A 72,089-nucleotide genomic window follows, 5' to 3' on the forward strand; every position below is an offset into this window, starting at 1 on the left:
TAAGGGAAATCTCCATTTGTCAGGGTATTTCCCTCCTGTACCAGGAAGAGAAAGATGACTTTAAATCTCTAGAAAGCTCTTATTAATGGAGAAGGCAACAACTTCAGTATGCATAACAACTTTACCCCTGTTTACCATGCTTTCCCCAGTCATCTTCTGTAAGATTTTCTTTCATCTTTAGTTGTGGGAAATGAAATATTTCCTGCCATATCCATGGGCAAGAAATGTCACAGCCATCTCTGATTTCGGGCCTCCATATGTGAATGAGGGCTCCCAAAAGGGAACAAAATGCCTGTGATCCAGCATATGCTGCCACCCCTTATTGCTGAGGACTTAGGGGGAAGGCAAGAAGCAGCCATCCATCATATGGGGGCTTCCCAGATGGTGCTAGTGGTAAAGAATCTGCCTGCCAATCCTGGAGAGGTAAGAGACACAAGTTCGAACCCTGATCAGGAAGATCCCCTGGAAAAGGGGATGGCAACCCACTCTAGTATTCTTGCCTGAAGAATCCCATGGACAGAGGAGCCTGGTGGGCTGCAGTCCAACAGGGTCACACAGCGTCGGACACAATTGAAGCGACTTAGCATGCACCCACGGTAAACAAGGAATTAGGGATGCAGACAATCAAGAAACAGAATTTGGATTGATGCTTTTGAACCATGGTGCTGGAGAAGACTCTTGAGAGTCCCTTGGACAGTAAGGAGATCAAACCAGTCCATCCTAAAGGAAATCAACCCTGAATATTCATTAGAAAGACTGATGCTAAAGCTGAAGCTCCAATATTTTGGCCACCTGATGCGAAGAGCCCACTCACTGGAAAAGACCCTGATGCTGGGTAAGACTGAGGGCAGGAAGAGAAGTGGGCAACAGAGGATAAGATGGTTGGATGGCATCATTGACTCAATGGACATGAGTTTGAGCAAACTCTGGGAGATGGTGAAGGACAGGGAAGTCTGGTATGCTGCAGTCCATGGGGTCCCAAAGAATCGAACACGACTGAGCATCTGAACAACATCAAAGCTGAGGTGTATATGAACGGAATGAATTCAGTGAGCCCAGAGCCTTGCACCTTCCTATACATAGAACACTAAATTCCTTAGCTGTATGTCTAGTTTTCCTTACTAACAATAATCTTTGATGTTCAAACTGCCTGCCCTCTTCATTGCAAACTTGTATATAGCCTGATTCCCTCTCCCATTTCCTTGGAGCAGTCTCTCAGGGCTACTGAGATGCTGCTTCCTGGGCTCAGAGTCCTTAACATTCCCACCAAATAAAATAACTCTCTACTTTCAGGTTGTGATTAATTTTTTAGTCAACAGTTGGAAGATGATATTTAAGATGATGGCTTTGGCCATTTCAGAGAGTTAGTTTTCCTGGGTATCTCCCATGTGTACAGGAGGTATACCTGTTACTAAACTTTTGTTTTTCTCCTGTCAATCTGCCTTGCTGCTGCTGCTAAGTTTCTTCAGTCGTGTTTGACTCTGTGCGACCCCACAGATGGCAGCCCACCAGGCTCCCCCGTCCCTGGGATTCTCCAGGCAAGAACACTGGAGTGGGTTGCCATTTCCTTCTCCAATGCATGAAAGTGAAAAGTGAAAGTGAAGTCGCTCAGTCGTGTCTGACTCTTAGCGATCCCATGGACTGCAGCCTACTAGGCTCCTCTGTCCATGGGATTTTCCAGGCAAGAGTACTGGAGTGGGGTGCCATCACCTTCTCCAGTCAATCTGCCTTACATCAGTTTAATTATTAAAGCAGCCAAAGAACCTAGAAGGATCAATTTCTCTCTCCCTTCACTGCTTTTAAGTTATTTTTATTGTCTTTAGTTTTCAAAAGTTTAATTATGATATATCTTGACATGAATTTCTTTGGGTTCATCCTGTTGAGGTTCCCACAGCTTCTTGATCTGTAGGTTTGTGTGTGTGTGTGTGTGTTCAGTTGTGTCCAGTTCTTTGCAACCCCATGGACTGTAGCCCACTAGGCTCCTCTGCCATGGGATTTTCCAGGCAAGAATCCTGGAGTGGGTTGCCATTTCCTACTTAAGAGAATCTTCCCAAGTCAGGGATTGAACTCATGTCTCTTTTGTCTCCTGCATTGGCAGATGGATTCTTACCAACTGCACGACTTGGGTTTGTATCTTTTGCCAAATGTGTAACATTTCATTAATTATTCAAGTACTCATTTGGTCTCAGTGTCTTTCTCTTATCCTCCTGGTATTTCCATGATATGAATGCTGGGTCTTTTATTATTGTCTTACAGGTCTATGAGGCTCTGTTTAATATTTTCAGATTAGGTAAATTCTTTTGATCTGTCTTCAAGTTTACTGATTCCATCTTCTGTCATCTCAACTCTACTAGTGAGCCCATCCAGTGAGATTTTTATTTCTGTCATTGCATTTTTTTTGTTTCTGTAATATCCATTTTTCAAAAATGGGAAAGGAGTACATCAAGGCTGTGTATTGTCATGCTGCTTATTTAACTTCTATGCAGAGTACATCATGCGAAATGCTGGGCTGGATGAAGCACAAGCTGAAATCAAGATTGTCAGGAGAAATATCAATAACCTCAGATATGCAGATAACACTACCCTTATGGCAGAAAGCAAAGAGGAACTAAAGAACCTTTTGATGAAGGTGAAAGAAGAAGTAAAAAAGCTGACTTAAAACTCAGCATTAAAAAAACGAAGATCATGGCATCTAGTCCCATAACTTCATGGCAAATAGATGGGGAAATAATGGAAATAGAGACAGACTTAATTTTCTTGGGCTCCGAAATCACTGCAGATGGTGACTGCAGCCATGGAATTAAAAGATGCTTGCTCCTTGGAAGAAAAGCTATGACCAATCTAGACAGCATATTAAAAAGCAGAGACATTACTTTGCCAAAAAAGATTTGTATAGTCAAAGCTATGGTTTTTCCAGTAGTCATGTATGGATGTAAGAGTTGAACCAAAAAGAAGGCTGAATGCTGAAGAATTGATGCTTTTGAGCTGTAGTGTTGGAGAAGACTCTTGAGAGTCCCTTGGACTGCAAAGAGATACAACCAGTCAATCCTAAAGGAAATCAGTCCTGAATGTTCATTAGAAGGACGGATGCTGAAACTGAAGCTCTAATACTTTGGCCACCTGATGCTGACTCATTAGAAAAGACACTGATGCTGGGAAAGACTGAAGGCAGGAGGAGAAGGGGAAGACAGGATGAGATGGTTGGACATGAATTTGAGCAAACTCCAGGAGATGGTGAAGGACAGGGAAGCCTGGCCTGCTACAGTCCATGGGGTCACAAAGAGTCAGACACGACTGAGTGACTGTATAACAACAGATATCTATTTGGGTTTTTTTAAAAAAACTTTGCTGAGATTCTTCTCATTTTTCATTTGTTCCAATAGAATATTTAAGGTTTGTAATGATTCTGAGCAGGGCTCTGTGGGACTCCTGGGCACAAAGGCTTTCTGTGTCCCCTGTTAAATGGAATATCCCCTGCCATACCACTAAAGAAGGATGTAACAGCCATCAGCGATTTTGGCCTCCAAATGTGAATGAAAGCTCACAAAAGGGAAAACAGTACCTGTGATCCAGATGATGCCACCCCTCCCCATCGGGATTGCTGAGGAGCTCAGGAGATTGTGAGAAGTCAAAAAAAATGGGATGCTGGCTCCAGATAGCTGAAATGCATATGAAAAGAATGACTTCAATAATCATAGACTCTTGCATCTTCCCATGCATAGAGGAATTCTAAATTCCTTAACTTGATATGATATCTGGTTTTCCTTACTTAACAATAATCTTTGATGTTCAGACTGTCTGCTCCCTTTGTTGCAAACTTGTATATAGTCTGACTCCTTCTCCCACCGATTCAGAGCAGTCTCTCAGGACTACCTGAGATGCTATCTCCTGGGCTTGAAGTCCTAAGATTTTCCCACTGAATAAAACACAGTTTGCTTTAAGGTTGTAAACTAATTTTTTAGGCTACACCCCCATTTCTTGGATTACAGGAAACAGCCTCATTCAGCCTCCATGATCTTCCCTGAGTTCCAATGGGCAGATTCAAGCAGCTGTTAATTAAGGAAGGGAGGGTATTACAGGAAGTGAGACCCCTTCTAGGCCCTGAGAGTGGGCTCTTATCTAACACTCAGAAATGAATTGTCTGTGGACACATGTGCTGACAAAGCAGGAGACTTTATTGGGAAGGGGCGCCTGGGGAGAGAGCAGCAGGCTGGGGGAACCCAGGTGGACTACGCCACATGGCTCGCAGTCTCGTTTTATGGTAATGGGGTTCATCTCTGGGTTTTCTCTGGCCAAACATTATGACTCACAGTCCTTCCTGCTGGTGCATTCATCGCTCAACCAAGATGGATTCAAGAGAAGGATTCTGGAAGGACATGTAGACTGGTGTCTCTTCTCTCCTTTTGACCTTTTCTGAATTCTGGTTGGTGGTGGCTTGTTAGTTCCCTGTTCCTTACCAGGATCTCCTGTCCTAAAATAACTCATGCAAATGGTTACTGTGGTGTCTGGCCAGAGTAGGCGGGTTCAGTCAGTGTTTCCCCAAGAGCAGCGTTGGGACAAGGTCTTATTTCCTCATCAAGGGATACACACAATATCTCTGAGTTATTTTGCGGATACTGAAACCCCCTCCAGGTGGGAGAAGTTAACAATTAATAATGGTATGCTGCTCACAAGCACGTGACCCCAGACCAGTTGGACCTGAAGGTTGGTAATGCTGACTCCTACTTACCTCACCACCAACCCATAAGAAGAAAGTCCACGAGCTGATCACACCCACTTTGAATCATTACTGTATAACTTCTCATTATCTTCCTCAAGTTGCGACATGCAGGTTTGAGAGGGCATTAGCCCACTGTGTCCCCCTTTGCCTGGCAAAACAATGAAGATATCCTTTTCTACTTCACCAAAACTCTCTCTGAGATTTGGTTCAGCACTGGTGTACAGAGAAGCTGAGCTTTTGGCATCAGTAATTGTTGTTGAAACATTTTTATACTGGCTGCTTTACAATCTTGTCGAATAATTTGAACATCCAAGTCATCTCAGTGTTGCCATCTGTTCATTGTCTTTTCTCGTTCAATTTGGTATTGGTTCTTGATGTGACAGATGATTTTCTATTGTATTCCAGGCCTTCATCTATTATGTTAGGAGATGCTGGGTCCTATTGAAATGTTTTATTTTAGTAGTCAGTCATCCTGTTTTGGTTTGCTATGAAAATTTTGGCCTAATTTTGATGCTGTGGTTCCAATATCAGTTTAATTTTCTGAGCTTTTGTGGTGTTATTTCCATCTGCTTGGTCTATCTGGTTCCTCTGGGGCTTCCACTTGTCTTTACTGGTGCTGTGTAAGGGTATGTAGGATTTCTACAGGTCAGACCTCTGGGGGTTGCTCAGTGATAGAGGGATGTGATAACCCCCACTGACCAGTGCCTTCTGACTGCCAAGTTGTCTTCGTGCCAGGAAAGGGAATCTCAGATCTACAAGGTCAAAGTGGCATCCTGGTTCAGGATGCTTGCTGTGGTTGTTAGGTCCTTCTTGCTGTTTCTATGTGTCTGCCCTGGTACCCTGGGCAGGGGAGAGGTTTTTCAAGTCTGGCTGCCTGATGGGATTCTTTTTGCCTCATGTCTCCTGTTCGGAGAAGGGAATCTCAGATCTCTTGGGCCTTCAAGGCAAAAGAAGTTTCCAGGCCTGGTCTCTGGCTGTGGCTGGGTCTCTCCTGCAGGTTCCCCCTGCCTTCTCAGGGCCCACTGGGGAAAGGGAGCACTTCTCATGTCCCTTATTATAAGTGGGTTCCAAATCCATCCCCTTGCTGGTGTTGGGCTTGTCACATGTTGTCAGAGAGCCTTTGGGTACTGTGCCAAGTCGCTTCAGTCACCTCCAACTCTTTGTGACGCCGTGGATTATAGCCCTCCAGGCTCCTCTGTCAATGGGATTCTCCAGGCAAGAATACTGGAGTGGGTTGCCATTTCCTTCTCCAGGGGATCTTCCTAACCCAGGGATCGAACCCGTGTCTCCTGTGGTTCCTGCATTGCAGGCAGATTCTTTACTGCTGAGCCACTGGAGAAGCCCCCTTTGTCAGAGAGACTTCCATTTAATTCAAGGTAGGAATGAGCCTAGTTGAGCTGTCTTCTACTGCTGGGTTGGACATCAGGAAATGTTGGGCCTGAGTCGCTGTCTTCTGTTGGGCAGGAGGACATGATGCCTGGCAGGTGTGTTGTTCCTTCAGTCCTGGGATCCTAAGTGAGTCCACCTTCCTTATACCATGTTTCATATTTTTCGTATGGATTTCCCTTGTTTTATTTCAAAGCTTGATAGTTGTGTGTAGCAGGAAGGAACAGTGAGAAAAACAGGTTAATGCTATCTTGCCTGAACTGGATGTCTTTTTTTTTTTTTTACCATCAACATCTTGGTCTGACTTCAAACTCAAGCTTCTATTAGCTCTTCCACCATCAGTGCTACTTTGGTCTGCCTTTGAATGTGAGCTTTTGTCAGCAATTCATCATCAGTGCTCATCTTAGTATATCTTCAATCCTAGTCTCTATGAACTCTTCTACCATCCCTGCTCCTCTGGTCTACAACTCAAAACCATGACTCTTTCAACTTGACCACCATCAATGGCACATAGCTCAGAACTGTGCCATTCAATATGGCAGACACTAGCCAGATGTAGCTTATTGAGCACTTGAAGTGAGGCTGAAAATCGAATTTAAATTTTTATTAATTTTAGTTAATTAAAATTTTAAAATAGACACACAAACAGAAGATCCGGTGCTTCAATAAAATGCATTACAACTTTGGATTAAGAGATCTGAAATGATGTCCTGTCTCTACTGGCCACCAATTGAGCTTTGAGATTATAGTCATTCCTTTCTGTGGCAAACCTTTCAAATATCTAGCTGCCATTTGAAAGAAAAACTGTTCTAAATGTAACATTGTACATTTTGGTAACATTAGACTTTTCTTCTGTTAAAAAATAGATACTCAATTCTGTTATTAGAAAACTTTTAAAGTATGTTTGGAACAACCTGTGAATATTAACCTAAATTATCATCTATAAATTTTATTTTATTTTTATTTATTTTTGGCCACGCAGTGCAGCATGTGGGATCTTAGTTCCCCAACCAGGGACTGAACCTGAGCCTCCTGCAGTGGAAGCAGAGGGTCATAATAACTGGACTGCAGGGTAAGTCCTCCACAGTAAATTTTATGAAGTCTATTATATTTAGACTTCATAAGTATTTCTGACGAAAATTTAGCATTCAAATCGAGATGTGCTGTAAATGTAAAGTACACATCTGATTTCACAGGCTTACTACAACAAAAAGAATGCCAAATATCTCATTAATAATTTCAAAGATTGATTATAAGTTGAATGATAATATTTTGGATATGTAATTTAGATAAACTATATTATTAAAGTTATTTCATTTGTTTCTTTTCCTTCGTCACCTGTCTGCAACCCCTCATGCCACGTTTCCTCCTCCTCTTCCTGTGTTGGAAATTGAGGCTGCTGCTCTTTGTCAAAGTGATTTAGCTTCTCCAGGGGCTTCCCTGGTAGCTCAGATGGTAAAGAATCGGTCTGCAACATGGGAGACCTGGGTTGGATCCCTGGGAAAATCCCCTGGAGGAGGGCATGGCAACCCACTCCAGTATTCTTGCCTGGAGAACCCCCATGGTCAGAGGAGCCTGTCAAGCTACAATCCATGGAGTTGCAAAGAGTTGGACATGACTGAGTGACTACCACAGCACAGCACAGGCAAGACTGAGAGGCTCCATTCTTTCTGACACAATTTGGAGCAAAGCTATTTCTGCATAGTAACAGGGTTGTTAGCATTGCCTTGGGCAGGGAGACTGAAGACTGCCTCCCACACAGAGCCATTGGCTAGCTGCACTGCCTGCCCAAAGCAACCTCAGGCCTTGTTTCCACTCCCACCCACTTCCACTTCCCACACACAGCTGTGTTACCTATCTGCACACCCTCAGGCTATGCATTGCCCTCTCTCTGCATTGGACAATGAGGACCTCCCTGATTTACAGACCAGGAAGCCTCATATGCTTGGGGAGGCCAGAGAGTCCCATTCTTACTCATCCATTGGCTAACTGTCTTTTGTCTACAGCCTCTCAGGTGCCACTTTGGCTGCCTCCTTTCACATGGCAATAGGGGTTACTACTTGGCAATAGTTTACCGTAGGCTATAGAAGCTAAAGCCCAATGTCTGCAGTCATTGGCTAACTATTTGTCTGCAGCAACTCAGGCTAGAGCCTGCCTCTCTCACTCTGCACATAGCAACAGGGGCTTCTCCCTGGTAACAGGCTGCTGTTTCATCCTATTGGTCACTAGAAACCAGATCCCAGCTATTATACACAGTCATTGGCCAGCTGTACTATCTATTTGCAACCCCTTGGTCTAGACAAGCGAGCTCAAATTACTGGCTTGCATTAACTCTTCCACCACCACTGTTCATAAGCTGGTGGTGGTGGTTTAGTTGCTAAATTGTGTCTGACTCTTGCGATCCCATGGACTGTAGCCTGCTAAGCTCCTCTGTCCGTGGGATTTCCCAGGCAAGAATACTGGAGTGGGTTACCATTTCCTTCTTCAGGGGATCTTGCCAACCCAGGAATTGAACCCAGGTCTACTGCATTGCAGGCAGATTCTTTATCAACTGAGCTATGGGGGAAGTCACTCATATGGTAGGACCTTGAATTTGGTCATTTGTTTATTAACCAACCATCAATGACTCTCTTGTCAAAAGCTAAAATCCAGGCCACTGTTAACATTTCTACTACCTTTCGGCCAATTTTCAACCCTTTCAGTATTGCTCTAGTCTGACTGGTAATCTAGAACTCTGATAATTCTTCTACCATCAATTCCTTCCTAGTATCATTTAACATTCAGCCTTCAATGAACTATTCTTCCATCAAAGTCTCTCTGATCTGGAGCTGGAACCCAGGCCTGGCAATTTTTCCACCATCAATGCATACTAAGAGTGATCTCAAACTCAACTTCTGTGAACCCTTCCAACATTAATGACCTTGATAAAGTCCATCTGATAAAGACCACAAGTGTCAGGGTTGTTAGCATTGGCTTGGGCAAGGAGTCCATCTGATAGTTGGACATAGTGGACAGAATTTTTTTTTGACAGTGCCCCCATGGCTTATGGGATTTCAGTTCCCCAACTGTGAGTTGAACTTGGGCCATGGCAGTGAAAGCTCAGAACTCCCTAGAAATAGGTTTTAACTTGCTGTAACAAGGAGGCCACACATCACAGGAACTGTGCAGGATCTCAGTTAGGATGGCCAACTTGTTTCAGTTTTCCCAGGACTTTCCTAATGTTAGCACTGAAGTTCCTTTGTTTCAATAAACCTGCCCATCCTACACACACAGGGATGGTTGATTATCCTAGTCCCACCAAACAAAGGAAGAAATAGGATTACTACAAGATGTTGGGGAAAAGTGGAGTTTAGTTAAAATTTAAATGAAGCATGGGACTTCCCTGGTGGTCCAGTGGTAATGAATCCCCTTTCCAATGCAGGGGATGTGGGTTTGATCCCTGGTCAGGCAACTAAGATCCCAAATGCTGCAGAGCAGCTGAGCTTGTGTGCCACAGGTACTGAGCCCACACACTGCAACCACTGCAGCCCAGGTGCCCTAGAGATGGTGCTCTGCAACAAGAGAAGCCACCAAAATGAGAAGCCCAAGCATGGCAACTGGAGAGTAGCCCCTACTCTCTGCAACTGGAGAAAGCCCATGTGCAGCAAGGAAGACCCAGCACAGCCAAAATAAATAAATAAAAGGAAAAAAAAAGGTATGACACTTCAGATGCCCCTTATTTGAATCTCTGAACCTGGGTTGGAAATCAATTCTGCTTTTCTGTACCAAAGTAGCTTGGATCCTCCAGGCAAGAGTGGGATGTTTTATTCTTACTGACATAATTTCAATTAATAAAGTTCTGATGTTAGAGAACAAGTTTTTTTTTAGTAGGGCTGGGACTAGGCTCAGGCAAAAGAGACACTCACTTCAAAGTGTTGCAGGAAGGGGGACACCTTCCAGGGCCCGAAACTGGGCTCTTGTCTAACACTCAGAAGTGAATTGTCTGAAGACACATGTGCTGACAAAGCAAGAGATTTTATTGGGAAAGGGCACCCGGGTGGAGAACAGTAGGGTAAGGGAACCCAGGAGAACAGCTTTGGCACATGGCTTGCAGTCTCGGGTTTTATGGTGATGGGATTAGTTGCTCAGTTGTCCTTAGCCAATCATTCTGACTCAGAGTCTTTCCTGGTGGTGCACGCCCTTGTTCAGCCAAGATGGATGCCAGCGAGAAGGATTCTGGGAGGTGGCTGGACAGGTGGTGTCTCCTTTTGACCTTTCCCAAACTCTTCTGATTGGTGGAGGCTTATTAGTTCCCTGTTCCCTACCAGGACCTCCCCGCCGTAAAACAACTCATGCGAATAGTTACTATGGTGCCTGGCCAGGGTGGGCGGTTTCAATCAGTGTACTTCCCGTAGCAAAAGTACAAAAGTTAAAGGGGAACTCAAAATTCAGTAATCAAAACAACATTTTAGTGCAATATTTTCAAAAGTCAAAATACAAGAACATTGATTAAATCATTACTTGTTAGGGAAATTAAAATGGAGGGAGTCTTGTTCAGGTGTCAGAATCAGGGAAGCAGGCCTCTGACCAAATCCTGACCCTGCCTGGACTTCATGCCTGCCTGCAAGCACACTAATTGTTACCAGCAAGTCAAGTGGCACTTTAGATAAGAAAGGGAGTAGGTCTTGGAATTTCTTAAGCTGCTGGGGACCTTGCTAGTCTCCTGAGGTCTAACTAATCTTATGACTCACAAGGTGAAACAAACAGCATTATAAAAATTAAAAAAAAAAACAGCTGCATTTTTGCTAGCAAATGGATGATGATATCAGTTTGTGGCCTGGGATTATATGGGGGAGCCTCCAAAGCTTCAGTGTGAAATCTTATTCATGGAGTGGACTCTCTGCCCAGGACCCTTTCTCAATTGGGACTCCAGATTGCTGTCATTTGGGACTTTCTAAGCACTGGTCAAGTCTGGATGTAAGTGTCAGCCCAATTTGGCCATGTAGATGCTATTGCTTTCTCTATTGTTTCTATTTCTTTTGATGCTTCTAATGACTATATATTGAAATTAAGTTACATATTCTTCTATCAAAAATTGAGATTGTTTATGTGTGTATAACAAGTGGTTTCTTTTGTTAATGAATCCTTCATACCTAAAAGGAAAATAAAACTTTCAGTAAAGGATTAATAGAGAACATGAATCCAGATCACATAGGTGTTGGTAGAGTTAAGAAAGGCTCAGCTTTGACATCAGTTCAGAGAGGCATTGATGGAAGTAAATAGGGTCTAGGATTTGAGATGTTGACCAGAAATCACAACAATAATAAGTTTTGGAAATTTATGTAGAGATGTGTGTGTTATAGCAATGTTCTCACATTTGCCATTCTGTCTTCATCCAGTTCATAACTACTCCAGATTATTCAGCTGAGGCCCAGAGAGAAGAAATGAATGTCCTTAGGGTACTCAGCAATCCATACCCACACTTAGCCAGGGTCTACCTGCTGGGTTTGAAACACCTTCAGCAGAGAAAAGAGCTCTTTACCTCTTGTCAGAGTAGGTTCCCTGCAGGAGGGTATACTAGGACTGGGTTTTAAAGAATGTGCATAGGAATTCAGAGGTGAAGAACACCCAGAATTCTCTTCTGTCCCAAGAGACAGCAGCAGCTCCTGAATTTCCGTAAAAGAGAGGCTGACCTGGTTGATAGCAGATGTTGGGGGCGCATCTTAGAGATTCATTTTCACTGAAAGTGTGCTTATAGCTTTTCTAAATGTCTTTCTATTGATAATTTTCTGAAAAACATTAATTATCTATATCAAAGACTAGTAATATTATTCCTAGCTACAATCATTTTTGTGGGGTAATGAAAATTGAGGGGATCAAACACTTTTTGATATCAATTCCACAGTACGTTAAAAGGAGACTGTACCACCTTGACTCCTCCTCTCTCTTCTCCAGTGGTATCGCCCAGGAGGGGACCTGACTTTCCTCCCTCTTACCAGTGGTATCCTCAAGGAGGGGATTGTACCACCCTGACTCCTCCTCTCAGCCAGTGATATCTCCCAAGAGGAAACTGTGATCCTGCCTTTCTTCCCCCTTCTTAGTGGTACCTCCCTTGAAGATCTGGACACATCTCCCCTTCCCCTGGGATGCGGTTTGGAACTTCTGCTTCTGTAAACTTTGCACAAACCCATAGAACCCAGTTCCAAAGGCCAGTTTCTCCTGAAACCTGGCCTTCAGAAAGTTTCTACGCATGAGCGACGCCCCCCGCCGTCGCCTTCTATGGAACAGCCCACTGTACGGAAAGGACGCTAAGATGACGGCCCTTATAGTGGAACACCTCGGCGCAGCCATGTTCCTCGCCCGTCACCGCTGCTCATGGTTCAAGTCTCTGCAGATCTCTAACTGCACATTGTTCAGAGTGAGTGGACCACAGGCTCAGAGCCCTTGTGTGATTGTGTGCGAAATCAACAGCCCAGAAGGGGCAGTGGCAGAGGTGAGGGCAGGAAACGGAAGTGGCCTTCAGACTGTTTTAAGTCTTGTTGGCGCGCGGCACTAAAATGAGTGGGTACACGAGGGTTTGTGGCGTGACAGTGATTTTGAGGTGATGGCCTTGTTGGCTCTGGGGAGTTGCAGACTGTCAGTTTGTGGGGTCAGTTGGTGGGGAATTAAGGAGTCTGATGAATGAGAATCTAGCGGGTCAGGGACGGAGGCTTCTTAGGTAGTCAGTTTTTAGATTCCTTGCTGTCAGATCCTAATAGTGTATGTGTGTTTAGATGATTTCCTTAGTCTCCCCAGAGATTTGCTAGTTTTATTAGCGTTTCCCAAGAACCACCTTTTGGTATTGTTGATCCTCCCTGATGTACCTCTGTTTTCAGTTTCCGTAATTCCTTCTAGTTGTACTATTTTCTCTTTTATCTAACTTCTTAAATTGGTTGTTAATTTATTAATGTTCAACCTTTCTTTGTTAAAAAACATTTAAGAGCATGACTTTCCCTTTTAAGAATCTCTTTAGCTGCATTCTGCAAAGTGTTCTAGACACCATCTTATTATTATTGAGCTTTGTGTTTAATTTTTCTTTTTCATTTATTCTTTGCTATAATGCTTTTGGGAGGGTTGACATTGTAATTAAATCTTTTCTTCCATTTTAATTAAATCTTTTTGATTGTGTGACTATATAAATTTTTTTAATTAAAAATTTTTAGATATAGCTCTTGTTTATTTTACAACTTTTATATTTTTCTTGTTATTATTACTAATGGTTTTTTTCTGTTTTCTTGTGATTGTTATTAAACAGAAAAAAACTATCTGCTCTTATAACTTTATCTTGTATCCAGTCCTGTATCAAATTACCCTATGAATTCTGGTAGAGTCTGGTAGGTTTTCTATGTGTAAAATCATATCACTGACAAAGAAAGCTATATTTTCATTTCTTTGCAATATTTATTCTGATTATTTCATCTTTTGTGTGTGCTAGAGTCAGGAAAATTTTGAATTGTATTGGCCATCCCTATCTTTTTACTAATTTTAATGGCAGTTGCTTCATCATTTTACTTTTCAACATAGTATTTCAGAGCTATTTTTTTGTAAATGATTTTTGTGATATTTAAGTGATTTACTTCTTCTCTAATTTTGAGTTTTTATTAGTAATGACTGCTGACTTGTGTCAAATGCCTTTTTCTTAGTGTAAGTTAAAAGCAGTGTGTTTCTGCCCCTCTAATTTGTTGATTTAATAAATATTATTGATGTTGAACCATCTTCTAGAAAGAGCAGGCTGAGAACTTCCCTGTAGAATATTTTTTAAAATTTATTTTTATTTATTTGGCTGCTTCAGGTCTTAGTTGTGGCACCCAGGATCTTTGTTGTGTCACATGGGCATGGGTGCCAGCTCAGTACTTGCAGTGCGTGGGCTTAGTTGCTCCAGGGTATGTTGGATCTTAGTTCCCTGACCAGGGATCAAACCTGCGTCCTCTGCATTGGCAGGCAGATTCTTAAACATTGGACCACCAAGGAAGTCCCCTTGTAAAAGAATTTAAGAGAGATTTTTCACCCAGAATGTCGAAGTAATTAAAGTGGGCAAAAGAGATCTCTTTCATTTAGATTACCAAGTTTCCAAGTTTTCTGCTTCCTCAGTCACCCACCAGGACCCCATGTACAAGTCCTTCCCCTGTCTATCCCATGGGACTTCAGCACCGTTCACTTGCCTCAGGTCTACCTTCACCCCAAACCCAGATCTCCCTTGAACCTGGAATTGAGGGACAGGCTTGTCGGGTAAAATGTGAAGCACCCCTTTGAGCTCATTAGTTTGACTCCAAGTATAATGATTATTTCTATAATCTGCCCTGAATAATGCTCAGAGAGGGGATTGCTGAACTTTGTGGGGTGAATGTGGAATGACACTGATGACATGGATACTGTCCTTTTAGGATTTGTTGGTATCTCTGTGGAGCTGTTGAGCTTTCCCCTTAATGGAGGCTGCAGGATCTTCCATTTATTTTGACTGTAGCCCATATATACACACCTCTTCAGCTTTGGAAGGTGGACTGGTATCCGGAGTCAACATGCCAGCTAATGGGAAATCACCCCAGAGGTTTCCTGCCCTGGTTCCAGGACAACCTGGTGGATCATTTGAGGTAAGTAAGAGGCACCTACTTTTCCCATTTTTCTCTTTTTTAATTTTTTTAGACAAAATTTTTTACTTTAGACAGATTTTAATTTTGAGATAATTGTAGAAAAGGCAGAGGAACCAAAGATCAAATTGCCAACATCTGCTGGATCATTGAAAAAGCAAGAGAGTTCCAGAAAAACATCTGCTTCTGCTTTATCAACTATGCCAAAGCCTTTGACTGTGTGGATCACAGCAAACTGTGGAAAATTCTTAAAGAGATGGGACTACCAGATCACCTGATTCGCCTCCTGAGAAATCTGTATGTAGGTCAAGAAGCAACAGTTAGAACTGGACATGGAACAACAGACTGGTTCCAAATCAGGAAAGGAGTACGTCAAGGCTATATATTGTCACCTTGCTTATTTAACATGTATGCAGGGTACATCATGAGAAATGCTGGACTGGAAGAAACACAAGCTGGAATCAAGACTGCCTGGAGAAATATCAATAACCTCAGATATGCAGATGACACCACACTTATGGCAGAAAGCGAAGAAGAACTAAAGAGCCTCTTGATGAAAGTGAGGAGAGTGAAAAAGTTGGCTTAAAATTCAACATTCAGAAAACTAAGTTCATGGCATCTGGTCCCATCACTTTGTGGCAAATAGATGGGGAAACAATGGAAACAGTGACAGACTTCACTTTTTTGGGGCTCCAAAATCACTGCAGATGGTGACTGCAGCCATGAAATTAAAAGATGCTTGCTCCTTGGAAGAAAAATTATGACCAACCTAGACAGCATATTAAAAAGCAGAGACATTGCTTTATGAAAAAGGTCCGTGTAATCAAAGCTATGGTTTTTCCAGTAGTCATGTATGGATGTGAGCGTAGGACCATAAAGTAAGCTGAGCACCAAGGAACTGATGCTTTTGAACTGTGGTGTTGGAGAAGACTCTTGAGCATCCCTTGGACTGCAAGGAGATTAAGCCAGTCAATCCTAAAGGAAATCAGTCCTGAATAGTCATTGGATTGACTGATGCTGAAGCTGAAACTCCAATACTTTGGCCACCTGATGCGGAGAGCTGACTCATGTGAAAAGACCCTGATACTGGGAAAGATTGAAGGTGGGAAGGAGAAGGGAACAACAGAGGATGAGATGGTTGGATGGCATCACTGACTCAATGGACATGAGTTTGAGTAAGCTCCAGGAGTTGGTGATGGTCAGAGAAGCCTGATGTGCTGCAGTCCATGGGGCCGCAAAGAGCCGGACAGGACTGAGCGACTGAACTGAACTGAACTGTAGATTCAATTTACCCAGTTTTCCCCATCATAACATCTTGTAAAATCTTGGTACAATATCACAACTAGGATATTGACATAGAACATTTCTATCATGTTGCCCTTTAATAGCCATGCGCACTTCCCTTCTCCTGCTTTCCCTCCTTAACCCCTGGCAACCCATAATCTGTGCTCCAGTTCTGTAGTTTTGTTATTTCAAGTGTTATATAAACAGAATCATACAGTATGTAACCTTTTGGGACTGGCTGTTTTTTATTCAGCGTAATTCTCTGGAGATTCATCCAGATTGTTGCATATATGAATAGCTTGTTCCTTTTTATTGCTGAATAACATTCAGTGGTATGGATTTATCGCAGTTTGCTTAACCAGTTAATAGTTGAAGGATATCTTGGTTGTTTCCAGTTTTTGGCTGTTACAAATAAGGATGCTATGATTGTGTAAGGTTTTTGTATTGAATGGATGAACGTGAGTGCCATTGCTGGATTATATGCTAAGAGCATTAAAACAATTAAGTGACCTAATTTTTAGTAGTTTTAGATTTACAGAATAATTGAGATGATAGCATTAGTGTGGTACATTTGTTAAATAAACTAATATTGATATGTTATTATTCAACAGTTTACAGTATGGGTCACTCTTTGTGTTGCATATTCTATGGGTTTTGACAAATGCACAATGACATGTTTCCATCATTACAGTTCATACAGGACAGTTTCATCTGTGCTTAGCTGTTCATCTTTCCTCTCCCTCTGCCTGAAACTCTGGTAATCACTGACTTTTTTTACTGTCTCTATAGTTTTGCCATTTCTAAAATGTCATGTATTTGGAGGAGAAGACAATGGCAACCCACTCCAGTACTCTTGCCTGGAGAGTCCCATGGATGGAGGAGCCTGGTGGGCTGCGGTCCACGGGGTCGCTAAGAGTTGGACACGACTGAGCGACTTCACTTTCACTTTCCACTTTCATGCATTGGAGAAGGAAATGGCAACCCACTCCAGTGTTCTTGCCTGGAGAATCCCAGGGACGGGGGAGCCTGGTGGGCTGCCATCTATGGGGCTGCACAGAGTCGGACGCGACTGAAGTGACTTAGCAGCAGCATGTATTTGGAATCGTATTGTCTGTGGCCTTTTCAGATTGACTTCTTTCACTTAGCAATTTGCATTTAAGGTTCCTCCATTTTTTTTTATCACTGAATAATATTCCATTGGAGGGATGTACCACAATTTGCTTACCCATTCACCTATTGAAGGACATCTTGGTTGTTCCCAGTTTTGGATGATTATGAATAAAGCTGCTACAAACATGTATGTACAGAAGTTTTCAGTTCATTTGGATAAATAACTCGGAGTGCAATTGTAGGTCATATGATAACACTTTGTAAGAAGCTGCTAAACTGTCTTCAAAGTTTTTCACTGTTTTCATTTTCACCAGCAACAAATGAACATTCTTGTTTCACATCTTTGCCAGCTTTTGGTATTATCAGTTTTTTGGATTTTAACCATTCTAATAATAAATGTGTAGTGGTAACTCATTGTTTTAATTTGAAATTCCCTAATGAAAAATGATGTTGAACATGGTTTTACATGCTTATTTCCCATCTGTATATCTTCTTTGGTCAAGTGTCTATTCACATCTTTTGCATATTTTTAATGGGATTGTATGTTTTCTTATTGTTGATTTTAAGAGTGTTTTGTATTGATATATTTTAAATACAAGTCCTTTATCAGATATGTGTTTTGCAAATATTTGCTCCTGTTCTGGGCATGTCTCTTTATTCTCTTAACAGTGCCTTTCAAAGAGCAGAATTTTTTTAATTTTAGTTAAGTCCAATTTGTCAGTTTTTCTTTCATGTAATGTACATTTGGTGTTATATTTTAAAACATTGCCAAACCCAAAGTCACTTAGACTTTCTCCTGTTATTTGCAGTTGCTTACATTCTTTTTGGCTGCACCATGCAGTTTACAAGATCTCATTTCCCTGACCAGGGACTGAACCTGGGCCACAGCAATAAAAGCCTGGAATCCTAACCACTAGGCCACCAGGGAACTCCCTATTTTGCAGAAGTTTTATTTTTTTGCATTCTGCATATAGGTCTAAGATCCATTTAGAGTTAATTTTTGTGAAAGTTGTAAGGACTTGGTCTGGATTTGTGTGTGTGTGTGTGTGTGTGTGGATATTGAAGTGTTTCAATGCCATTTATTGAAAAGGCTATCCTTTCTCCATTGAATTGCCTTTGTTTCTTTGTCAAAGATCAGTAGTCTGGTTTTGTGTGGGTCTATTTCCTTGCTCTCTATTTTTTCCATTGACAAATTTGTCTATTTTTTTTTACCAATATCACACTTTTACTTATTTATTTTTAAATTGAGGTATACGTGACTTACAATATTATATTAGTTTCAGATATACAACATAATGATTTGATATTTGTATGTACTGCTAAATGATCACCATAAGTCTAGTTGACATCCATCACCATACAGCTTTCAAATATGCAATACAACAATATTATTGTCTGTAGTCACCATGCTGTTCATTACATCCCCATGACTTATTTATTTTTAGCTGAAAATTTGTGCCTTTTGATTCCCTTCATGCATATTACCCCCTCCTCTCACCTCTGGCGACCACCAACCTATTCTCTAAATCTATGAGCTTGGTTGTTTTGGTTTTTTTGTTTTAGATTCCACATATAAGTGAGATCATACACTATTTATCATTCTCTGTCCTACTTATTTCACTTATCATAATGCCCTCAGGGCCTGTCCAAGTTGTTGCAAACGGATGTCCTTGCTCATGGCTGAATAATATTTCATTGTGTATGTGTATATAGCTATATCTATCTCATGTTTTCTTTATCCATTCATCTTTTGGGTGGACACTTAGGTTGCTTCCATATCTTGCCTATTGTAAATAATGCTGCAGTGAACATGGGAGTACAGATATCTTTTCAAGTGAGTATTTTCATTTTTTTCAGATAAATACCCAGTAATGGAATTGCTGGATCATATGATTGTTCCATTTTTAATTTTTTGAAGTATCTCCATACTGTTTCACATAGTGACTGCACCAATTTGCATTCTCACCAACGGTGCACAAGGGTTCTCTTTTCTCTGTGTCCTCACCAATGCTTGTCATTTGTTGTCCTTTTGATAATTTTTGGCATCCTAAGAGGTGTGAGGTGATAGCTCACTGTGGTTTTGATTTGCATTTCGTTGACGATCAGTGATGTTGAGCATTTTTTCATGTACCTATTGGCTAATCTGTATGACTTCTTTGGAAAAATGTCTATTCAGATCCTTTGTCCCTTTTTAAATTGGATTGTTTGTTTTTTGCTATTAAGTTATATGAGTTCTTTATATATTTTGGATATTAACCCCTTATCAGATATGTGATTTGCAGATGTTTTTTTTTCCCATTCAGTAGGTTGCCTTTTCATTTTGTTGATAGTTTCCTTTGCTGTGCAGAAGAATTTTAGTTTGATGTAGTCCCACTTGTTTATTTTTGCTTTTATTACCTTTGCTTTTGGAGTCAGATCCAAAAAATCATTTCCAAGACTGATGTCAGGGAGCTTACTGCCCATACATTTTAGGAGTTTTTATGGTTTCAGGTCTTACATTCAACTCTTTAATCCATTTCAAGTTAATTTTTTGTATGGTGTAAGATAGTGCTCTCAAGTTTCATTTTTTTTGCATGTGGCTGTCCAGTTTTCCTAATACTATTGTTTGGAGATATTGTTCTTTTCCCATTACATATTCTTGGCTTCTTTGTCATAAATTAATTCACCATGTATGTATGGGTTTATTTCTGGGCTCTCTATTCCATTCTGTTGTTGTGTCTGTTTTTATACTAGTACCATATTTTTTTTATTCAGTAAATTTATTTATTTAATTTTAATTTTTTAATTGAAGTGCAGTTATTTACAATATTGTGTTAGTTTCAGGTATACAGCACAGTGATTCAGTTATATATATGTGCGTGTGTTTATGTATGTGTATAAATATGTATAAATACATATAATTTTTTTCAGATTCTTTTACCTTATAGGTTATTTCAAAATACTGTGTATAGTTCCCTGTGCTATACAGTAGGTCCTTATTGGTTATCTGTTTTAATCCTAAACTCCTAATTTGTCCCTTCCCCTCTTTCCTCTTTGGTAATCATAAGTTTGTTTTCTATGTCTGTGAGTCTGTTTCTGTTTTGTAAATAAGGTCATTTGTATCTTTTTTTTTTTTTTGCCATGCCACAAGGCTTGGAAGATCTCAGGTCCCCAACCAGGGATTGAACCCAGGCCATGGCAGTGAAAGTGCTGAGTCCTAACCACTAGGCCACCAGGGAACTCCCTGTATCTTTTTTTTTTTTTTTAGATTCCACATATAAGTGATATCATAGGATATTTGTCTTTGGCTTACTTCACTTAGTATGATAACCTCTAGGTCCATCCATATTGTTTCAAATGACATTATCTCATTCTTTTTCATGGCTGTGTAATATTCTGTTGTATATATACCACATCTTATTTATCCATTCATCTGTCAGTGGATATTTAGTTTGCTTTCATGTCTTGGCTATTATAAGTAGTGCTTCAGTGAACATTGGGGTGCATGTATCTTTTTGAATTATAGTTTTCTCCCATACTGTTTTGATTATTGTAGCTTTGTAATATACAGTTGACCCTTGAACAACAGAGGTTTGAACTGTGTGGGTCCATTTATAAGTGGATTGTTTTCAACAGTAAATACTACAGTACTACACAATCTACAATTAGTTGAATCTCTGGAAACAGAGAAACTGGGGTTAAGGGGGAACCAAGTTTACAGTGGGCCAAATGTAAATTCTACATGGATTTTCAATTGCACATTGCACTGATACTCCAATCCCTTATTGTTCAAGAGTTTGAAATTGGATAGTGTGATGCCTCCAGTGTTGTTCTTCTTTTTCAGGATTGCCAGTGTGTTTCAGTACTTATGTCTTGCTTTTTTGGTTTGTTAGATTTATAATTAAGCATTTCATACTTCTGAGTAATTATCAATGGTTTCATATTTTTTTGCCTTGGAGTCCGCATTTTCATTGCTAACATATAAAAATACACTTGGTTTTTGTGTGGTTTTCTATGCTTCTTATGACGTTGTCATCTGAAAATAGGAAAAGTTTAATTTCTTCCTTTTTATTATGTATGCCTTTTAATTTCTTGCCTTGTTGCACTGGTTAGAACTTCCAGCACTATATTAAATGAGAGTTGTGAGAATGGACATTCTTGTCTTGTTCTTGGTCTTCAGTCTTTTACCATGAAGTATTGGGTTGGTCAAAAAGTTTACTGTGGAAAAACCCAAACGAACTTTTTGGCCAACCCAATATAATGTTACCTGTAGTTTTGTTTTAGATGGTCTTTATCGAATTGAGGCGGTTTCTCTGTATTTCTATTTCTATTCCAGTTTTTGGAGGAATGAATGTTGTATTTCTTTAAGTGTTTTTTCTATATTGATTGATATGATCATGTGATTTTTAAAATCCTGTTAAGGGGTGGGGTGGGGAGGGAGATGGGAGGGAGGTTCAAGAGGGAGAGGACATATGTATACCTATGGCTGATTCATGTTGATATTTGGTAGAAACCAACACAATTCTGTAAAGCAATTATCTTTCAATTAAAAAATAAGAACCTCAAACTTAATAATAATATATATTTATCTTTAATTTAAAAAATCCTGTTAATATGGTGGATGCATGGATTGGTTTTTGAAGATTGAACCTGTCTTGCATCCCTGGAATAAACCCTAGTTGGTCACAATGTATAATTCCTTTAATATATTAATGAATTATGTTTGCTAATATTTTGTCAAGAATTTTTGCCTGTATATTCACAAGTGCTATTGTTATGTAGTTTTGTTTTTTGTACTATATTTATCTGATTTTGTAATCAGGGAATGTGTTAGTTTCATGTGGCTGTTGCAACAAATTACCACAAACTTAGTGGCTTAAAACAGTAGAAATTTATCCTCTCATAGTTTTTGAAGGCCAGAAATCCAAAATAAGCATCACTGGGCCCAAATCAAGGTGTTGCCAGGGCTTACTCCCTGCAGAGGCTCTGGGGAATCTGTTCCCTGCCTCTTCCAGCTTTGGGGGGCTGCAACTGTCCCTTGGTTTGTGGCTTCATCCCTTCATTTTTCATGGTCAGCATCCTCAAATCTCTCTCTACTGTCTTCACATCACTGCTTTCTGTGTGCATCAGATCTTCTTTGGCCTCCCTCTCCTAAAGGATATTTGTTACATTTAGAAGCCGCATGGATAATCCAAGATACTCTCCTTATCTGAAGATTCTTAATCACATCTGCAAAGACCTTTATATTTTTGCCATATAAGGTGATATTGATGGCTTCCAAGGATTAGGATGTGGATATCTTTTGGGGGCCTCTTTTTACCTATCCAAGGAAAATACTAGCTTCATAGAATGAGTATGAAAGAGTTATTTCCTCTTTTGTTTCCTGCAAGAGATTATATAGTTGTGTTAATTTTTTGTTAAAAGGTTGGTAAAATTCTCCAGGGAAACCGTTTGGCCAGAGATACCTTTTTTGGGGGTTGAGTTTCATTTTTAATTTTTTTAAATTTTTATTGGAGTATAATTGCTTTAAAATGTTGTGTTAGTTTCTGCTGTACAGCAAAGTGAATCAGTTATAAAATACATATCATAGACCTACTATTTTTAGATTCGTTGGTGAGTTTTAAATTATGGATAAATTTTCCTTAATAGTTATAGGGCTACTCAAATTATCTGTTTCATATTGGATGACTTGTGTTTATTTGTGTTGTTTTTTTTTATGAATTGCTTCATTTCATCTAAGTTATAAGTGCAGAATTATTCATTGTTGTTGTTTAGTCACTAAGTCGTGTCTGACTGTTGCAACCCCATGGACCATAGCCTGCCAGGCTCCTCTGTCCATGAGGTTTCCTGGGCAAAAATACTGGAGTGGGTTGCCGTTGCCTTCTCCAGGGGACCTTGCCAGATCAGAGGTCAAACCATGTCTCCTGCATTGCAGGAGAAAGACTGAGCACAAATTATCCTCTGATTGGATAATTAACTCATCTGACCCAGAGTCAAATTACTCAGTGGTATACCAGTTACTTTGTATGGGCTTAAGCATTTTTGACCAAAATACTTCTAAACAAAATATGATATCTGAGAGCACAGGGATACTTGGTACATAAAATACTACATAAGAAAGCTGATGGAAGGTAGTTGTGTCAGACCTTTAGATTCTTTTTCATTTTTTAATTGAAGTATAAGACTTCCTTGGTGGTGCAGAGGATAAGAATTTGCCTGCAAGTGCAGAGGACATAGGTTTGATCCCTGGTCTGGGGAGATTCCACATGTTGTGGAGCAACTAAGTCTATGTTTCAGAACTACTGAGCTCGTTCCCTAGAGCCCACAAGGTGCAACTACAGAGCCTGTGTGCTGTGACTACTGAAGTCAACGTGCCTAGGGCCTGTGCTCTGCAACAAGAGAAGCCACCACAATGAGAGAAGGCCCACACAAAGCACAGTCAAAAATAAATAAAATTTTAAAATCTATTGTTATAAATAGATAAGTTAAAATTGAAGTTGATTTACAATATTGTGTTAGTTCCTGATGTATAGCAAAGTGATTCAGTTTCACGTATATATATTATATATATATATACTTTTTCATTACAAGATTGCATTATTATAAGAATATTGAATATAGTTTCCTTTGCTATACAGTAGGACCTTGTTTATCTATTTTACATATAAGACCTTTAGATTCTTTAGGCTTCTAACAGTTGGTTGCTATATACAAGGGCTTCACAACCCGTTCCTTATTTTATCTCTTGACTTTTCTGATTTGGACAGTTTTAACCTACATCCACTAAACAGTATTAAAGACACTTTAAAATAAAGATTAGTTGGAAAACATAAAGTAATCCTACATCCAGTAGAATTTCAGATGAATTAAATTGTAAGAGAAATGCAGTACTTATTGCACATATTGTACCAGTCTCGCACCGTCATGGGGAGTCCATGCACATGGAATTTGCATTCCAAGTGTTTTCATCTTGACCATCATTGAGTTCTTAATCTATCTCCCTTCCTTTTTGAAGTCTTCTGCCTGCTTTTCCGACACTCCTTTCTGGCTGGTTCTGTTTTTCTCTGAGTTGCTGGATGGTACACAATTTGAGGGTTCTGATGATGTTATCACAGAAGTCTGAGCAGGAAGAACATTACTGAATAAGAAATTGCTAATCAGTGTCGAGATGACAAAGTATGGATAAAGTACTGTCTCCAGCAGTGTGCAAATGTCTCCAGTGAGAGAGTGCATCATAAATGTAGTTGACCTTTTTGACTGTGCAGCAAACAGCCATGCTTTTTCTCCGGAGCATCCAGAGGGAACTGACTTATAAAGAAAGAAAGGAAGAACCATCAAGAAGACAGAATTGAGTTACTGCAACAGTGTTTCTTTTTCTAGCATAAGTTTTCCCTTTTGAATTCCACTTTTGCCTGTTGTCAGCAACATTCTGTTCAGGATGCCCAAAGACATCAAGAGAGCTACTGCTTTTTTGTGATTCAGACATAACTTACTTTTTTTCAGGCCCTTATACAAATATGGCCTTCTTTGGGGTCATTTGATAGAGAGGAACTAGCAATGTTTGCAGATGTGGAACATGTATCCTGCATAACCCAAGTGACCTGCTCAGGTGCTGCATTTCTTAGTAGCAGGGGTTGGCAATAGCAGTTCATTTTTTGTTGCCTGTGGAATGTCATGTGTGGCTCCTACCCAGAGTAGTCCTAAGAATTTCACCATTCAAGTGGGCCCTTAGAGTTTTGTTGGATTTATCAACTAACCTCTGCTGATTGTATGTGTCCCTATTGCATTTAAGTCAATCTTAGCAGTTTCTGATCTTCAGTTTCTAATATCATCATGTTATCATTGGTTTAGTATATTATTAAATATACTTGGGACCTGCATCAAGTCCAAATCCCTTCTAACTAAATTATTTTTATATAAATTTGTTCGTTTTAATTGGAGGCTAGTTACTTTACAATATTGTATTGGTTTTGCCACACATCAAAATGAATCTGCCACGGGTGTACACGTGTTCCCCATCCTGAACCCCCCTCCCACCTCCCTCCCCATACCATCCCTCTGGGTCATCCCAGTGCACCAGCTCCAAGCATCCAGTATCATGCATCGAACCTGGACTAGTGATTCATTTCACATATGATATTATACATGTTTCAATACCATTCTCCCAAATCATCCCACCCTCTCCCTCTCCCACAGAGTCCAAAAGACTGTTCTATATATCTGTGTCTCTTTTGCTGTCTTGCATACAGGGTTATCATTACCATCTTTCTAAATTCCATATATATGCGTTACTATACTGCATTGGTGTTTTTCTTTCTGGCTTATTTCACTCTGTATAATAGGCTCCAGTTTCATCCACCTCATTAGAACTGATTCAAATGCATTCTTTTTAATAGCTGAGTAATACTCCATTGTGTATATGTACCACAGCTTTCTTATCCATTCATCTGCTGACGGACATCTAGGTTGCTTCCATGTCCTAGCTATTGTAAACAGTGCTGTGATGAACACTGGGGTACACGTGTCTCTTTCAATTATGGTTTCCTCGGTGTGTATGCCCAGCAGTGAGACTGCTGGGTCATAGGTGAAGGTGAACTCGCTCAGTTGTGTCCAACTCTTTGCGACCCCATGGACAGTAACCTACTAGGCTTCTCCATCCATGGGATTCTCCAGGCAAGAATACTGGAGTGGATTGCCATTTCCTTCTCCAGGGGATCTTCCCAACCCAGGGATCGAACCCAGGTCTCCTGCATTGGAGGCAGATGCTTTAACCTCTGAGCCACCAGTCATAAGGCAGCTCTATTTCCAATTTCTTAAGGAATCTCCACACTGTTCTCCATAGTGACTGTACTAGTTTGCATTCCCACCAACAGTGTAAGAGGGTTCCCTTTGCTCCACACCCTCTCCACCATTTATTGCTAGTAGACTTTTTGATAGCAGCCATTCTGACTGGCGTGAGATGGTACCTCACTGTGGTTTTGATTTGCATTTCTCTGATAATGAGTGTTGTTGAGCATCTTTTCATGTGTTTGTTAGCCATCTGTATGTCTTCTTTGGAGAAATGTCTGTTTAGTTCTTCGGCCCATTTTTTGATTGGGTCATATATTTTTCTGGAATTGAGCTGCAGGAGTTGCTTGTATATTTTTGAGATTAGTTCTTTGTCAGTTGCTTCATTTGCTATTATTTTCTCCCATTCTGAAGGCTTTCTTTTCATGTTGTTTATAGTTTCCTTTGTTATGCAGAAGCTTTTAATTTTAATTAGGTCCCATTTGTTTATTTTTGCTTTTATTTCCAATATTCTGGAAGGTGGGTCATAGAGGATCCTGCTGTGATTTATGTCAGAGAGTGTTTTGCCTATGTTCTCCTCTAGGAGTTTTATAGTTTCTGGTCTTACATTTAGATCTTTAATCCATTTTGGGTTTATTTTTGTGTATGGTGTTAGAAAGTGTTCTAGTTTCATTCTTTTACAAGTGGTTGACCAGTTTTCCCAGCACCACTTGTTAAAGAGATTGTCTTTTCTCCATTGTATATTCCCTTCTAACTAAATTATGACAGTTGAATTATGAAGCTGGTGAATTCAAATAACATTTTGGCAGTACAGTAAATGTAAATTAGGACCTTTTCACATGAAAGCAAACTGCAATTGACTCTTTTCCTATGTTGAGATAAAGGAAAAAAACATTTCCAGGATCAGTCACTGAGAACCGCTTTCCTTTAGCTTCGGTATTTTTCTACTGTGAAACCAAATTAGGAACTACTGATAATACTGGTGATACTAATTAATTATTGATGGTCTGCTGTTAGTCTCCCTGAGCCATCCACCTTTTTCATGTGCCACCCAGGAATACACAATAGCAACTACATTTGCTATTTTAGTTATTCCAATTACTAAGGGATGACTGAGTCTTAAACTAAAATAAATGCAAATATAGAGATATACACAGGTGAAAAAGGAGGGTTCTGAGCGCACATGGTAAAATAAATAAAACAGAGCTTGTACGTACTTACTTCACTTTTAGTTTTTGATGGTATATATATATTTTAAAAACCTATTTAAGAATTCACCTGAATTCAAACCATGTAGTCAAAACTATGGTTTTTTCAGTAGGCATGTATGGATGTGAGAGTTGGACTATAAAGAAAGCTGAGCGCCAAAGAATAGATGCTTTCAAACTGTGGTGCTGGAGAAGACTCTTGAGAGTCCCTTGGACTGCAAGGAGATCCAACCAGTCCATTCTAAAGGAAATCAACCCTGAATATTCATTGGAAGGACTGATGCCGAAGCTGAAGCTCCAATACTTTGTCCACCTGATGCAAAGAGTCGACTCATTCGAAAAGACTATGATGCTGGGAAAGATTGAGGGCAGGAGGAAAAGGGGATGACAAAAGATGAGATGGTTGAATGGCATCATCAACTCAATGGACCTGAGTTTGAGCAAACTCCGGGAGATAGTGAAGAACAGTCCATGGTGTTGCAGAGAGCTGGACATGACTGAGTGACTGAACAACAACAAGATAGAAGTATTCCCCTGTCAGATATAATATCCATCTGAGGAATTCGTTTAGATGAAGGAGATGTACTTCACTTGAAATCTATTCAAATATTCCTATTTTTCTGCAAACTTTCACTTTAATTCCATCAACTGTTGCATCCCTGTAGCCTTCTAACCTAACTGTGGCCCTTGTTAGAACTTGACCAACAGATTTTGAAATCACAGTGCATTATTCTTCCATGTCAGAGAGTCCCAGAAAAGTTTCTTCTCTGCCTTTTGACCATTTACCTACATATGTCCATACAGCCTTTGGGTGCCCATCTGGGTGTTGAGGCTGGCTAGAGACTAAGATAAACCATGAGTTCATACTGATAATAAATGATTGAATGAGGGAGACAGGAAAGCTCTTTTTTAAGGTCCAATGCCAAATAGTATGGAGAAAGAAATGGAAACCTACTCCAGTATTCTTGCCTGGAGAATCCCATGGACAGAAGACCCTGGTGGACTACAGTTCATGGGGTCGCAAAGAGTTAGACACGCCTGAGCAACTAAGCATGCATGCACTCCAAATAGTAATATGGAACAAATGATGGAGTTAGAAAAGTAACTTTTTGGAACCACCGTAGTTAATAATAACTGAGCCAAGAAAGAATTGCTGTTGGATGCCAAAGCTATTGGATGAAAGTTTAATGAGGAACAAAGTGTTTACATAGTTTCAAGGTATGTTCCTACAGATTACTCACTTGTTACATAGGGAAACTGGTAACTTTACAGTGGAGAAACCTGGTAAACGCTACCTTAATAGAAACATAAAAATTTTAATTTGAAAAGTCCTCATAATCTCATCTTTTGGAGATAATCAGTCTTAACAATTCAGTACATATCCTTCCCCTTCATGGATCACAGCCTTGTGGTGAAGGGGCTAGCATAACTCAATGAAGCTATGAGCCATGCCATGCAGGGCCATCCAAAATGTATGGGTTATTGTGAAGAGTTCTGACAAAACATGGTCCACTGGAGGAGGAAATAGCAAACCACTCCAGTATTCTTCCTGCGAGAACCCCATAAACAGTATGAAAAGGCAAAAAGATATGACACTGGAAGATGAGCGCCCCCAGGTTGGAAGGTGTCCAATATGCTACTGGGGAAGAACAGAGGGCAATTATAGGAATTCTGAAGTTTTTTCTGGATGTGACTATCTTATTATTCCAGAGACATTTGTTCAGAAGCTTATCCATTCCCCAATTGAATATTCTTGACACGTTTGTCAGACATCAATTGATCATATATGTGTGAATCTATTCCTAAATTCTATTTTGTCCCATGTATATCTTTACAAAAATACTACACTGTTTTGAAAACTATAGCATTATAAGTCTTGAAATGAGATAATGTAAGTCTTCTTTTTTCTTTTTCAAAATAGTTTCATTTATTCTAAATCATGTGGTTTTATTTCTTTATTAATTTTAGAATAAGCTTGTCAATGTTTAATTATTCAATTTCTTTATTGATTATAATTAGTGTTATTTGTCATATTTCTATTTTAAACTTACCAAGACTGTTTTCTTTGTGTGCTAGTATATGATCATGTTTTGTGAATGTTCCATGTACACCTGAGAAAAAGTATATTCTGTATGATCTGGATGTAGTGTTTTCTTTCTTTCTCTCTCCCTTTCTTTCTTTCCTTCCTTCCTTCTTTCCTTCCTCCCCACTCCCTCAAGTCCCACCTTATTAACTCTTTTATAGTATTACCTATTTCTTTTTTGTTCACTTAATCTGGCTAATTCTATGAATAGTATGTTAAAAGTCTTCCACTAGAGAAAACTTCTATTTCTTCTTGTGTCCCTGTAGTTTTTAGCTTATGTAGGCTTTTGCTGTGTTACTTTGTACATGCTGCTGCTGCTGCTAAGTCGCTTCAGTTGTGTCCGACTCTGTGTGACCCCGTAGACAGCAGCCCACCAGGCTCCACCATCCCTGGGATTCTCCAGGCAAGAACACTGGAGTGGGTTGCCATTTCCTTCTCCATATCATTCTCTGCTCCCCTCTAACTCAGGACAGGAGTCAAAGTCTTTTCAACAGTCTTCTCATCTCTCTCACTCCAGCATTACCTCTGTGACCTCATCCCTTCACTCACTCCACTTCAGGTACACTGGACTCATGATTGTTCCTGGTATTTATTATCTTCTCTTACCTTGAGGTTTCAGTTCTCTCAAATGTGACCTGCACAGTGAGTCTTCTCTTGACCATTCTATTTTAAATTGGAACCTCCTGTCTTTCCTTTATTTCCCTCCATTGTACCTATCACCATCTGACATATGATAACTTTATTTATTTTGCTTCATTATCTGCCCACCTGCAGAAAAAAGTAAGTCCCATAAGTGGGGGGATGGGGAGAGGGATTTTTTTTTAAATCTTGCCTATTCACTGCTGGACTCTCAGCACCTAGAATAGGTACTTAACATTTGTTGAACCAAAGAATACCATCTCTGCCTTCAGATCTGGAAGGACTGTTATGGGGCAAAGAGAGTAGATAGCAAATAGGATCTGTGTGACTCCCAGGGACTAAGCTAGGCCTATTCCAACTCAACGTAAATAGCGACTTCACTTTCACTTTTCTCTTTCATGCATTGGAGAAGGAAATGGCAACCCACTCCAGTGTTCTTGCCTGGAGAATCCCAGGGACGGCAGAGCCTGGTGGGCTGCCATCTATGGGGTTGCACAGAGTCGGACACGACTGAAGCGACTTAGCAGCAGCAGCAGCAGCAGGCATTAAAACTGCCCCAGGAATCTTTGCCAGTGGAGGTGAGTAGGAGCAAGACAGATGATATAGGAAGAATTTAAGCATCAAAAAAGGAAAGGGTAAGGAAAGGACCACAGTCTGAGATTCTGTGTTCTCCAACTCATTTAAGGATGAAGAACCTGAGGCTCTGAGATATGAAGTTTCCATCAATTACAGGTAGAACAGGGACTAAAATCTTGGTGTCCTAAACTGTAGGACAGTGAAATAATTTTTTCCTTCAATAAAGCAGTATTTTGTGGCAGGGTAACTTCTGGAAATATTCATGTTTATTTGTTTGCTGCCCCTCTATATCCCCACACCCCATACCCCCGCTACATGGAGCTAACCAGGCCCTTAAAAGACCTCTTGCAAGATGGATTTCACAGTGTAGAAAGCCAAAGCAGGCTGACATCACTGAATCTATCATCCTTTTATAAAAGTATGAAAACAGCATTGATATATAATCATAAAGGACAAGGAAAAGTCCTGAAAGAAAAAAAAATGAAGAGGGATCCCTCCTACTCCCAGCCCCACATGGGAATGGAGAGCTCCTAAGTCTGGGGCAGTAGAGAAGCACAAAAACTGCTTAGGGCAGTGCCTCAAAGATGGGGAGGAGATGGTTTTAAGGTACCCAGAGGGAGGCAGGACCTAGGACCTTGGGGCTCTCAGCTTCTCTTCCATCACTGCAGGCATGGAAAATGAGGATATCAGTGATGACTGAATAGATTAGAGATTATTTGCCCTTGCCTTAATTTCTGGGTAATACAAGTACCCCTTGGATTCCAGTGCCAACCTTAAGTGGGTCCCCAGTCATGAAAAACATGGAATTTTCTGCTGCTCTGCTAGAATGGGAGGTTTGGAGTCAGAATTCAGTTACTTGAAATAAAACAAACAAGGACTATTTTCTTGCCCACCCACATCTGAGTTTGTGGATGGACACGGATGTCCATTCCATTTTCTGCCTCTTGAAGGACATAAATATTAATTTTAATCATAGCATTTGTGGACAGACAGAGCATGCACTTCCTGTTGGCACTGGGTTCTACATAGGAGCCCATTGGAAATCTCATGAGGTTCTCCATGGGCTGAGAGAAGATATGTTCAGGCATCCAGAGGGAGGAAGTGGAAAAGCAGGAGAGAAACTGAAGGAACAGAGGAGAGTAGCCTTCAATAGCCCATCAGACAGCAATTATTTTTATAGAAAATGAAACTGTTTCTCACTGTGACTGTTAAGTGATTTGCAATAACTCTTCATGAGGAAATGCTCCAATTGATGGTGAAGGTCTGAGTGGCCAGATGCCAGTTCTCCAAGCTCACATCTATTGATTCACTCTGCTAGTCAACTTTTTTCCCTCAGGCTGCTTATTAGCAGGTTTAAATGGGAGAAAGGATAGGCTCACCTGGCTGGGAACAATTCCCAGAGATCCAAGGCTAGAGGTGGGAATGGGGGAAAGTAGTTGCTCCCTGGGCTCACAAGGGCCTCTGACCTGGGCTTGGAGCTGGGAAGCTTGGCTGGGCTCAGTGGGATAAAGAGGCAGCCAGAGGTCCAATTTAGCTTTAGGATGCTCTGACTTTGGGCCTGCTGCTGAGATTCAACCCCTAGTACCCCAACGTACATCGAACCAGCAGCTTCACCACAAGTGCAACAGAAAAAGCAGGAGATTTGAAGTCTAATGACCTGGTTGTGTGAATTTTGGCAAGGGACTTAACCTTTCTGAGGCTCTGGTTTCTTATCTGAAAATGCAGATACAATAATGTCAACCTCATACAGTTAAGATAAACATTACACAAGATAATGCAGTTAAAGTGTCTAGTGCCTGGCACATATCAATTATATTATTTATTTTGTGTTTGGAAAATTAGTAGTAGTATTCTCTTTTTTTTTTTAATTTAATTTTATTTTTTTTTTCTGTAAACTATAAAACTTTTTTTTTTCTGTAAACTATAAAACTTTATTGTATTAGTGTTCCATTCTGCCATAGCAAATTATCATAAATTTAGCAGCTTAAAAATACCTATTTATTATATTTCTTAAAAATGTCTGATGGGTCTCACCAGACTAATACTGAGGTATCCATTGTCTGCATTCTTTTTTGAAGGCTTTAGGGAAAAATCTGTTTCTTATTTTGCTTGTTGACAGAATTCCATTCCATTGTGGTTGTAGGGCTGAGGGGCCTATCTTCATTTGGCTATAAACTGAGAGCTGTTTTATTCTTTTTTTTTTAAAGAGTTATTTTCTTACTTCTTGGCTGTGCTGGGTCTTCGTTGCTGCTGTGGGCTTTAAGCCTGTGCACCCCAGAGCCCACACTCCACAAGAGAAGCCACCGCGATGAGAAGACAAAAAATAAGAGCCTCTTCAGCTCGCGAAACTGGAGAAAGCCCACAGCAGCTCGCGAAACTGGAGAAAGCCCACAGCAGTAGTATTCTCTTATACCACATCTTTCACCCCAGCCTGCCCATCCTCTTACCCATCCTGACTTGCAGTCAATGTTCTAGATCACCATGAGCAAGTCATTTCATTTCTCACTGCCTCCATGTCCTTATCTGTAAAGTTGGGATAAAGTCATCCATTCTGCCCAACTGCTTCAGGGGCCTTTTAGAAAATAATGGAGATAGAAGGAATTTGCAGACTAGAAAGTGCTACCTCAGACCACTTGTTCCTATTGGCTAGATCTGGCCCGCAAAAGTCATACAGGCCAAAGTCTAGGAATTATCCAGAGAGAAGAGGAACACAGTCACTGGGGCCCAGAATCCAGTCAGGGTGGAGGCAGTACAGAGCTAGCAGCTTGTCTACAGCATCCTCCAAAAGACTTGCACAGATGTCTCTTGTCTATCAGATTTCCATCTGCTCTAAACAGAAATGAGGAACAAAGAAGGGCCATGCACTACGCACAACCCCAGTGCCCAAGCAGGCCAGAGAATAGCACTAGAGCTGACCAAGGCAATTTTCTTGATGATCTAAGAAAGGTCTTTAGAGGTTCCCTCCACCAATGGCTCTCTCCAGTATTGCTAAGGACTCCCCAGGGGGTCACAGTGAAGGTAGCCATTAGTCGCAGTAGAACAGGAACAGGTCTAATACACCAGTCATGCTGGGAACCACAACAGAACTTCCCCCAAGTCCAACTGAATTAGAATAGGGTGGGGCGTGCTGGACTTAGGTAGTTGACAAAATTCCGTAGGTCACTTGGGGGTAGCCCAGTCTTCTGTCTTACATATGGAAACTAGTCTAGTCAAATCTATGCCCATGTGCTGTGTGTGTGTTCTTAGTCACTCAGTCATGTCCAACTCTTTGCAACACTTTGGACTGTAGCCCACCAGATTCCTCTGTCCATGGGGATTCTCCAGGCAAGAACACCAGAGTGGGTTACCATTTCCTCCCCCAGGAGATCTTTCCGACCCAGGGATCAAACTCTCATCTCCTGCATTGCAGGAAGATTCTTTACCTGCTGACCCATCAGGGAAGCCTAACGTATGCCCATGCAACCCATATATTATTACTGGGGAAACTGAGACTCACAAGGAGAATGGATTTCCTCACTGATTAATGAGGGGCAAAAATTACAGCAGAAATCTAAGCCTCCCTGACCCCCATGAATTTCCCATGAATGTAATAAGGCCTTCCCAAAAGTCCCCTGAGCAACTATGCTTCCTTTCATGAGAGTCCAGGACAGAGAATTCCATTTCTATACATCATTATTAACTTCCTTCCCAGAATGTTCCTTTTTCTCTCTTGCTAATTTGTGTCTATTTTGGCTTTGCTTGATTCATGAGGTCCTGGGGCCAGTAAGCATCTTAGTCTGAAAAGGGGCCCCAAGGAGCCCAGGAGCACTATCCACAGCACATTCAAGCAGCTGTTTTAGTCCTCCTGGCTTGGACATGGCAACTGGGCAGAACTCAAGGAAGCCCACCAACAGATGCCAGACACCCTTGCTTACCAAGGACAAATGGTAAGAGTTTGGATTAGAGAAATCTGAGCCATTAACACAGTCACCTTCTCCTAGTTGATGGCACAGGTAATAGAAAGGGGGAGAGTGATTACTGCTTAGGCTAGAAAAGGCCTGGAAATCAGGATATGACTTAGGTGACTGAGTTATTGCTGTGGTACACCCCTGGTGCCAACAGATGAGATGACTTGCAATAGGGCAGAAGCCACATGCTCCCCACTCTGACCCACAATTAAATAGGTGGGGCAGTCTGGCCAGCATCTCTGCCCGTAGGCCTGAGCATCTAGAATTTACAAATATCTTTATTTTTATATCTTTGTTGTGAACAGGGCTTTTAACATTACAAAATATCCTCCTTTATCTCATATAATTGCTTTTGGAATTCTACTTTGTCTGGTATCAGGATTTCAATTCCTGCTTTTATATCATTTTCATTTGGTAAATCTTTGTCCATCTCTTTAATTTTAGCCTTTTTGAAAGACTGTTTTAAGCATGCCTCTTGTATACAGCATTGTGTTGGGTTTTCATTTAACAAGGCAATGTGAAAATTATTTCTTTTAATAGATGAAGTAAGCCTATTCACATTTATTTGTATTACTGTTTGTAATATAATTAATACAAAATGTCCTCGACTTTCTTGTTTTATCTTATGATGTAATTACAGTGTGTAAGTGTTATATTTACTGTGTTTCTTTCTCTATTGAGTGTTTCCTCTAAATGTTTTTGGTAGTTAGGAAGGTTTGTATTTTTATGCTGATAGTTGTGATTAGTTGCTCAGTTGTGTCTGATTCTTTACGATCCCATGGACCATAGCCCACCATGGGATTCTCCAGGCAAGAATACTGGCGTGGGTAGCCATTCCCTTCTCCAGGGGATCTTCCTGGCCCAGGAATAAAATCCAAGCCTCCTTTATTGTCTAAGCCACCAGGGAAGCCCATTCTGGTGGTTACCTTTGTATTTATCTCTTCTGTGGTATTCTTACTCAACCCTTTTATCTTTTTATTTACATATTTATTTATAAAATTGTATATATTTAAGATGTACAACATGATTTGCTATGCATATACATAGTGAAATGATTACTGCAGTTAAACTAATTAACTTATCTCATTACAGTTACCATTTTTTGTGTGTGATGAGTACACCTGAAATTTGCTCTCTTAGCATATTTCCATTGTTCAGTATAATATTATTAAGTATAGTCATCATGCTTGTATATTAGATCTCTAGACTTTATTTATTCTCCATAAATGTAACTTTGTCTCTTTGACCAATATCTCTCCTCTTTCCCCCATACCCTTGGTGACCACCATTCTCTCTTTGCTTCTGAGTTTGACTTTTTTTTTTTAGATTCCACATATTAGTGAGATCATACAGTATTTGTCTTTCTGTCTAACTTATTTCACTTAGTGTAATGTCCTCTAGGTTCATCCCTGTTGTTGCAAATGGCAGGATTTACTTCTTTTTCATGACTGAATAATATTCCATTGTTTATATACCGGGAGAAGGCTATGGCACCCCACTCCGGTGCTCTTGCCTGGAAAATCCCATGGATGGAGGAGCCTGGTAGGCTGCAGTCCATGGGGTCGCTAAGAGTCAGACAGGACTGAGTGACTTCACTTTCAATTTTCACTTTCATGTACTGGAGAAGGAAATGGCAACCCACTCCAGTGTTCTTGCCTGGAGAATCCCAGGGACGGGGGAGCCTGGTGGGCTGCCGTCTATGGGGTCGCACAGAGTTGGACACGACTGGAGCAACTTAGCAGCAGCAGCAGCAGCAGTTTATATACCAGATCTTTATCCATTCATCTGTTGATGGACACTTAGGTTGTTTCCATATCTTGGCTATTGCAAATAATGCTGCAGTGAATATTTGGGATAGTGATTTCCTTTCCTTCAGATATATTCCCAGAAGTGGGACTGATGGATCATATGGTAGTTCTAGTTTAATTATTTGAGGAACCTTTGCATTGTTCTCCATAATGGCTATACCAGTTTACCTTTTTTCTTTTTTTTTTAATTTATTTTTAATTGGAGGATAATTGCTTTAAAGTATTGTGTTGTTTTCTGCTATACAACAATGTTAATCAGCTATTAATATACATATATACCCTCCCTTTTACTTTTTTCTTTATTAATCTTTTACTATCTAATTTGTCTCTCATCTGTTTCCTATACGATAGTCAATGATCTTGTTCAGTTTTAGTTGCATTTTAAAATTATTTTTTAGTCTTAGCTTTGCAGTTAAATATATGAAATACTTACTGTCAGTCCTTTTGCCAAAATTTTCCCATCCATTGTTTTTGGTTGAAGCTCACTATTTAGTATATATATATTAAAAAAGTCACTCAGTCATGTCCAACTCTTTGCGATCCCGTAGAATTCTCCAGGCCAGAATATTGGAGTGGATAGCCTTTCCCTTCTCCAGGGGATCTTCCCAACCCAGGGATCGAACTGGGGTTTCCTGCATTGCAGGTGGATTCTTCACCAACTGAGCTATCGGGGAAGCCCTATTGTTTACTATCAGCTCAGTTCAGAACTCTTAAAATTCAATATTAAAGAAAAAAATCTCTTTAGGAAATGGTCAAAGGGCCTATGGCCATACTACCCTGAATGTGCCTGATCTCAGAAGCTAAGCAGGGTCAGTTCAGTTCAGTCGCTCAGTTGTGTCCGACACTTTGTGACCCCATGAATCGCAGCACGCCAGGCCTCCCTGTCCATCACCATCTCCCGGAGTTCACTCAAACTCACGTCCATCGAGTCGGTGATGCCATCCAGCCATCTCATGCTCTGTCGTCCCCTTCTCCTCCTGCCCCCAATCCATCCCAGCATCAGAGTCTTTTCCAATGAGTCAACTCTTTGCATGAGGTGGCCAAAGTACTGGAGTTTCAGCTTTAGCATCATTTCTTCCAAAGAACACCCAGGACTGATCTCCTTCAGAATGGACTAGTTGGATCTCCTTGCAGTCCAAGGGACTCTCAAGTGTCTTCTTCAACACCACAGTTCAAAAGCATCAATTCTTTGGTGCTCAGCTTTCTTCACAGTCCAACTCTCACATCCATACGTGACTACTGGAAAAACCATAGCCTTGACTAGATGGACCTTTGTTGGCAAAGTAATGTCTCTGCTTTTTAATATGCCATCTAGGTTGGTCATAACTTTCCTTCCAAGGAGTAAGTGCCTTTTAATTTCATGGCTGCAATCACCATCTGCAGTGATTTTGGAGCCCAAAAGAATAAAGTCTGACACCGTTTCCACTGTTTCCCCATCTATTTCCCGTGAAGTGACAGGACCAGATGCCATGATCTTCGTTTTCTGAATGTTGAGCTTTAAGCCAACTTTTTCACTCTCCTCTTTCACTTTCATCAAGAGGCTTTTTAGTTCCTCTTCACTTTCTGCCATAAGGGTGGTGTCATTTGCATATCTGAGGTTATTGATATTTCTCCTGGCAATCTTGATTCCAGCTTGTGGTATACAATAAAACTTCCTGTAGTGTTGGGAATATTCTGTATCTGTGCTGTCTAATACTGTAACCAACCACATGTGGTTACTGAGCACTGGAAATGTGCCTAGTGTGACTGAAGAGCTGAGTTTTAAATTTTTTTCCACTTTAATTAATCAAAATTTAAATAGCCACATAGCACAGCTCTAGCAAATTCCTTATGAAGACCACACATATTCTGGTATATTTACAACTTTTCCTAAAACCCTTGATATTTGAAAGGTATCTTTGGCTGGATATAATTTCCTTAATTTGTATTTTCTTAAGTTTCTTGAAACTACTATATTGCTTTACTTTGTATGTTGTTTTTGAGAAATTGATGCCAATCTAATTTTTTTTTTTGCCTGAAGGCCCCGAGGAATTTTTTTCTTTGTCTTTAAATTCTAATAGTTTTAATTAGGATATATCTCAGAGTTGATTGTTCCAAGTCAGTTTCCCTTGGTACCTAGTGCTCCATTTGATTGTTTTTGGATTTGTTTTATGATCCTGGATATAGTCTAGCTTGGTGAACATTTCATGTGTTCTTGAAGAAACAATTAATCTCTCAATTTTGAGTGGAATGTTTTACAAAATCAGTTGGTTGATTGGTAGTGTTCAGTTTTCTATATCATTGTTGATTTTTTGTCTACTAGTTAGTTCCTTTAATCACTAAGAGAGGTGATAAAGGTTGGCAGCCATGTTTCTGGATTGTCCTATTTTTTTTCCAGATGTTTTTAGTTTTGCTTCATGTATTTTGAAGCTATATTATTAGGGCAATCTTCCCCACACCTTTCCCAAGGCTTCCCCTTCCTCTAGTTGGACAGTTAGGGCTTTCATCTCTACCCTGGCATTCACTTTCTACAACTAGGTTTGCCCTTGGGTCCAAGTTGTGATAGGTTATAAAAAAGGCAATGGGGATCCTTCTAACACTCTTCAGAACATTATTCCTCTGGCCAAAGAAGACGATTTTTCTCCCTTAGAGTCTGAGGGGCCTGCTACTGCAAGGTTGCAGCTTTGGCACTGGGATTTACTTTGGAACAGGACTGCATGACAAAGAAAAGAGAGGCTTTCTTTGTCCCACAGGAGCCCCCCAACTCCTTTTCAATCTTCATGTCATGTTGGTATACCCACTGACCATGCACTTGGTGCCTCTCTCAAGCTCTGTGTTCTCTTAGCCATCCAGTTTATTATGGTGGCTTCAGCTGGTACTGAAATACTATTGCCTCTCAACCCTTGGTCTGTCTTAGCCTTCTCTCAGAGCTCCAGCATCATATATTAATCTGCCAGCTGGACGTCTCTATCAGTATGTGACATAAACACTCCAGCTCAGGTCCAAGATAGATCTCAGTCTCCCCCTCTGCCAGCCCCTTGTGTTCCTTTTTTGCTTTTCTTTTTTTTTAATTTTATTATCATTTTTTATTTTACTTTACAATTCTGTATTGGTTTTGCCATATATTGACATGAATCCACCACGGGTGTACATGCGTTCCCAAACATGAACAGTACGTGGTTCCGGGGCTTCCCTGGTGGCTCAGCAGTAAAGAGTCTGCCTGCAGTGCAGGAGCGTGCATGCATGCTAAGTCGCTTCAGTCATGTTTGACTCTTTGTGACCTTATGGTCCATAGACTCTCAGGCTCCTCTGTCCATGAGATTCTCCAGGCATGAATACTGGAGTGGGTTGTCATGTCCTCCAGGGAATCTTCCCATCCCAGGGATCGAACCAGCATCTCTTATATCTCCTGCATTAGCAGGTGGGTTCTTTACCACCAGCGCCACCAGGGAAGCCCCTGCAATGCACCAAAGTGGGTTCAATCCCTGGCTTGGGAAGATCCCCTGGAGAAGGAAATGGCAAACCACTTCAGTATTACTGCCTGGGAAATCCCAAGGACAGAGGAGCCTGGAAGGCTAGGGCTACAGTCCATGGGGTTGCAAGAGTCAGACACCACTTAGCAACTAAACCACCACCACCATATATGGCACCAGCCTCAACTCAGCTGCTTATGCTGTTATCCTAGGAGTAATATTCTCTCCCTTTCTCTTACTTGACAGTACTTCTGTGTAATTTATAAATGTAAATATATTATGGGAAGGTCAGAAAATATTCTGATCGTATAGTCAAGTATTTTGGAGATTGATGATCTTTAGAAAAAAAAAAAAGTTGGAAATCCCTCCACTGCCTGCCCCTGAATGTCTCTGTAACCCTTTATCTCATCACTGTCCAAAGCACTATTTTCCTGTCATACTGTGCTATATGTAGTTCTCTTAACTCATCTTGCATGTTTCGTGTCTTCCTGCCTTTTTTTTTATGTTACTGCCCCATATTCATGAGGAATATCATATTCTTGTTTAAGGATTCAAAGCTTTGCCTCCCTAAGTGAAGTTCAGTCTGTTAACACAAGGTGTAATCTTATTCCATCCCTTGTAAAAGCCCATTGCACCTTGTACCCATGTCCAGCATAGCTCCTGTAACATCTCATAGCAGGGGTGTGTTCATATACAGGCATACCTTTGAGATACTACAGGTTTGTTTCCAGACCACCGCAGTAAAACAAATATCACAATAAAGTGAGTCACGTGAAAGTTTTGGTTTCCCAGTGCATATAAAAGTCACACCGACATTATACTGTAGTCTATTAAGTGTGCAATAACATGTCTAAAAAAACAATATACATACCTTAATTTAAAAATACTCTTGCTAGAAAAGGCTAACCACCATCTGGACAGTGCAGGGTTCCCACAAACCTTCAATTTGTGAAAAAACATGGTATCTCTGAAACACAATAAAGCAAAGTGCTGTAAAATAATGCATACCTATGCAAGTCTCTTGACTGGGGTATGAGCTTCTTGAGAGCAGGCACTCTATTTCCTCAGCAATTAGGATGGGTCCAGACACAGAGTGTTAACTCAGCAGTCAGTGGTCTCTTCTCCATGAATTGAAAAGTTAATACACTAGCAGGACTGTTCTAGGTTTTTCTTTCCCAAAGGATAGTATCAAGCAAGACAGAGTCAGGTTTCCAGTGCCAGCTAAAGATTGTCACTTGTTCTTTGCCTCTATAAGGATTAGGTCACTAGCCACTGTAGTCACTGACCTTCAGCATACCCTGAAAGGAGTTGAGGGCAGAGATCAGGAATGAGACAGTCTTGAGCAGACCTTCAGATAGATATTTTCAGGAGAAAATATTCTGAACCCAATTTCTTGTATCTTCTCTTATCTAGAAAAGCACTAAGATCGTTAACAGAGACATCTGCCTCTTGTGACTAGCAGCAATCTTCTACCGCGATGTGTGTTTGATTGCATGTACCCCCTTCACCAAAATCACATATATATTGACCTCCACTTTCCTTGTCAGAACAGTTCCTAAGAGCTATCTGAAATGCTGTCTCCCAAGCTATAGTTCTCATTTTGCCCTAAATAAAACTTAACTCACAACTCTCACGTTGTACATTTTTTTTCAGTTGACACCAGTGAAGCTTTTTCTAATCAACTTTCAAAAGTGCTCTACTGGAAGAATTAGTTCCCACATATCTTTTGGAGGTGTTCTATCCTGATCATTGCAGATTGTTGTTACAGGGATCCGTGTCATTCGAAGATGTGGCTGTGGATTTTACCCGACAGGAGTGGCACAGACTGGATCTTGCCCAGAGGACCATGCACAGGGATGTAATGCTGGAGAACTACAGCAACCTGGCATCTGTGGGTGAGGATATTGTCCACTTAACTCCTGGTAGCATGTTTTTCCTTTCTTGGTTGCTATAACCTGGGCAGCCTTTGTAGAGGTCAATGATACTTCAGTTGTAGATTCAAGGGGTCATAGATAATTTATCAGTTTGGAGCACCAGGAACAGTGTGTGTGTTCTCACTTCCCCCAGTGAAAGGTTTCAGTGCGTACCCTTCCTTGTGCAGTTCATGAAGATGCACCTTTCTCCTCCATCAGAGGCCCTAAAGCTCAGGCAACCTGGCCCACGTCCTGTGCCATTTCCCATTAACAGGCCTCTGCGTGGCCAAACCAGAGATGATCTTCAAGTTGGAGCGAGGGGAAGAACTGTGGATATTAGAGGAGGAATCCTCAGACCATGGTTACACAGGTGAGTGAGCAACAACTCAACATATGAAAAGTAGGAGAAATAAGACTTCAGGAATTCAAATCAAAGGTTATCTTTGGGTAGTATTTTGTCAGGAATCTCTTTTCAGAGGCCCTTGCTCTTTGAAAATGACTGGAGGACAGAAGGTCTATATGCTTTAGATACCTAAATCCCCATATCATGCTCACATTTAAGTGCTCTCTCCTATTTTATCTTGATTTTTGTAGTTATTTACCACTCTTGTCTTTCCCTGCCTGCCTCAGCTTAGATATTTATTCTTAGCTAGTCTGTTTCTCTTTAGTATTCTCAAGTGTCCTTCTCTCCGTTGTCTTGGATGCCTTCTGTTGTCAAGCACTCATTCATACATTCATTTAGTCATCTACCAAATCTTAAATGAGGGTCAACTATATGCCGATCACTTTCTAGGTGGGGGGGTCCAATAGTGAATAAAGTAATATCTCTGTTCTCTTGGAGCTTGCAGTCTAATGAGGAAAAGAGACCAGAAACAAATGAATACATGATGTTTGGTGGAGAAAAGAAAATCAATTCAAGATAAGAAGAGTAGACAGTGATGGTTTGTGCTTTTGGAGAATGTGGTCAGGGAAGATTCTTTGGGGAGCCTTTGATTGTGTGGATCACCATAAACTGTGGAAAATTCTGAAAGAGATAGGAATACCAGACCACCTGACCTGCCTCTTGAGAAATCTGTATGCAGGTCAGAAAGCAACAGTTAGAACTGGACATGGAACAACAGACTGGTTCCAAATAGGAAAAGGAGTATGTCAAGGCTGTATATTGTCACCCTGCTTATTTAACTTAAATGCAGAGTATATCATGAGAAATGCTGGACTGGAAGAAACACAAGCTGGAATCAAGATTGCCGGGAGAAATATCAATAACCTCAGATATGTAGATGACACCACCCTTATGACAGAAAGTGAAGAGGAACTAAAAAGCCTCTTGATGAAAGTGAAAGTGGACAGTGGAAAAGTTGGCTTAAAGCTCAACATTCAGAAAATGAAGATCTTGGCATCCAATCCCATCACTTCATGGGAAATAGACGGGGAAACAGTGGAAACAGTGTCAGACTTTATTCTTTTGGGCTCCAAAATCACTGCAGATGGTGACTGCAGCCATGAAATTAAAAGACACTTACTCCTTGGAAGACAAGTTATGACCAACCTAGATAGCATATTCAAAAGCAGAGACATTACTTTGCCGACTAAGGTCCGTCTAGTCAAGGCTATGGTTTTTCCTGTGGTCATGTATGGATGTGAGAGTTGGACTGTGAAGAAGGCTGAGCGCCAAAGAATTGATGCTTTTGAACTGTGGTGTTGGAGAAGACTCTTGAGAGTCCCTTGGACTGCAAGGAGATCCAACCAGTCCATTCTGAAGGAGATCAGCCCTGGGATTTCTTTGGAAGGACTGATGCTGAAACTGAAACTCCAGTACTTTGGCCACCTCATGCGAAGAGTTAACTCATTGGAAAAGACTCTGATGCTGGGAGGGATTGGGGGCAGGAGGAGAAGGGGATGACAGAGGATGAGATGGCTGGATGGCATCACTGATTCGACAGATGTGAGTCTGAGTGAACTCCGGGAGTTGGTGATGGACAGGGAGGCCTGGCGTGCTGCGATTCATGGGGTCGCAAAGAGTCAGACACGACTGAGTGACTGAACTGAACTGAACATTAGTACACCAACACCAGTGAAGTGGGACAGAGCCATGTAGATTTTAGTAGTATTCTGAGCAGAGAGAACAGATAGTGCCAAGCCTAGTCTGAGGGATATATACCTCAGGGGTATATAGCAAAGATGCTGGTGTGGATCCAGGTTGGGTAATGAGAGTGTTAGGAAGTGATATCTAAGAGTTCAGTTCAGTTCAGTCACTCAGTTGTGTCCAACTCTTCGTGACCCCATGAACTGCAGCACTCCAGGCCTCCCTGTCCATCACCAACTCCCGGAGTCCACCCAAACCCATGCCCATCGAGTCGATGATGCCATCAAACCATCTCATCCTCTGTCGTCCCCTTCTCCCTCTGCCCTCAATCTTTCCCAGCATCAGGGTCTTTTCAAATGAGTCAGCTCTTTGCGTCAGGTGGCCAAAGTATTGGAGTTTCAGCTTCAAAATCAGTCCTACCAATGAACACCCAGGACTGATCTCTTTAGGATGGCCTGGTTCGATCTCCTTGCAGTCCAAGGGACTCTCAAGAGTCTTCTTCAACAACACAGTTCAAAAGCCTCAATTCTTCAGTGCTCAGCTTTCTTTATAGTCCAACTCTCACATCCATACATGACCACTGAAAAAACCATAGCCTTGACTAGATGGACCTTTGTTGGCAAAGTAACGTCTCTGCTTTTCAATATGCTATCTAGGTTGGTCATAACTTTAGTACGCATCTTTTAATTTCATGGCTGCAATCACCATCTGCAGTGATTTTGGATCCCAGAAAAATGAAGTCAGCCACTGTTTCCACTGTTTCCCCATTTATTTGCCATGAAGTGATGGGACCAGATGCCATGATCTTTGCTTTCTGAATGTTGAGCTTTAAGCCAACTTTTTCACTCTCCTCTTTCACTTTCATCAAGAGGCTCTTTAGTTCCTGTTCACTTTCTGCCATAAGGATGGTGTCATCTGCATATCTGAGGTTATTGATATTTCTCCCGGCAATCTTGATTCCAGCTTGTGCTTCTTCCAGCCCAGTGTTTCTCATGATGTACGCTGCATATAAGTTAAATAAGCAGGGTGACAATATACAGCCTTGACATACTCCTTTTCCTATTTGGAACCAGTCTGTTGTTCCATGTCCAGTTCTAACTGTTGCTTCCTGACCTGCATACGGATTTCTCAAGAGGCAGGTCAGGTGGTCTGGTATTCCCATCTCTTTCAGAATTTCCCACAGATCTGAGAGTTAGCTGGGGACTAAATTATGTAGAGTTTTTATAGGCTTTGTTAAGCTTTATACTGTGACAAGGGATAGCCTATGTTGGGTTTTGAGTGAGAGTGATATGATCTGATTTATTTTTAAAGGCTCTTTTTCACTGCCAAGTGCCAGCAGTTCTGTTTGGGCTAATTCCCTCAGGCATGATAATGACCTTCAGCATTGGAAGATTCAAACTTTGGATCAAACTGTTGAATATCAGAAAGCCTTCTACAAGAGAACGAGCTTTGTTGGACACAAAAGAACACACACAGGAGAGAGAAACTTTGAGTGTAATGAATGTGGGAAAACTTACTGCAGGAAATCAAACCTTATTGAACATCTGAGAATACACACAGGGGAGAGACCCTATAAATGTGGTGAATGTGCAAAAAGCTTTAGTGCAAGATCATACCTCATTGCTCATCAGAAAACTCACACAGGAGAGAAGCCGTTTGAATGTGATGAATGTGGAAAATCTTTTGGCAGGAAGTCACAACTCATTCTACATCAGAGAACACACACAGGAGAGAGACCCTATGAATGTACTGAGTGTGGGAAAACCTTTTCTGAGAAGGCAACCCTCATGATTCATCAGAGAACTCACACAGGGGAGAAACCCTATGAATGTGGCGAATGTGGGAAAACATTTCGTGTTAAGATATCTCTTACTCAACATGAGCGAACTCACACAGGGGAGAAACCCTACGAATGTGGTGCTTGTGGGAAAAACTTTGGTGCAAAAAAATCCCTAAACCAACATCAAAGAATTCATACAGGTGAGAAACCCTATAAATGTGGTGAATGTGGGAAATTTTTCAGATTGAAGATGACTCTCAATAATCACCAGAGAACTCATACGGGTGAAAAACCCTACCAGTGTAATGAATGTGGGAAGTCTTTCAGTGTGCACTCATCTCTTGGAATACATCAGCGAATTCACACAGGAGAGAAGCCTTATGAATGTCACAAATGTGGTAATGCTTTCTATGTCAGAGCACGCCTCATTGAACATCAGAGAATGCATTCAGGAGAAAAACCCTATGAATGTAGCGAATGTGGAAAAATCTTCAGTATGAAGAAATCCCTTTGTCAACACCAGAGAACTCACACAGGAGAGAAACTTTGTGAATGAAGAAAGGCCTTCTCTGTGAAAGTATGCCTCATTAACACAGGAGAGACCCTTTGAATGTCAAGAATGTGGCAAAGCTGTCTGCCAGAAGGCATACCTCACAGAACATGAGAGAACTCACTTAGGCCAGCCCTTGCCTTGTACTGTGGAGAAAGCTTCTCTAAGAAGACTCCCCTCACCATTTGATCAAGCCCTTTGGGCCATCTGATTACTGGGGCACATAGAGTATACCTGTAACAATATGGCTCCTGCCTTGGTGTGAAAATTGTCCTGAACCCCTTAGGGAGTGGCTCATTGTTGTTTTCATTTCATTTGGATTTCCCTAATTAGTGGTTGAGAATTAGCTTACCTGTTGACTGGTCATTGTTATATTTCTTCTGTGCAATGACTGTTCATGTCCTTTGCTCATTGTTTTCTAATAGGCTGTCTTTTACTTCTTGGTTTAAATGTTGTTTTCCTTGTTCTTTAAAAAAATATATGAGAACATAATCCCTTTTCAGTCATTTGTGTTTCAGATATCTCCTCTCAGTCTGTGACTGGTTCTTTAATTTTGTTAACTCTTTTCTTCTGCCTAGGTTTTATGTTTTTATGTTATCAGTTTCAAGGTGATAATATTCTCCTATATTTTCCTCTAAAGTGAAGGTTTCATTTTCAACATTGAAAATTTTAATCTACCCTAAGTTTTTTCTGTATAATATGAAGTCTCCAATATATAATGCTATATTTTAAGAACTTTACATCAGTAGTATCACACTATTTTTGTTTATGCAGCTTGCTTTTTTTCATGAAATGTTACCTTTCCAAGATCTATCCATGTTGGTAAATATAGCTCTGGTTTATTTATTTATCTCTCCATTCCCCTAGTGAAAGGCATTTGTATCGTTTCTGTGTTTAGTATTTAAATCTAGAAATGGCAATGATGGGTCATAGGGTGTAGGCCGTATGCCAGTTATTAATCTATTGTGCCCCAGTTCCAAACCTGCCCTTCTATACTGGGACTTTGTGATGCTGGGGCCATGACTCTATAGAACACATTCCTGTGTTGCCAGCTGCTACTCTCTGTTGGGTCTTGCCAATAAGAGATATGAAATATAAATGTTGAGCCTATGGAAGGAAGAAGGGACTTGCTCTTTTTTTTTTTTCAGTTCCAGTTGGCACCCTGTTTATCTGAGTATCAGCCCAGCATTGCTTCTTCACTTGGGCAGCAGCAGATCCTCATGGTAGCAGCAGTTTAATCCAGTTTGCACTTTCCCAGTACTAACAGCTCTATGGTACTGCACCCCCTCATAGACACTTGCAACATCTGGCTAGTGCTACCTCCTTAGAACTATGAATCTCAGTCACATGAGACCCCACTTACAACCTTCTATTTCTAGTAATTCCAACTTCTTCCCTTTTTACCCTAGCCCCACTGCTTTCTGCAGTTGCTGAGTCCATGAAAATTTTAATGTTCTTTTTGCTTTTAAGTTATATGGTTAGTAACTTCATAATAACTTCATAACTAGTTAATTTTTTTAATAATAAATTCTCTCTATTAAAATAACTTGTATGGCTTCTGTCTCCTAGCTGGCTTCTGATTGATATAGAAGTTTTTCAATTTGACCAAATATTAAAGTTTTTAAAAATTGTACTATTTTACACTCTCATGAGCAGTTTGAGAAAAAGTTTACATTTTCCCACATATTCACTAGGACTTGTCTGTTATTATTATTTTTTTTTATAAATTGTTGCCTATCTGAAAGGTGTAAAAGGGCTTTAAGCCCTCCCATCCTTGAATGTGTTTGTCTTTTTATTTAACTCATTTAAAATCTGTTAAATTTTAAGTAGTATTTTATGGTTTTCTCTAAGAAATTGTCTTTGAAAGTTAATCTTTTAATAGAAAATTTGCTCATATATATGTATATATATATATTTTTTAAAATATAATGATGTATTATGGGGTATATATATATGTAATATATGTATCTATCTATGTGTTAAGTGTGTGTGTGTATACACGTGTGCATGTCTCCCCAGAAAACACTTTTGTTTTATATATTTATTTTACCTACATATTTACCACTTTGGTTGCTCTTTATTTTTTCCCACATTTCCTTCCTGATCATTTTCTTCTTTACCTGAAAAATATCCGTTAGAGTTTTCTTTAGGGGAGGTCTGTCAATGACAAATCTCTCAACCTTGTGCGTGTTTCCCCTTGTACTTTTTTGATAAGCAGAAACAAATCCTTTACTTTTAGTACTGGGTAGCACTGTGCCATAATAAATATTGATGCTAAATTACATGATTGTTTTGCTTTTTCCCCTGAGTGTTCCATAAGGATTATGACAACCCAGGGTATTTGAATTAACTATTAGATGCCCTCCAATACAGCATACACTTGAATATACATATTACACTTTTCTCACTTTGTATATAGCATGCCCTCACCCTTGTTTACTAAAGCATTATGTTTATCAAGATGCCATCTCCTCACTTCTTCCAATCTTCAGCTCATCCATTAAAAAATTAAATCTGATGTTTTAAAATGACTATTGTTATGGAAAATGTCAAATGTGAAAAAAAGTAATCTATGGTGACAGAAAGCAGATCAGTGGTTGCCTCTGGGGTAGGAATTAACTCCTAAGAGATAGGAGGGAACTTCCCCAGGCGTGATGGAACTATTCTGTATCTTGACTGAGTGTGTGTTAATGAGAATACACAAGAGTCATCAAATGATTAAATTTAAGATTTGTGCATTTTATTGTATGTAAATTATCTCTCAATTAAAAATTTAAAGCACAGCAATAAAAAGTTTCCCATTTCCATATCAGGAGTCAGATGTAGGCTGCCTGGGAGAAAAACCAAGAATCTTGACCACTAGATCAGATGAAAGACACTGGCAATGGGAGACTTCATTCTTTCAAGGCTTTAGAAATGGTTTTGCTCCATGAAAATGAGCTTTACTAAGGCTCCATGGTGGGTTGTGCTGGTCCTCCATTAGCTACTGTCACTTATGTGATAACTCTACTGGCCAACACTTCTGTATGTATGTGGCTCCTGATAGCCTAAGCACAGTCTCTCCTCATACTCCATTAGCTACCATGCTGTAGTTTTTACCCCCATGACATGTCTGCACAGTATCTACTAACACCTCATTAATTTATAGCAGTTCTTATCATTGACACTAGTCAAGAGCACAATGTCTGCTAACCTACCATTAGCTCACAAGAGCTTGTCTTCTTCCACTTTTTGTTCCAGCAGAATCTGCTCACTCCCTTTAGCTCATATCATCATGTCTCACCACCTCTTTCAGCTGCCATTACAAGTTTTGCTGACCCCCGTTTGCTCACAGCATACCATCTTTTCACTCTTTTTGCTTACAGCTTAGTGACTAATGATCTACTATCACATCTTTTTGCCCTCCTTTAGACTCAGCATGGTGGCTACTAACCTCCCTTCCATTGGCTCCCAACAGTGTAACTTATAACCTCCTTTAGACCTATTGCAGTGGCTATTGTCTCCATGTTGGTTTTCACCATTTTGTCTGTTCATTCCCCATCAGCCACTGTACAGTATATTTAACCCAATGAGTTCTAATTGACATGTGTGCTGATCCTATATTAGATCTCCTCGTTATGTGTGATTTTTTAAATTAGCCATCAGTACAGTGTCTTTGGGGCTACCCTGGTGGCTCAGATGGTAAAGAATCTGCCTGCAATGCAAGAGACCCAAGTTCGAGCCCTGGGACAGGAAGATCCCCTGGAGAAGGGAATGGCTACCCACTCCAGTATTCTTGCCTGGAGAATTCCATGGACAGAAGAGCCTGGTGGGCTACAATCAACGGGGTCGAAAAGAGTTTGGCACGACTGAGCGACTAACACTTTCACTTCACTTTCACAGTGTCTTTGACCTCATGAGCCCACAATGCAGCATAGTTACACCAATATTTATCTGCTGTTTCCTAATTAGTCACCAATAGACTTTGATCCTCTTGAGCCCCAGCACAATGTCTGTAGAACTTGACCTTGTCACTCTGTCTTCTGATCTCCCATTTACCAAGTTCCAAGTTCTTTACCTAAAGACCCCTAAATAGCCCCGATCATCAGTGTATCTGCTGATCACACATTATTCTTCTGATTTGTAGACACCCATCATGACCAAGATAATCATGATGATGTGATCACTCACCTAGAGCCAGACATCCTGGAATGTGAAGTCAAGGGGCCTTAGAAAGCATCATTATGAGCAAAGCTAGTGGAGGTGATGGAATTCCAGTTGAGCTATTTCAAATCCTAAAAGATGATGCTGTGAAAGTGCTGCACTCAATATGCCAGCACATTTGGAAAACTCAGCAGTGGCCACAGGACTGGAAAAGGTCAGTTTTCATTCCAATCCCAAAGAAAGGCAATGCCAAAGAATGCTCAAACTACCGCACAATTGCACTCATCTCACATGCTAGTAAAGTAATGCTCAAAATCCTCCAAGCCAGGCTTCAGCAAGACGTGAATTGTGAACTTCCAGATGTTCAAGCTGGTTTTAGAAAAGGCAGAGGAACCAGAAATCAAATTGCCAGCATCCACTGGATCATGGAAAAAGCAAGAGAGTTCCAGAAAAACATCTATTTCTGCTTTATTGACTATGCCAAAGCCTTTGACTGTGGATCACAATAAACTGTGGAAAATTCTGAAAGAGATGGGAATACCAGACCACCTGACCTGCCTCTTGAGAAATCTGTATGCAGGTCAGGAAGCAACAGTTAGAACTGGACATGGAACAACAGACTGGTTCCAAATAGGAAAAGTAGTACATCAAGGCTGTATATTGTTACCTTGCTTATTTAACTTAAATGCAGAATACATCATGAGAAACGCTGGGCTGGAGGAAGCACAAGCTGGAATCGATTGCCGGGAGAAATGTCAATAACCTCAGATATGCAGATGACACCACCCTTATGGCAGAAAGTGAAGAGGAACTAAAAAGCCTCTTGATGAAAGTGAAAGAGGAGAGTGAAAAAGTTGGCTTAAAGCTCAACATTCAGAAAATGAAGATCATGGCATCTGGTCCCATCACTTCATGGGAAATAGATGGGGAAACAGTGGAAACAGTGTCAGACTTTATACTTTTGGGCTCCAAAGTCACTGCAGATGGTGACTGCAGCCATGAAATTAAAAGACACTTACTCCTTGGAAGGAAAGTTATGACCAACCTAGATGGCATATTCAAAAGCAGAGATATTACTCTGCCAACAAATGTCTGTCAAGTCAAGGCTATGGTTTTTTCAGTGGTCATGTATGGATGTGAGAGTTGGACTGTGAAGAAAGCTGAGTGCTGAAGAATTGATGCTTTTGAACTGTGGTGTTGGAGAAGACTCTTGAGAGTCCCTTGGACTGCAAGGAGATCCAACCAGTCCATTCTAAAGGAGATCAGTCCTGGGTGTTCATTGGAAGGAATGATGCCAAAGCTGAAACTCCAGTACTTTGGCCACCTCATGTGAAGAGTTGACTCATTGGAAAAGACTCTGATGCTGGGAGGGATTGGGGGCAGGAGGAGAAGGGGACGATAGAGCATGAGATGGCTGGATGGCATCATCAACTCCGTGGATGTGAGTCTGAGTGAACTCTGGGAGTTGGTGATGGACAGGGAGGCCTGGAGTACTGCAATTCATGGGGTCGTAAAGAGTCAGACACGACTGAGCCACTGAACTGAACTGAATACAGAGTATGACCTCCTTGAGGACCCATTACCATGTTTTTTGTTCTTACAGTAGCCAAATCCCTGTGTCTGCGCTGAGTCCTCCTCCCTCACCTTTAACTGTAAGTATTGTGTCTTCGGGGCTTCCCAGGTGGCTCAGTGGTAAAGAATCCACCTGCCAGTGCAGGAGACATGAGTTTGATCCCTGGGTGAGGAAGATTCCCTGGAGGAGGAAATGGCAACCAACTCCAGTATTCTTGCCTGGAAAATCCCATGGACAGAGGAGTCTGGAGAGCTTCAGTACATGGGGCTGCAAAGAGTTGGAGATGACTTAGCGACTGAGCAGCCACAGCAGCATTGTGTCTTTGATCCATTGAGGCCATAGAGTTTGCTGACCCCACATTAGCTCTCATCACAGTGTCTGTTGATCTTCAATTAGGCAGCAGTACATTTTCTTCAATATGCACGAAGTTCCAGCAATATACTTGCTGATCCCGAATTAGCCATAAGATCAGAGACTAACCTCCAGGAGCTTCCAGCACAGTATCTGCTGATTCCACACTAGTCTCACCTTTCTGACCACCCATTAGCAATGAGTACAATGTCTCTGACCTTCGTAAGTCACAATTACAATGTTGCTGATTCTGCATTAACCATCATCACTGTGCCAGTTGATTCCCCATTAGCCATTAATATAGTATCTGAATGCAATGATGCCCCAGTTCAGTGCATGCTGACCACACGTTACAGCCCATCTCTATATTTACTAACCTTATACTGGCCTCAACACTGGGACAAATGATTACCAGGCACTAGTTTAGAGTCTTTGGCTCATGTTTTTTCACAGTATCTGCTGCTCATCCTATATTAATGTGTCGTCACTGTGTCTGCTAATCTTGGTCACGAGTAGAGAGTGTCTTTGAGTCCTCATAAAAAAATCTGATTAGTGTCTGCTGATCTCATATTAGTACTTTATCATCCTGCTGATTAGCCATTAGCCAACACTAATGTGATTTTTGTCTCTGTCTAAGCATCAGCCCATTTGCTACCCTCAATCCTGTGGATGCCTGTTCTTCATCCTCTGATACAAAGTATTATCCTCATGAGCCCCAGCATAATACCTGGGCCTCATTAGAGCCTTCCCTACCATTAGACCCTTCATGGTTTCTGATGATTTATTAGTCACCAGTACAGTGTCTGACTCCCATGAGCCCCCATAATGATATCTGCTGGTGCTGTATTAGCTCCCATGACTGTGTCTGTTGAATCCTCACTAGTCATTAATATACTGCATTTGATTTCTGTGATTACTCCCCACAGTTTCTGATGACCCTATGTTAGGACCAGTAATCATTTCCTGATTTCTGTAAATTGGTTTGTTGACTGTTTCAATCCCTGTAACTGTTCCTTGGACTCTGGTGGTTCTCTAGTCCTACAGACTGCTTAAAAATTTTTTTTATTCCCTGCACTTCAGAGACTCTTCCTTGATGTTATTGGCCTGATCCTCAGGGTTTAGTCCCTGTTGCTCTGGCTCTTTTGTTGCCCCTCTGACAGTATTCCAAATACAAGGACTGTTTTGTGCTCTCTTTAGATATTTGATGATGCCCCCCACCTATTTCTCAGGTCCAGACACTATCCCTTTGTCTGGCTAGCTGTTTCCTTGTTTCTCTGGCTGTGCTCTCAGCTTGAGATTGTTCTCTTATCTGTCTTGCTGTCTCCTAGGTATTTCTAGCTGTTGTATGACATTTAGGGGTATTTTCTCTTTCCATTTGACTGTTCTGGAGTGTCTCTGGCTGTCCTCTAATTACAAGGACTGTTTTCTCATTCTTTGGCCATTTGATAGTTTCTCTGACCGGTCACATCACTGCTGTGACTGTTTACTGGTCTATATGGCTGTTTTTTAGTGTCTGGGGATTTTTCCTCAGCCCTGACCTATTGTCTGGAACCAGAGACTGCCTCTTCTAGCAGTTCCCTAGTACATGAAATAGATTACTTTACCTTCCCTGATCTTACCTCAATTCTAGGCTTGTTCACACTTCCTATTGCCTATTTTCTGGTTTTGCCCATTATTTCTCAGCACCAAGGACTGTTGTATACACTGGATGTGAAAGTGTTAGTCGCACAGTCTTGTCTGACTCTTTGTGACCCCATGGACTGTGGCCCACTAGACTCCTCTGTCCATGGAATTCTCCAGGCAAGAATACTGCAATGGGTTGCCATTCCTTTCTCCAGGGGATCTTCCCAATCCAGGGGTTGAATGTTGGTCTCCCACATTGCAGGCAGATTCTTTACTATCTGGGCCTTAAACAGCAAGTGGTAGTTGCAGGCTCCAGAGGGAGCACCTTCCTTTCAGTAAATCCTTTTAGCTGTAGCTGCCCTGGAGAAGCAGACCCTACAGAGAGGCTTAGTTCAGGGTCCTGATGTGAGTCACTATGTTTCTTCTCATTACCTTTCTAGAAAATCCATTAAGGTAAGTAAAGTGAGTTATCCCTCACCCCCACATTCATGTGTCTGTGTGTGAATCTCTGATTGGAAGAGACTCTGATGGCTGAGAAGAAGCACGAAGAGGGTGGCAGTCCTGTGTGGTGTGCAGCATGGGGTCCAGCTCCATGTGTAGCCTGGGGGCTGGCCCATCCCTCACTCAAGTCTCAGTTCAGTTCAGTTCAGTCACTCAGTCGTGTCTGACTCTTTGCGACCCCATGAATCACAGCACGCCAGGCCTCCCTGTCCATCACCAACTTCTGGAGTTCACTCAAACTCATGTCCATCGAGTCGGTAATGCCACCCAGCCATCTCATCCTCTGTTGTCCCCTTCTCCTCCTGCCCCCAATCCATCCCAGCAGTCAACTGTTCACATGAGGTGGCCAAAGTATTGGAGTTTCAGTTTCAGCATCAGTCCTTCCAGTGAACACCCAAGACTGATCTCCTTCAGAATGGACTGGTTGGATCTCCTTGCAGTCCAAGGGACTCTCAAGAGTCTTCTCCAACACCACAGTTCAAAAGCATCAGTTCTTTGGTGCTCAGCTTTCTTCACAGTCCAACTCTCACATCCATACATGACCACTGAAAAAACCATAGCCTTGACTAGACAGACCTTTGTGGGCAAAGTAATATCTCTGCTTTTGAATATGCCATCTAGGTTGGTCATAACTTTCCTTCTAAGGAGTAAGTGCCTTTTAATTTCATGGCTGCAATCACCATCTGCAGTGATTTTGGAGCCCAAAAGTATAAAGTCTGACACTGTTTCCACTGTTTCCCCATCTATTTCCCATGAAGTGATGGGACCATATGCCAATATTGAGCTTTAAGCCAACTTTTTCACTCTCCTCTTTCACTTTCATCAAGAGGCTTTTTAGTTCCTCTTCACTTTCTGCCATAAGGATGGTGTTATTTGCATATCTGAGGTTATTGATATTTCTCCCGGCAATCGATTCCAGCTTGTGCTTCCTCCAGGCCAGCGTTTCTCATGATGTATTCTTCATTTAAGTTAAATAAGCAGGGTAACAATATACAGCCTTGACGTACTGCTTTTCCTATTTGGAACCAGTCTGTTGTTCCATGTCCAGTTCTAACTGTTGCTTCCTGACCTGCATACAGATTTCTCAAGAGGCAGGTCAGGTGGTCTGGTATTCCCATCTCTTTCAGAATTTTCCACAGTTTATTGTGATCCACAGTCAAAGGCTTCGGCATAGTCAATAAAGCAGAAATAGATGTTTTTCTGGAACTCTCTTGCTTTTTCCATGATCCAGTGGATGTTGGCAATTTGATATCTGGTTCCTCTGCCTTTTCTAAAACCAGCTTGAACATCTGGAAGTTCACGGTTCACATATTGCTGAAGCCTGGCTTGGAGGGTTTTGAGCATTACTTTACTAGCGTGTGAGATGAGTGCAGTTGTGCGGTAGTTTGAGCATTCTTTGGCATTGCCTTTCCTTGGGATTGGAATGAAAACTGACCTTTTCCAGTCCTGTGGCCACTGCTGAGTTTTCCAAACTTGCTGGCATATTGAGTGCAGCACTTTCAGAGCATCATCTTTTAGGATTTGAAATAGCTCAACTGGAATTCCATCACCTCCACTAGCTTTGTTCGTAGTGATGCTTTCTAAGGTCCACTCGACTTCACATTCCAGGATGTCTGGCTTTAGGTGAGTGATCACACTATCATGAATATCTGGGTCGTGAAGCTTTTTTTTATACAGTTCTTCTATGTATTCTTGCCACCTCTTAGTTCTCCCTAAAAGATGGGCCTTGTAGTCCCTACCCAGAATCCTTCTGGGGTCTGTGATAGTGTTGGAGGATGATTCATGGGTGCATTCACCCATTGGGTATTTTTTTCAGGTCAAAACATAAAACTCTCTTAATAAGTTCCTGTGTAATATTACTAAGAGTGATTTAATTGCTAGATAGGCAGTGTAGTGAGCACTGGAGCCAAATCTATATTAAAATTTTGAGTCTTAGTGGTTTCTTAGCTGTGACACCAAAAGCACATACTATACAGTGCGTGCTTAGTTACTCAGTCCTGTCTGACTCTTTGTGACCCTGTGGACTGTTGCCAGCCAGGCTCCTCTGTCCATGGGATTCTCCAGATAAGAATATACTGGAGTGGGTTGCCATTTCCTTTTCCAGGGGACCTTCCCAACCCAGGGATCAAATCCAGGTCTCCTGCATTGCAGGCAGATTCCCTTGTGGCTCAGCTGGTAAGGAATCCACCTGATGTGGGAGACCTGGGTTTGATGCCTGAGTTGGGAAGATCCCCTGGAGAAGGGAAAGTACCTACTCCAGTATTCTGGCCTGGAGAATTCCATGGACTGTATAGAGCTGGACACGACTGAACAACTTTCACTTTCATTTTCACTTTCTTTACCATCTGAGCTATCAGGGAGGCCCCACATAGTATAAAACAAAGGAAATAAATTGGACTTCATCAAAATTAAAAACTTTTGTTCTGCAAATAATACTGTCAAGAAAGTAAAAGATCAACCCACAGAAATAGGAAAAATATTTGTAAATCATATATCTGATAAGGGATTTATATCCAGGCTGTATAAAGGACTCATAACCCAATAATAAAAACATAAATAAATAATCCAACTTAAAAATGGGCAAAGGGTTTGAAGGGACATTTCTCCAAATGAGATAAACAAATGGCCTAAGCACATGAAAAGCCGTACAGCATCATTAAGCATTAGAGAAATGAAAATCAAAACCACAATGAGGTAACACTGCACAACCACTAGTATGGCTAGAATGAAAAAGAAAAACAACAAGTATTGACAAAGATGTAGACAAATTGGACTTGTTTTACATTGCTGGTAAAATGTAAAGTGTACAGCTGTTTTGGAAGAAAGTTTGGAAGTTTCTCAAAATGGTAAACAGAGTTACCACCTGATCTAGGAATGCCATTCCTTGATATCCACCCAAGAGAAAATAAAACATATATCCATACAAAAACTTACACACAAATGTTCATAGAAGCATTAGTAGCCCCGAAGTGGAAACAACCCAAATATCCATCAGTTAATGAATGGGTGATCAAAATGTGGTATATCCATAACATAAAATATTATTCAGTAATAAAAAGGGATGATGTACTGATATATACTACAAAATGGAGGAACTTTGAAAACCTGTTATTTGAAAGAAACCAGTCACAAAAGACCACATATTGTATGATTCTATTTATATGAAATGTGCAGAATAGGTAAAACTATGGAGACAGAGTAGATTAGTGCTTGTCTGTGGCCAGGGTTGGGGAAGGAGGTGGGAGAAGTGGACAGGGAGTGCTAATGGGCTTCTTTTGGGGATGATGAAAATACGCTAAAATTCTATTGTGATGATTGCACAACTTTGTGAATATACTAAAATTAATTGTCATTAAATGAATAAATTTTATTGTATGTAAATTGTATCTCAATGAAGTTTAAGAAATATTATAAAAATAAAAATATTAACTAGGTCAGTATTTCTCAATTTGATTCCTTGTAATATTTTTTAAAGAAAAACAATTCCTGCTTATGATTTTGAGAAAGAAGTCCTGCCTTTCCCAACTGTGTGTCCTTTGGGATATCTTATTACTTCTCTATGCCTCAGTTTCTATATCTGTAAAATGGGGGTAAAAATAATGCCTAACTCATAGGACAGTGTGAACATTAAATGACATTATATATATATAGTATTACATATATATGTGCTAGGTACATAGCTCTCTATACTAGTTATTATCAGTAATAGTAATGGTAAATGTAATTTATAACAATAGTGATAAGTCTTAGTAATGACTATTTACATTATTGCAAATAATGGTTTATTAGGAATGATAATTTACAATATTGGAAATAATATATAATACTAGTAATAATACTTTCATGCCCTCTGGCCCCTTTAACTAATGATTTTGACAAGTCTCTCTTTAATATGCTCATTTGTAATGTTTTTCTTATGATGATGCTCATATACTAATTTCTAATGTACAAATGCTCACACTGAGAAATACCAACATTGTCAAAGACTTCTGAGGACAGCTACCCCTCCCCAAGTGATATTGTTCCTGCTTTTATTTCCAAGTAAGGTCACATTCTGAGATGGTGAGGGTTATGTATGTTTTTGGAAGACACAATACAACCCATAATAGTTCCCCATTATGGGAACTATTGTGAGGAAGATAGTGAGGACTAATGTAGTCCTCACTATGGGCAAATCCCCATGTTTATAAATCTCTACTACTGACAAGAACCTATGACAAATTCCCAAGCCCTGAATAAACAATTCCCTTGAAAAGTACCCTGTCCTTAATGCAGCATATCTCCCTTCACTAATACCCAAATGGCAAATACTGTATTAATTTCTATCACTGTGTAACAGATTACCACAATCTTAGTGGCCTAAAACACTTATTTATGGTCTTACAGTTCTGTACGTCAGAAGTTCAGGTGAGCTGGACTAGCTTCTCTGCTTAATGGTCTTGGAAAACCAATGTCAAAGTGTTGGCTACGCTGGCCTCTTCTAGGAGGCTCTTAGGAAGACTCAGTTTCAGTCTTATTCATGTTATTGGCACAGTTTAGTTCCTTGCAGTTGTAGTAATGAGGTTCCCATTTCTTTGTTGGCTGTCAGCCTGTGGTGGTTGCTCTGTGCTTCTAGAGGCCAACTGCATGTCTGACCATGTGGGCCTCTTTGTCTTCAAAGTCAGTTAGGATGTGCCAACTGCTTCCCATGCTTACAATTTCTCCAGCGTCTGTGTCACCAGCAGGAGAAAACTCTGCATTTCTGAAGGGCTAATGTACTTAATTAGATTAGGCTCACCTGGATAATCTCCTTATTTTAAAGCAGACTGATTAGTACCCTTAATCATATTTGAAATTAATTTGCTATATAATTATAACCAAGGAATTGTAACTCATCACCCCTACCGGTTGACCCACAATCAAGGGAAGATGTTTATATAAGCTGAGAGGGATATTGGAGGCCATTCTTAGAATTCTGCCTCCTGCAATCACATTGTGGTATTTTCTTTTTTTAAAACATAAATTTTAATTTTATCTATTAAAATTTATTTATTTATTTGGCTGCACTGGGTCTCCATTGCAGCACACGGGATCTTCCTTGTGTCATGAGGGATCTTTTATTGTGGCACATGGACTGAGTAGTTGCACAGCACACCCTCTCTAGCTGTGGTGCATGGGTTATGGAGCGTGCAAGATCCTGGGCTCAGTAGTGCGGCGAGGGGGCTTAGTCGCTCTGCAGCATGTGAGGTCTTAGTTCCCTGATCAGGGAACCTGTGTCCTCTGTATTGCAAGACAGATTCTTAACCACTGGACCATGAGGAAAGACCTCTACTACCTTCTTATTCCCAAATATTCCACTGGCATTGCTCCATTGATGATCCCCGTTGGCAAATCTCTCATCTCATAAATATCTGTGTGTGTTCAGTTGCTCAGTTGTGTCCGCCTCTTTGCGACCTCATGGACTGTAGCCCTTCAGGCTCTTCTGTCCATAGGATCGTCCTGGCAAGAATACTGGAGTGGGTTGTCATTTCTTTCTCCACATAAATATCTACTTATTGGAAAATCTTTCATTCATAAACCTATTAGGGAAAAAACATCACTCCATTAAAAAAAAAAACCTTAAAATATCTCTTTTCATGACCCCTCTTGACAAATCTCTTCACTGAGAAATAAAAACTATTGACATATCGGTAGATATCTGCCAGTGAAAAATCTTATCCATAAACATCCATTGGATTCTTTATTTATAATCCTTATTGAAAACTCTTTTAATAAATAACCTCCATAATACATGCTTCATTGTTGTTTGTCCATTGAAAAATCTCTATAGTCTTAAACACCCACCTGATGGTGTAATCTATTTATGACTCTTGATGACAAATTTCCCTGTTTTTTAAACACTTGCCTATTGGCATATGTCCTATTGCCCAGCTCATTTTACAAATATACCCATCATAAATATCTCTGTTGACATATACCCCATTGACAATATCTATTGTATATCTCTCTATTTGTATTCACCTATCAAAGTATCCCTAATTGGTAGCTCCATATTTACCAGGATTATATTCATAAAAACCTCTCCTCACAACCAGGTATAACTTCCTTAATGATTACTGGTGACAAATTGCTTTATTCTTAAATAGTCACCAAAGGCATGTCATTCATTGACAACCCAATTTACAAATCTGATTTGGAAACACCTGCCCATTGGAATTTTTATACATTGAAAATACCAGTTGAACGTAAATTTTCACCTACTGGAGAATGTCTTACATTCAGTTCAGTTCAGTCGCTCAGTTGTGTCCGACTCTTTGTGACCCCATGAATCACAGCACGCCAGGCCTCCCTGTCCATCACCAACTCCCGGAGTTCACTCAGACTCACGTCCATCGAGTCAGTGATGCCATCCAGCCATCTCATCCTCTGTCACCCCCTTCTTATCCTGCCCCTAATCCCTCCCAGCATCAGAGTCTTTTCCAATGAGTCAACTCTTCGCATGAGGTGGCCAAAGTACTGGAGTTTCAGCTTTAGCATCAGTCCTTCCAAAGAAATCCCAGGGCTGATCTCCTTCAGAATGGACTGGTTGGATCTCCTTGCAGTCCAAGGGACTCTCAAGAGTCTTCTCCAACACCACAGTTCAAAAGCATCAATTCTTTGGTGCTCAGCTTTCTTCACAGTCCAACTCTTACATCAATACATGACCACTGGAAAAACCATAGCCTTGACTAGACAGACCTTTGTTGGCAAAGTAATGTCTCTGCTTTTCAATATGCTATCTAGGTTGGTCATAACTTTTCTTCTAAGGAGTAAGCGTCTTTTAATTTCATGGCTGCAATCACCATCTGCAGTGATTTTGGAGCCCCCCAAAATAAAGTCTGACACTGTTTCCACTGTTTTGCCACCTACTTCCCATGAAGTGATGGGACCAGATGCCATGATCTTCGTTTTCTGAATGTTGAGCTTTAAGCCAACTTCTTCACTCTCCACTTTTGCTTTCATCAAGAAGCTTTTTTGTTCCTCTTCACTTTCTGCCATAAGGGTGGTGTCATCTGCATATCTGAGGTTATTGATATTTCTCCTGTCAATCTTGATTGCAGCTTGTGCTTCTTCCAGCCTAGCGTTTCTCATGAAGTACTCTGCATATAAGTTAAATAAGCAGGGTGACAATATACAGCCTTGACGTACTCCTTTTCCTATTTGGAACCAGTCTGTGCTCTATACAGTCAACAAAAACAAAACCAGGAGCTGACTGTGGCTCAGATCATGAACTCCTTATTGCTAAATTCAGACTTAATAGATACAAGTCCCCCATTTATAGATACAGCCTCATTGGCATTCTTGTCTCAAACTCAGGTTACAATATTCCTCACTCATAAAAATCACACCAACTCAAATATATGTCTTACTGATGATGTCCATGGGCAAATCTCCACATGTATAAATTCCTGGCTGTCACTTCTTCCAGCCAACATTGAGTCCCAGGGCCTGGATTTACCCTCATGCCAGGAACAAACAACAAAAACCAGACGAAGTACATTGAGGAAAAAACAACTGTTTTCAAGACACTAGATGTCAGGCAATAAAGAACAGTGATCTCTGAGAAAAGGGAAATAAATTAAGTGAGTCCTATGATTTGTCCAATATACTTCCTCGAGAGAGTTGCCAGGGCACTGCCCAGAGAGGGGAAACTGAGGAAGAGACTGGTGAATTCCCTGAGTTGAGAAGGAACTGAGAATCTAGAGAGAAAAAGGCAGCTAGAATTTGGACATACCACCACAGTGGAGAAAACTGCACTGAAAGGAGATCCAGGTGATCTGCCTATGGTCCTCCTTGAGTATTCTCTATCGAGTGCCAATCAGCACATGTGTGTGAGGAAACAGGCCAAGAGGAGAACCATCTGAAAGAATAAGAAGAAATGGTGTCTAATGCTAACACAGGGCTGGAAATAGTGCCTGTTCTCAATAGCTGGACAGGAAAAATAGGGTATTGTGTAGAGAATTCAGGAAGCTATTGCCTCAGTAATGAGGAATAATTAGCCCTAGGCTGAGCACTACTCCAAGCTTCCCTCAAAGCTCAGTTGGTAAAGAGTCCGCCTGCAATGCAGGAGACCCTGGTTTGATTCCTGGGTTTGGAAGATCCCATGGAGAAGGGAAAGGCTACCCACTTCAGTATTTTGGCCTGGAGAATTCCATGGACTGTATAGTCCATGGGGTTGCAAACAGTTGGAGATGACTAAGTGACCTCCACTTTCACTTGAGCACTGCTCCAGTTACACCTAAAAAATTATATTAGCAAGATCTTCCAAGGATCAAACTCCTTCCAAAAAACTTAGCTGTGTCCCAGAACAAAACTCCAGGTGATTTCTAGAGATGCATAAATATCTAGTACCTAACAAAATAATATTCACACCTGGCATTCAATTAAGTATTACCAGGGATGAAAAGAGTTAAGAAAATAGGAAATATAATGAGAATAATCAAGCAATTGACCAACCCAGAACTGACACAGAGGTTAGTATTAATAGATAAAGATATTTTAAAAGTTCTTGTAAATGTATTCCACTTGCTCAGAAAGGAAGTAGAGACTTGGGAAAACATTTTAAAATATCCAATTACAGGACTTCCATTTCTGGGGAAAAGGAGCAGATGTGTTTTTTTCCTATTCCTCCTGCTAAGTACAATGAAAAACTTTGAAAATGATGTTTATAAAACAAACATAAGCTGACTCAGAAAGGTGGAGTGAAAGAGGTAGACTAGGAACCTCAGGACCCCAAAGAAAAGAGCATATTGGGAGTTTCCTGGTTGCCTGATGGTTAGGACTCGACACTTTTACTGCTGAGGCCTCGGTTCAATCCCTCATTGAGGAACTGAGATACTGCAAGCTGCACGGTGTGGCAAAAAACAAAAAACAGAACCTCCCCCCCACCACCACAACAAACAAAAAACATTGGTTCCATAGGTTTTCTTTTTGCCTTATATATCTGACAGTGGTGAAGAACCTGGCAACCTAGAAATACCAGTGGGCCCAGACAGGAAAGAAGACCCTACAAAACCTGTTCTCTCTAGTAAAGGAGCCAGGAAATGGGTAGCTTAACAATATGGTAAACTTTCAGAAAATAGTTGCTTTACTGCACCCTAACAGTATAGAAAAAATGTGGCCAAATTCCCACTCATGCCAACAAATGCCAAGTGAGGAGCTTATATTTTCCCCTCAACAGACTGTAAGAGTCATTCCAAACCCCTCCTGAAGTGGTGTCAGAAAAAATTGACTGTGAAGCCAGGACTCTTGTCCCCACTGGGTGGAACAAGTCCTCCCCTATATGGTATCAGTGGAGACCACATGGAGAGCCTAGACTTCTTTCACATGTCAGCATGAAGTCACCCCTCCCTTTTTCCCCAGGATGGTGTCGTTGGAGGCCATGTGGAAAGATATAGGTAGGCACTGCTACCTCTTCCAGCCAGGGAAGTGTCAGTGAAGCTCTACCTGTTTGTAGAACTCCCAGCCTTGCCCAGCAGTAGCAAGGAGCCTCTACCTTCTGTTATCAACTGAAGTTGAGTGGGGAAACAAGACTTCTCCTCATAGTTGGCATTAGCAAACTGGCACCCTCCACTCCTTTTCCATCTGGAGTGGTGTCAGAAAAAGCCACCTTAGTAGGAAAGCTTAGGGAATTTCCTTGTGGTCCAGTGGTTAGGACTTGGTACTGTCACTGCTGTGGCCTAGGTTCAATCCCTGGTCAGGGGACAAAGATCCTGCAAGTCACATGGCTATATTTAAAATAGGTAACAAACTCAGTCCTACTGTATAGCACAGGGTGTGTTAAGTCACTTCAGTCATGTCCGACCCTTTGCAACCCTATGGACTGATACCGCCAAGCTCCTCTGTCCAGGGGATACTCCAGGCAAGAATACTTGAGTGCATTGCCATGCCTTCCTCCAGAGGGTCCCCCCAACCCAAGGATTAAACCCACATCTGCAACTGCTGCATTGCAGGTGGATTCTTTACTACTGAGCCACCAGGGAAGCCCTTATAGCACAGGGAACTCTGCTCAGTGTTGTGTGGCAGCCTGGGTGGGAGGGGAGTTTGGGGGAGAATGGATACATGTATTTGTATGGCTGAGTCCCTTTGCTCTCCACCTGAAACTGTCACAACAGTTTTAGTTGGGTATTCTCCAATATAAAATAAAAAGTTTAAAAAAGCAAAATAAGAAGTTTGAAAAATGAGAAAAGAAAGAAGGCTTAAGAAAACCAGGATCTTATAATATTGAAAACGTTCATCTTTTTTCTTTTGACTGTGCAGCTTGTAGAATTTTAGTTCCCCAGCCAGGGATTGAACCTGGGCCACAGCAGTGAGGACACAAAGTCCTAACCAATGGACTGCCAGGGAATTCCCTGAAAATGTTCATCTTTCAGTTGAAAATCACTTGTTATACCACAAACCAGGAAGATATCAAGTTGAATGAAAAAGACAATCAATACATGTGAACACCAAGATGACAGAGTTGTTAGAGTTATCTGACAAAGACTTTAAAGTAGCCATAATAAAAATGCTTCCACTTGAAACAAATGACAAAATAGTATCACAGAAAAGAAACAGAAAGACCCAGCAAAGATATAGATGATATAAAATAAAAACCAAATGGAAATTTAGAGCTGAAAAATAGAATGACCATAATAAAAAGACTCAAAAGATGACCTCAGTGGAGAAACAGATGAAAGAAGCAGTGAATTGGAAGACAGAATAACAGAAGTTACTCAATTCAAATAACAGAGAAAACAGAATTTGAAAATGAATGGATTTTCAGGGACTTGTGGGATTACAATAAAATATTCAATAGTCCTGGAGGAGAGGAGAAATAGGGCATGCCTGAAGAACTACTTAAAGAAATAATTGCTGAAGACTTCCTAAATTTGGTAAAAGACAAATCTACAGATTCAAGAAGTTGAGTAATCTGTGAGTGTGTTTATTCTTCCCTCATTTTTAAAAGAAATTTTTGCTGGATATAAGATTCTTACTTGGTAGGTCTTTTCTTTTGGGACTTTGGATATGTCATCCCATTGTCATCTAGCTTTTGTTGTTTTTGAAGAGAAGTCAGTTCTGAATGTTATTGGCATTTTCTTCTATATGATGAGTCATTTTTCTCTTGCTACTTTCAAGATTTTCTCTTTGTATTTGCCCTTCTGCATTTTTATTATGAAGTATCTGGGCATGGATCCTTTTTAAAAATATTTATTTATATATGGCTGTGCTGGGTCTTTATTACTGTGTGTGGCTTTCTCTAGTTGCTTTGAGCGGGAGCTACTCTTTCACTGTGGCTTCTCATTGCAGCAGCTTCTCTTGTTGCAGAGCATGGGCTCTAGGCATGTGGGCTTCAGTAGTTACAGCACATGGGCTCAGTAGTTGCGGTTTGTGGGCTCTAGAGCACTGGCTTAGTAGTGGTGGCACTTGGGCTTTTAGTTGCTCCATGGCACGTGGAATCTTCCTGTACCAGGGATTGAACCCTTGTCCCCATCATTGGAAGGCAGATTCTTAAACACTGGACCACCAGGAAAACCCTGAATCTTTTAAAATTTATGCTACTTGGAGTTTGCTGAGCCCTTGGTTATGTAGACTAATACTTTTCAACAATTTGGGAGGCTACAAATGGGTCCTGACAAGAATACACTCTGAACTGAGCTGTGCATATCTGCTGGTAAATGCACATGTTCATAGCACTATAAAAGGACCAGAAGAGAACACATTGTATTGATTTGTACCACTGAGTTACATTCTTCAGACCAAGGAACACAGTTTAAAACTGTATTAGTCTGCTTGGACTGCCATAACAAAATACCACAGATTGGGTGACAAACAACAGATTTATTTCCTTACAGTTCTGGAGACTGGGAGTCCAAGATCAAACTGCCAGTAAGGTTGGTTTCTGAGACCTCTGTTTCCAGCTTATAGACGACCACCTTCTCACTGTGTCCTCACATGACATTGTCTCTGTGCATGCACACCATTGGTGTCACTTCCCCTTTTTATAAGGACATCAGTCCTATTAGATTAGGGCTCTACCCTTATGAGCAGCGAGTGGCAGCTGTGCAGTGCTGGAATGGCAAGTGGCTGAGAGGAGATACCTGATGTCCATGGTCAGGAGCAAAGGCCATGAGGAGATACCTCACGTCCAAGGTAAGGAGCAGTGGCTGTGCTTTGCTGGAGCAGCCGTGAAGAAATACCCCATGTCCAAGGTAAGAGAAACCCCAGTAAGACAGTAGGTGGTGAGAGAGGGCATCAGAGGGCAGACAGACTGAAACCACAGTCACAGAAAGCTAGCCAATCTGATCACATGGACCACAGACTTGTCTAACTCAATGAAACTAAGTCATGCGATGTAGGGACACCCAAGACATATGGGTCATGGTGGAGAGTTCTGACAAAATGTGGTCCACTGGAGAAGGGAATGGCAAACCACTTCAGTATTCTTGCCTTGAGAACCCCATGAACTGTATGAAAAGGCAAAAAGATAAGACACTGAAAGATGAACTCCCCAGGTCAGTAGGTGCCCAATATGCTACTGGAGATCAGTGGAGAAATAACTCCAAAAAGAATAAAGAGACGGAGCCAAAGCAAAAACAACACCCAGGTGTGGATGTGACTGGTGATAGATGCAAGGCCCGATGCTGAAGAGCAATATTGCATAGGAACCTGGAATGTTAGGTCTATGAATCAAGGCAAGTTGGAATTGGTCAAACAGGAGATGGCAAGAGTGAACGTCAAAATTCTAGGAATCAGTGAACTAAAATAGACTGGAATGGGTGAATTTAACTCAGATGACCATTATATCTACACTGTGGGCAGGAATCCCTTAGAAGAGATGGAGTAGCCATCATGGTCAACAAAAGAGTCCAAAACGCAGTACTTGCATGCAGTCTCAAAAACGACAGAATGATCTCTGTTCATTTCCAAGGCAAACCATTCAATATCACGGTAATCCAAGTGTATGCCCTGACCAGTAACACTGAAGAAGCTGAAGTTGAATGGTTCTATGAAGACCTACAAGACCTTTTAGAAATAACACCCTAAAAAGATGTCCTTTTCATTACAGGGGACTGGAATGTAAAAGTAGGAAGTCAAGAAACACCCAGAGTTAACAGGCAAATTTGGCCTTGGAGTACAGAATGAAGTAGGGCAAAGGCTAACAGAGTTATGCCAAGAGAACACATTGGTCATAGCAAACACCCTCTTCCAATAACACAAGAGGCGACTCTACACTTGGACATCACCAGATGGTCAATACTAAAATCAGATTGATGATATTCTTTGCAGCTGAAGATGGAGAAACTCTATACAGTCAGCAAAAACAAGACTGGGAGCTGACTGTGGCTCAGATCATGAACTCCTTATTGCCAAATTCATACATAAATTGAAGAAAGTGGGGAAAACCACTAGACCATTCAGGTATGACCTAAATCAAATCCCTTATGATTATGCAGTGGAAGTGAGAAATAGATTTAAGGGACTAGATCTGATAGACAGAGTGCTGATGAACTATGGACAGAGGTTTGTGACATTGTACAGGAGATAGGGAGCAAGACCATTCCCAAGAACAAGAAATGCAAAAAAGCAAAATGGCTGTCCATGGAGGCCTTACAAATAGCTGTGAAAAGAAGAGAAGCAAAAAGCAAAGGAGAAAATGAAAGATATACCCATTTGAATGCAGAGATCCAAAGAATAGCAAGAAGAGATAAGAAAGCCTTCCTTGGTGATCAGTGCAAAGAAATAGATGAAAACAATAGAATGGGAAAGACTAGAGATCTCTTCAAGAAAATTAGAGATACCAAGGGAAAATTTCATGCAAAGATGGGCTCAATAAAGGACAGAAATGGTAGGGACTTAACAGAAACAGAAGATATTAAGAAGAGGTGGCAAGAATACACAGAAGAACTGTACAAAAAAGATCTTCATGACCCAGATAACCATGATGATGTGATCACTCACCTAGAGCCAGACATCCTGGAATGTGAAGTTGAGTGGGCCTTAGGAAGCATCACTATGAACAAAGCTAGTGGAGATGATGGAATTCCAGTTGAACTATTTCAAATTCTGAAAGATGATGCTGTGAAAGTGCTGCACTCAGTATGCCAGCAAATTAGGTAAACTCAGCAGTGGCCACAGGGCTGGAAAAGTCAGTTTTCATTCCAATCCTAAAGAAAGGCAATGCCAAAGAATGCTCAAACTACTGCACAATTGCACTCATCTCACACGCTAGCAAAGTAATGCTCAAAATTCTCCAAGCCAGGCTTCAGCAATCTGTGAACTGTGAACTTCCAGATGTTCAAGCTGGATTTAGAAGAGGCAGAGGAACCAGAGATCAAATTGCCAACATGCGTTGGATCATCGAAAAAGCAAGTTCAGTTCAGTTGCTCAGTTGTGTCCGACTCTTTGCGACCCCATGAACTGCAGCACACCAGGCCTTCCTGACCATCACCAACTCCCAGAGTCCACCCAAACCCATGTCCATCGAGTTGGTGATGCCATCCAACCATCTCATCCTCTGTCATCTCCTTCTTCTCCTGCCCTCAATCTTTCCCAGCATCAGGGTCTTTTCAAGTGAGTCAGCTCTTCGCATCAGGTGGCCAAAGTATTGGAGTTTCAGCTTCAGCATCAGTCCTTCCAATCAACACCCAGGACTAATCCCTTTAGGATGCACTGGTTGGATCTCCTTGCAGTCCAAGGGACTCTCAAGAGTCTTCTCCAACACCACAGTTCAAAAGCATCAATTCTTCTGCACTCAGCTTTTTTATAGTTCAACTCTCACAAGCATACATGACCACTGGAAAAACCATAGTCTTGACTAGACCGACCTTTGTTGACAAAGTAATGTCTCTGCTTTTGAATATGCTATCTAGGTTGGTCATAACTTTCCTTCCAAGGAGTAAGCATCTTTTAATTTCATGGCTGCAATCACCATCTGCAGTGATTCTGGAGCCCAGAAAAATAAAGTCAGCCACTGTTTCCCCATCTATTTGCCACGAAGTGATGGGATCGGATGCCATGATCTTCGTTTTCTGAATGTTGAGCTTTAAGCCAACTTTTTCACTCTCCTCTTTCACTTTCATCAAGAGGCTTTTTAGTTCCTCTTCACTTTCTGCCATAAGGGTGGTGTCATCTGCATATCTGAGGTTATTGATATTTCTCCTGACAATCTTGATTCCAGCTTGTGTTTCATCCAGCCTGGCATTTCTCATGATGTACTCTGCATAGAAGTTAAATAAGCAGGGTGACAATATACAGCCTTGACGTACTCCTTTTCCTTTTTGGAACTAGTCTGTTGTTCCATGTCAGTTCTAACTGTTGCTTCCTGACCTGCATACAAGTTCTCGAGAGGCAGGTCAGGTGGTCTGGTATTCCCATCTCCTTCAGAATTTCCCACAGTTCATTGTGATCCACACAATCAAATGCTGACTGTGATCCACATAGAGAGTTCCAGGAAAACATCTATTTCTGCTTTATTGACTATGCCAAAGCCTTTGACTCTGTGGATCACAATAAACTGTGGAAAATTCTGAAAGAGATGGGAATACCAGACCACTTGACCTGCCTCTTGAGAAATCTGTATACAGGTCACGAAGCAACAGTTAGAACTGGACATGGAACAACACACTGGTTCCAAATAGGAAAAGGAATACATCAAGGCTGTATATTGTCACTCTGCTTATTTAACTTTTATGCAGAGTACATCATGAGAAATGCTGGGCTGTATGAAGCACAAGCTGGAATCGAGATTGCCGGGAGAAATATCAATAACCTCAGATATGCAGATGATACCATCCTTACAGCAGAAAGTGAAGAAGAACTGAAGAGCCTCTTGATGAAAGTGAAAGAGGAGAGTGCAAAAGTTGGCTTAAAGCTCAACATTCAGAAAATGAAGATCATGGCATCCAGTCCCATCACTTCATGGCAAATAGATGTGGAAACAGTGGCTGACTTTATTTTTCTGGGCTCCAAAATCACTGCATATGGTGACTGCAGCCATGAAATTAAAGATGTTTACTCCTTGGAAGGAAAGTTATGACCAACCTAGACAGCATATTAAAAATAAGAGACATTACTTTGCCAACAAAGGTCCATCTAGTCAAGGCTGTGGTTTTTCCAGTAGTCATGTATGGATGTGAGAGTTGGACTATAAAGAAAGCTGAGCACTGAAAAATTGATGCTTTTGAACTGTGGTGTTGGAGAAGACTCTTGAGAGTTCCTTGGACTGCAAGGAGATCCAACCAGTTCATCTTAAAGGAAATCAGTCCTGGGTGTTCCCTGGAAGGACTGATGTTGAAGCTGAAACTCCAAATCTTTGGCCACCTCATGCGAAGAGCTGACTCATTGGAAAAGACACTGTTGCTGGGAAAGATTGAAGGTGAGAGGAGAAGGGGACGACAGAGGATGAGATGGTTGGGTGGCATCACCAACTCAATGGACATGAGCTTGAGTGAGCTCTGGGAGTTGGTGATGGACAGGGAGGCCTGGCTTGGTGCAGTGCATGGGGTCGCAAAGAGTCGGACATGACTGAGCGACTGAACTGAACTGAACTGAACCAAACACTTATAATCTCATTTAAATTGTAATTACCTTCTTGAAGTATCTATCTCCAAATATAACCACACTGAGGGTCAGGGCAACTGAGCAACTGAACTGAACTGATACATGTCCAGACAATTAACACAGTCAAGAAGGTCCTGGTATAACCTAGGTCATGCAATGAACCTGAGTGGCCTGGAACCCATAGTGGATTCTGACACCCACCCATGAGATGGTGGGAGAATACAGAGCACTTCAAACCTAAGACTGGACCTCAGAACTGAAAGTGGGGGTCAAATCTTAGCAAGTGCTTCTGGACTACAGCAAATTCTCAGCATTCGCCTACCTGTAACTGTACCAAGGTATACCAGGCACCAGGAATTGATGGCCTGGAGGCAACATCGAGCATAAATGTACTGCTTTAGACCTTGTCTAAACTGAGATGGCTGGATGGCATCACCAACTTGATGGACGTGAGTATGAGCAAACTCCCGGAGTTGGTGATGGACAGGGAGGCCGGGCGTGCTGCAATTCATGGGGTCGCAAAGAGTCAGACACGACTGAGCGACTGAACTGAACTGAACTGAAGGTCAGGGCTTCAAAATATAAATTTTGTGGGAACACAATTCAGTCCACAATAATAATTCATAATGTGCAAAAGTGAACAAAGAGATATTCTAAGAGCAGTGCTTTGATAGAGAACAGGCAATTGAAACATTTGTTGTCTAAAACTGGGGGAGAGGGACTTCCCTGGTGGTCCAGTGTTTAAGACTCCGTGCTCCCAATGCAGGGGTCCCAGGTTCAATCCCTGGTCAGGGAACTAGATCCCACATGCCACAGCGAAGAGTTTGCATGTCACAACTAAAGATCCCGTATGCCACAACTAAGACCTGGTGCAGTCAAGTAAAAAAAATTAAAATGATAGATATTAAAAAATAAAATGGGGAGAGATAAAAGCATGAAGGGCTGACTTTCATGTCTTCACAAGTGTGTGCTCACACTCAACATGAGGATGGCCAAGGGAAGTTCTCCAATAGATAGATTCCTTCACTTTTTGGAAGAATCTGGGGAAAAGGAGGAGGGGGCGGATTCCACTATGACCATACAGTTCTCCCTCCCTCCCCAACAGCAGCTCAATGTTGTTTTATTCCTATCTGATGCAGTGGTCCCAGGACCAGGGCCACAATTGCAGGGGCCAGAAGCAGGGATGATTCCTAAGCAAGAAACTTTCTTTGTACTTTCAAACTTTAATGTCAGAATTTGTAATGGCCTAATGTGATAGACTATGCCTTCACCCAACTTGGAAAATTGGGGTCGATGGTGAATACAGCTGTATTACCGAGTGGTTGAGACAAACCATAAGTTCCACACTTGTGCAATGATATCCTGTACAAATGGGAGTGGGTTGAAGGGGAAGCATTTGCTAGATTGATATTGCTGATGACCAT

At 41.0% G+C, this 72,089-nt stretch overlaps 2 protein-coding genes across 2 annotated transcripts; both read left to right on the forward strand.

The window, feature by feature from the left end:
- Positions 1 to 12,398: 12,398 nt before the first annotated feature.
- LOC120881634 (putative zinc finger protein 487) lies at positions 12,399 to 44,773 on the forward strand. Its single transcript, XM_040265320.1, has 5 exons — positions 12,399 to 12,578; positions 41,354 to 41,480; positions 41,773 to 41,868; positions 42,692 to 42,840; positions 44,756 to 44,773. The coding sequence occupies exons 1-5, from the start codon at positions 12,399 to 12,401 to the stop codon at positions 44,771 to 44,773; spliced, it is 570 nt and encodes a 189-aa protein (XP_040121254.1).
- Positions 44,774 to 44,921: 148 nt separating this feature from the next.
- On the forward strand, positions 44,922 to 47,456 carry ZNF157 (zinc finger protein 157). Its single transcript, XM_040265843.1, has one exon. It carries the CDS (start codon positions 45,372 to 45,374, stop codon positions 45,918 to 45,920), a length of 549 nt encoding a protein of 182 aa, XP_040121777.1. The 5' UTR covers positions 44,922 to 45,371; the 3' UTR covers positions 45,921 to 47,456.
- Positions 47,457 to 72,089: the final 24,633 nt, after the last annotated feature.

This window comes from Oryx dammah, unplaced genomic scaffold (genome assembly GCF_014754425.2).
Source record: "Oryx dammah isolate SB20612 unplaced genomic scaffold, SCBI_Odam_1.1 HiC_scaffold_23, whole genome shotgun sequence".
Classification (NCBI taxonomy): Eukaryota; Metazoa; Chordata; class Mammalia; order Artiodactyla; family Bovidae; genus Oryx; species Oryx dammah.

Coding starts and splice junctions, on each gene's coding strand:
- LOC120881634 (XM_040265320.1), top strand. CDS start 12,399: ATGACGGCCCTTATAGTGGAACACCTCGGCGCAGCCATGTTCCTCGCC. Junction 12,579..41,353: donor CAGAAGGGGCAGTGGCAGAG/GTGAGGGCAGGA, acceptor TTGTTGTTACAG/GGATCCGTGTCATTCGAAGA. Junction 41,869..42,691: donor CTCAGACCATGGTTACACAG/GTGAGTGAGCAA, acceptor ACTTAAATGCAG/AGTATATCATGAGAAATGCT.
- ZNF157 (XM_040265843.1), top strand. CDS start 45,372: ATGATTCATCAGAGAACTCACACAGGGGAGAAACCCTATGAATGTGGC.